The sequence below is a fragment of the Salmo trutta genome, chromosome 4 (assembly GCF_901001165.1).
Source record: "Salmo trutta chromosome 4, fSalTru1.1, whole genome shotgun sequence".
NCBI lineage: Eukaryota > Metazoa > Chordata > Actinopteri > Salmoniformes > Salmonidae > Salmo > Salmo trutta.
Window position 1 is genome coordinate 567975 of NC_042960.1, and position 63008 is coordinate 630982.

Sequence of the window (63008 nt, forward strand, 5' to 3'; positions counted from 1 at the left end):
GTCAGTCAGGAGCCGCCAGAGCCGCCCGTCAGTCAGGAGCCGCCAGAGCCGCCCGTCAGTCAGGAGCCGCCCGTCAGTCAGGAGCCGCCAGAGCCGCCCGTCAGTCAGGAGCCGCCAGAGCCGCCCGTCAGTCAGGAGTCGCCAGAGCCGCCCGCCAGTCAGGAGTCGCCAGAGCCGCCCGCTGCATTTTGGTCCTCCCTTCAACACCACGACGAAATCCGTGACATAGGTTTGTTAAAATAGAGCCCTAGGTGTTCTAGGTAGAGAAACGGGGGACTATGTACAAAACGTGCTGTCATTCTTAAATGGATGAAAATACCCTCAAATTGAAGGTGACAGTCTGCACTTTAACCTTATAGTCATTGTTTGATTTTAAATACAAAATGTTGGAGTATAGAGCCAAAATAATATAAAATGATTCCCTGTCCCAATAATTACAGAGGACACTGTATATCAAACCGTTTTCAAACACTTTGAGCTGACTTGGTTATGCATTTACATAATTGCTGGAACTGTGCTATAATGGACGGTAATGGTCTCTATGCGTTCCTACAGTGAGCATAGGACCACTCATGATATGCAGGAAGCATGAGCTGTAATTATTGCCTTAATTAAAAATGATTCTAATTTGAGAATTCATTATGGTGACTTCACTAGTGAATATTATAAGGCCAGTTTGTACATAGTATGGTTGGAGTCTGAGTCAGTCAGCATGATAGTGTGAAAAATGATTATTATAGAATAGCATTAAAATCTGCTAACCATGTGTATGTGACAAATAAAATTTGATTTGAAGGTCAACTCAGTTTAATTTGGATAATGTCAACATGAATACATTGTCAAGATGTGTTTAAATGACCTTTGCGCTATTGGCATCATTTTCTCTATGTTACAAAGAGTAGAAAGAAACAAAGTTCCTGACTTCTCTCCTCTTGGGATACTCAAAAGCCTGGCTGGTCATTCACCCAGTAACACACTTGGGACGACAGCTAGTCTAGTGGTTAAGAGCGTTGGGCCAGAAACCGAAAGGCAGTTAACCCCCCAACAACATCTGCTCCCCGGGTGCCGATGACATAGATGTTGATTAAGGCAGCCCCCCGCACCTCTCTGATTCAGAGGCGTTTGGTTAAAAGCGGTAGAACGCATTCAGTTGTTCAACTTAGTAGCTATCGCCTTTCCCCACATGCATCACCGCCATAACAAGCGGTGATGCAGCCAGTCAAGATACTCTCAATGGTACATCTGCAGAACTTCTTGAGGATCTGAAGGCCCATGCCAAATATTTTCATCCTCCTCAGCAGGAAGAGGCATTGTCGTGTCCTCTTCATGACTTTTGGTGTGTGTAGACCACGATAATCTCTTAGTGATGTGGACACCGAGGAACTTGAAGCTCTCAACCTGTTCCCCTACAGCCCTGTTAATGTGGATGGGGGCGTGCTCGGCCCTCCGTTTCCTGTAGTCCAAGATCAGCTCCTTTGTCTTGCTGACGTTGAGATGTGTGTGTATTGTGTGTATTGTTTTGAATTGTTAGATTTACTGCACTGTTGGAGCTAGAAACACAAGTATTTCTCTACACCCGCAATAACATCTGCTAAATATGTATATGTGATCACTAAATTTGTTTAGATTTGGATTTGATTGTTGTCCTAGCACCACACAGCCAGGTCTCTGGCCTCCTCCCTGTTTCATCATCGTCTGTGATCAGGCCTACCACCGTCATGTCATCTGCAAACTGCAAACTTAATGATAGTGTTGGAGTTGTTCACGGCTACACAGTCACAGGTGAACAGGGAGTACAGGAGGGAACTAAGCACGCACCCCTGAGGGGCCCCCGTGTTGAGGGTCAGCGTGGCGAATGTGTTGTTGCCTACTCCCACCACCTGAGGTGGCCCGTCACAGGAAGTCCAGGATCCTGTTGCAGAGGGAGGTGTTTTATCCAAGGGTCCTTCGCTTAGTGATGAGTTTTGAGGGCGCTATGGTGTTGAACACTGAGCTGCAGTCAATGAATAGCATTCTCACGTTACCTTGGTGTTCTTGGGCACAGGGAATAAGGAGATCTGTTTGAAACGTGGGTATTACAGACTGGGTCAGGTATTACAGACTGGGTCGAGGTTGAAAATGTCAGTGAAGACATTTGCCATCTGTCCTGGTAATCCGTCTGGCCCTGCGGCCTAGTGAATGTCAGCTTGTTTAAAAGTCTTACTCACACTGGCTACAGAGAGTCGTCTGGAACAGCTAGTACTCGCTTATATGGATCAGTGTTACTAGCCTCGATGCGAGCATAGAAGGAATTTAGCTCGTCTGGTGGGCTCACATCACTGGACAGCTCGCGGTTGGGTTTCCCTTTGTAATCCGTGATAGTTTGCAAGCCCTGAAGTCGGAGATTTCCGAGTTCCCAGGTGTTTTGAACGCGGCATTAGGGGATCTGTTCTCCACCACCCACAACCTTCCTGGGTACATTTCTACATTCTGTCATTAAAAAGATGAAAAGAAATGTCCTAAGAAAGTGCTGCTCAATGACATCATCAAGCTGTAATAGCTCCAAAAGCAGCTGTTATTAGATTAGATATGTTAATTTATCAGATCAGATATGATATGGCAATATATGAGATCAGATACGATATGTTAATTTATGAGATCAGGTATGATACTGTATGAAATCAGATATATGATCATTTATGATAAAATATATATTTTTATACTCCCAGACATTATATTAACAGTTTTAGGAACTTCAAAGTGTTTTCTATCCAATGCTACCAATTATATGCATATCCTAGCTTCTGGGCCTGAGTAACAGGCAGTTTACTTTGGGCACATCAGACAGGCAGAAATTCAGGAAACTAGACCCTATCCCAGAGAGGTTTTAACTAGGCATGTCAGTTAAGAACAAATTCTTATTCACAATGAAAGCCTAGGAACAGTGGGTTAACTGCCTTGTTCAGGGGCAAAATGACAGATTTTTACCTTGTCAGCTTGGGGATTCAATCTAGCAACCTTTCGGTTACTGGTCCAACGCTCTAACCACTAGGCTGGGCAGGAAATGCATGAGATTATATATGAAATGCTGTATGAGATCAGATATGATATGGTAATGTAGGGGCTCAGATATGATATGGCAATTTATGAGATCAGATATGATATTGTATGAGATCAGATAAAGGTAGTGTATGAGATCAGATATGATATGGTAATGTATGAGATCAGATATATGGTAATTTGTAGATCAGATCAGATATGATACTACGTTATATTTGTGGCAAATTCAACACAACACACAACTGTATACCAATCTTAATATTTTAAAGCATAGTGGTGGCTGCATCATGTTATGGGTATCCTTGTCATCGGCAAAGAACTACTGAGTTTTTTTAGGATAAAAATAAATGGAATATAGCTATAAGCACAGGCAAAATCCTAGAGGAAAACCTGGTTGAGTCTGCTATCCAACAGACACTGGGAGACAAACTCACCTTTCAGCAGGACAATAACCTAAAAGACAAGGTCAAATATACACTGTAATTGTTTACCAAGATGACATTGAATGTTCCCAAATGGCCTAGTTACAGTTTTGACTTAAATGGGCTTGAAAATCTATGGCAAGACTTGAAAATGGCTCTCCAGCAATGGTAAAAAAAAAGTACGAATAATGTGCAAATAAAGCTCTTGGCAGTTTACCCAGAAATGCTCACAGCTGTTGTCCCTGCCAAAGGTGATTCTAACATGTATTGAGTCAGGGGTGTGAATACGTATGTAAATTTGATAGTTCTGTACGTTCAATACGTTTGCAAACATTTCTAAAAACATATTTTCACTTTGTCATTATGATGTATTGTGTGTATTTTAGTGAGATTTTTTAAAATTATTCATTTTGAATTCAGGCTGTAATACAACACAATGTGGAATAAGGGCTATGAATCCTATCTGAAGGCACTGTACATTCAACTGTGTTTGGTATTATAGCACTGCAATCAGTGAGCTGTTTGAATATAGGGATTATTGCTTCAAGGACTCTGATTCATATAAGCATAATGATACAACTATACAGTATGGGAGAGAAAAGTGGATTGATTATTTGTTCAAAATCTCAGCATTCTTTTATTGTAGAAAAGTGCATGAAACCTATCTCGATTCATCTGTTAAACATTAAACAAACCAAGATGTACAAGATTTATAATTTAATACTTTTTAAAATAACAATTGTTTATTGGAAAATAAATGAACACATAAAAAATAAATACAACTCATGAACGTTATTTCTAATTGTGGTGAATGTTCCCAAATAAGCTACAATAAGTATGAATAAATAGAGGGAATGGAAAGAAAAGGGATGGAGAGAGAGAGAGAGAGAGAGGGAGAGAGAGAGATGAAAGAGAAAGGGAGAAAGGTGTAGAAAGAGCAGGTTGAGAGAAAATAAGTTCTGTCATTTAATCTCTGTGACCAATCTCTTTATTTAATAAACGCATTGAATATAATGAATATTTTATTGGGTCTCTGTACTGCTTTGAAATCATCCCTGAGCTCCTTCACTCTTATCATGTCTGCTTTCTGTCAACGTTTTAGGACCATCAGCTCCACAAAGACCTCTACTTCCACCTGGAGAAAAAATAAGTGATTACAACTGTCACATGGATGAGAAAAAAAAACTAGGTAGAATACTGTATGTTTTCTGGTCTGTTTGTTTGTATGTTAACCACGAGTTGAAGACATTTTACCTTCATCAAATATTTTCATATAGAATAAATATGAATAAATAGAGTTTGCGGCGTATGCCAATGCCAAGATGTATAAGCTGTTTTGATATTTCCAGATGTTTTTAATTAGTTTGACTCAATATTTGACACCACAAAAATGACAAATATCAGAACTACATACTCTGTGTCTTAGAAAACGTAGACCTGTTTTTTTACGGGGGGGGGGGGGGTTGTTTGTCCAAGTTCTTTTCTGTAAGAAACTGAAAGAAAATTCGACAACTATTTCATGTAGCTTCATGCGAGACTGCTCAACAGCAGGATAAATGGTAGGTTAACCTGTTATCGATAGGGGGCAGTATTTTCACGGCCGGATAAAAAACGTACCCGATTTAATCTGGTTATTACTCCTGCCCAGAAACTAGAATATGCATATAATTGTTTGATTTGGATAGAAAATACCCTAAAGTTTCTAAAACTGTTTGAATAGTGTCTGTGAGTATAACAGAACTCATATGGCAGGCCAAAACCTGAGAAGATTCCTTACAGGAAGTGCCCTCTCTGACCATTTCTTGGCCTTCTACACTCTCTTTATTAAAAACTGAGGATCTCTGCTGTAACGTGACACTTCCTACGGCTCCCATAGGCTCTCAGAAGGCGGCAAAACGGTGAATGATGTCTTTGCAGGCCATGGCTGAAAAACACTAGCGCATTTGGATAGTGGTCGTTCTGAGGACAATGAGACTGGGGCGCTTGCACGAGGCGACACCATGTTTTTATTTTTTCGTCTTTGAACGAAAACAGGGTTTCCCGGTCAGAATATTATCGCTTTTTTACGAGAAAAATCGCATAAAAATTGATTTTAAACAGCGGTTGACATGCTTCGAAGTACGGTAATGGAATATTTAGAATTTTTTAGTCACGAAACGCGTCGGGCGCGTCACCCTTCGGATAGTGTCTTGAACGCACGAACAAAACAGAGGATATTTGAACATAACTATGGATTATTTTGAACCAAACCAACATTTGTTATTGAAGTAGAAGTCCTGGGAGTGCATTCTGACGAAGAACAGCAAAGGTAATCAAATTTTTCTAATAGTAAATCGGAGTTTGGTGAGGGCTAAATTTGGTGGTTGTCAAAATAGCTAGCCCGTGATGGCTGGGCTATCTACTCAGAATATTGCAAAATGTGCAATCGGACATAGCGATTGCATAAAGGAGTTCTGTATCTATAATTCTTAAAATAATTGTTATGTTTTTTGTGAACGTTTATCGTGAGTAATTTAGTAAATTCACCGGAAGTTTGCGGTGGGTATGCTAGTTCTGAACGTCACATGCTAATGTAAAAAGCTGGTTTTTGATATAAATATGAACTTGATTGAACAAAACATGCATGTATTGTATAACATAATGTCCTAGGAGTGTCATCTGATGAAGATCATCAAAGGTTAGTGCTGTATTTAGCTGTGGTTTGGGTTTATGTGACATTATATGCTAGCTTGAAAAATGGGTGTCTGATTATTTCTGGCTGGGTACTCTGCTGACATAATCTAATGTTTTGCTTTCGTTGTAAAGCCTTTTTGAAATCGGACAGTGGTTAGATTAATGAGAGTCTTGTCTTTAAAATGCTGTAAAATAGTCATATGTTTGAGAAATTGAAGTAATAGCATTTCTAAGGTATTTGAATAACGCGCCACGGGATTCCACTGGCTGTTGAGTAGGTGGGACGATTTCGTCCCGCCGGCCCTAGAGAAGTTAAACATTTTTCTAAAAGCTCTCTGACCTGGTTGTTGTTGCTGATGTCATGATTTCTGAACACATGGTATCCACTCCCTCTTTTCTTAACCAGCCTCTGCAGATTTCTATCCTCTCTGATAAACTTATCTATGGTTGTTTCTGTCAGTTTCTCCCCATAAGTGAAGAGCACCATAGTGTCTCGGTCTATGTTGGCAGGTAAAAGCTTCTTTAGCTCCTCTGTAACTCTCTTGCTCTGTGAAGCGACCGAGCTAAATAACTAGTAGGAAGGTGTATGGACCCGGTGCACACAGAGACAAAGCCCTCTCTATCTCCTCTCTCACTTCCTCTTCAGAGGTCACTGTTGAACAGACCTGGAGTGTCCAACACCATCACTCTTCTCCCCCACACCTCTCTCTCTCTGCACTTACTCTTCAGGGACAGTGACTTGGGACTGATTCTGAAAACAAACAGCTTTTGGCCCAGGATTGTGTTTCCTGCTGCATTCTTCCCCACTCCACTCAGACTGACCAACACCAGTCTCAGATCATTACTGATTTTAGCTCCTTAAAGCAAGAATAAGGAGATGAGAGAAAAGTTATGTGCATTGTGCAGTAGGCTATGTAATAGGCTAGTGATGGGACAAATGTAGAAGAAACAAACTGTTGTTATATCTGCTATTGTGATTTGTATCTTTTGCCTGTTTAAAACCTCTTACATCTACACGTTCCGCTAGCGGAACGTCTGCTCCAATATCCAATGATGGGCGGGGCGCGAAATACAAACTCCTCTAAAGCCGAAAACTTCCACTTTTCAAACATATGACTATTTTACAGCTATTTAAAGACAAGACTCTCCTTTATCTAACCACACTGTCCGATTTCAAAAAGGCTTTACAACGAAAGCAAAACATTAGATTATGTCAGCAGAGTACCCAGCCAGAAATAGTCAGACACCCATTTTTCAAGCTAGCATATAATGTCACATAAACCCAAACCACAGCTAAATACAGCACTAACCTTTGATGATCTTCATCAGATGACACTCCTAGGACATTATGTTATACAATACATGCATGTTTTGTTCAATCAAGTTCATATTTATATCAAAAACCAGCTTTTTTACATTAGCATGTGACGTTCAGAACTAGCATACCCCCCGCAAACCTCCGGTGAATTTAGTAAATTACTCACGATAAACGTTCACAAAAAGCATAACAATTATTTTAAGAATTATAGATACAGAACTCCTCTATGCACTCGATATGTCCGATTTTAAAATAGCTTTTCGGATGAAGCACATTTTGCAATAATCTAAGTACATAGCCCGGCATCACAGGGCTAGCTATTTAGACACCCAACCAGTTTAGCCTTCACCAAAATCACATTTCCTATAAGAAAAATGTTCTTACCTTGCTTGTTCTTCGTCAAAATGCAGTCCCAGGACTTCTACTTCAATAACATATGTAGGTTTGGTCCCAAATAATCCATCGTTATATCCAAACAGCGGCGTTTTGTTCGTGCGTTCTAGACACTATCCCAACGCTAAATCTCGGTCACGAGCATGACGCAGAATGTGACAAAAATATTCTAAATATTCCATTACCGTACTTCGAAGCATGTCAACCGCTGTTTAAAACCAATTTTTATGCAATTTATCTCGTAGAAAAGCGATAATATTCCGACCGGGAATCTGCCTGTCTGTAAACTGAGGAAAAAACCGAAAGCCGGGGGCGGGGCATGTCGCGAGCGTAGGCATTTCCCCACTGAGAGACCACTTAGCTTTTGCTCTCCTTTGTTTCAGCCAAGGCTTTGAATTACGTCATTCCTGTTTTTCCCGGGCTCTGAGAGGCCATTGGAGACGTGGGTATTGTCACGTAACAGCAGAGATCCTTAGTTTTTGTAAGAGATGTCAAAGAAAGAAAATAAATGGTCAGAGGGTTCTTCCTGAACAGAACCATCTCAGGTTTTTGCCTGCCATAGGAGTTCTGTTATACTCACAGACACCATTCAAACAGTTTTAGAAACTTTGGAGTGTTTTCTCTCCAAAGCTAATAATTATATGCATATTCTAGTTTCTGGGCAGGACTAATAATCAGATTAAATCGGGTACGTTTTTTATCCAGCCGTGAAAATACTGCCCCCTAGCCATAAGAGGTTAAAGGGCAATTCCAGTCAAAATAACATTGGAGATGTAGTGATGATCAAAATGGAAAACCGCTGCTCAATGAAGTACATGAGTAAGTACCCAAGCTCAGAAGTACCCGAGCTCTGAAGCAAGCTTCCAGAAAATTGGAACAGAAATGGCGCCACACCAAACTGGAAGTCTTCCGACTAGCTTGGAAAGACAGTACCGTGCAGTATCGAGAACCCTCACTGCTGCTCGATCATCCTATTTTTCCAACTGAATTGAGGAAAATAAGAACAATCCAAAATGTATTTTTTGATACTGTCGCAAATCTAACAAAAAAGCAGGATTCCGCAAGAGAGGATGGCTTTCACTTCGAGGAAAAGATCATGATCATTAGAAAGCAAATTACGGACTCCTCTTTAAGTCTGCGTATTCCTCCAAAGCTCAGTTGTCCTGAGTCTGCACAACTCTGCCAGGACCTAGGATCAAGGGAGACACTCAAGTGTTTTAGTACTATATCTCTTGACACAATGATGAAAATAATCATGGCCTCTAAACCTTCAAGCTGCATACTGGACCCTATTCCAACTAAACTACTGAAAGAGCTGCTTCCTGTGCTGGCCCTCCTATGTTGAACATAATAAACGGCTCTCTATCCACTGGATGTGTACCAAACTCACTAAAAGTGGCAGTAATAAAGCCACTCTTGAAAAAGCCAAACCTTGACCCAGAAAATATAAAAACTATCGGCCTATATCGAATCTCCCATTCCTCTCAAAAACAATTGAAAAAGCTGTTGCGCAGCAACTCACTGCCTTCCTGAAGACAAACAATGTATACGAAACGCTTCAGTCTGGTATTAGACCCCATCATAGCACTGAGACTGCACTTGTGAAGGTGGTAAATTACCTTTTAATGGCGTCAGATCGAGGCTCTGCATCTGTCCTCTATGCTCCTAGACCTTAGTGCTGCTTTTGATAACATCGATCATCACATTCTTTTGGAGAGATAGGAAACCCAAATTGGTCTACACAGACAAGTTCTGGCCTGGTTTAGATCTTATCTGTCGGAAAGATATCAGTTTGTCTCTGTGGAGGGTTTTTCCTCTGACAAATCAACTGTACATTTCGGTGTTCCTCAAGGTTCCGTTTTAGGACCGCTATTGTTTGCACTATATATTTTACCTCTTGGTGATGTCATTCGGAAACATAATGTTTACTTTCACTGCTATGAGGATGACACACAGCTGTACATTTCGATGAAACATGGTGAAGCTCCAAAATTGCCCTTGCTGGAAGCCTGTGTTTCAGACATAAGGAAGTGGATGGCTGCAAATGTTCTACTTTTAAACTCGGACAAAACAGAGATGCTTGTTCTAGGTCCCAAGAAACAAAGAAATCTTCTGTTGAATCTGACAATTAATCTTGATGGTTGTACAGTCGTCTCAATTAAAACTATGAAGGACCTCAGCGTTACTCTGGACCCTGATCTCTCTTTTGACGATCATATCAAGACTGTTAGGACAGCTTTTTTCCATCTACGTAACATTGCAAAAATTAGAAACTTTCTGTCCAAAAATGATGCAGAAAAATTAATCCATGCTTTTGTCACTTCTAGGTTGGACTACTGCAATGTTCTACTTTCCGGCTACCCGGATAAAGCACTAAATAAACTTCAGTTAGTGCTAAACATGGCTGCTAGAATCTTGACTATAACCAAAAAATGTGATTGTATTACTGCAGTGCTAGCCTCTCTACACTGGCTTCCTGTTAAGGCAAGGGCTGATTTCAAGGTTTTACTGCTGACCTACAAAGCATTACATGGGCTTGCTCCTACCTATCTTTACGATTTGGTCCTGCCGTACATACCTACACGTACGCTACAGTCACAAGATGCAGGCCTCCTTACTGTCCCTTGAATTTCTAAGCAAACAGCTGGAGGCAGGGCTTTCTCCTATAGAGCTCCATTTTTATGGAATAGTCTGCCTACCCATGTGAGAGACGCAGACTCAGTCTCAACCTTTAAGTCTTTATTGAAGACTCATCTCTTCAGTAGGTCCTATAATTGAGTGTAGTCTGGCCCAGGAGTGTGAAGGTGAACGGAAAGGCACTGGAGCAACGAACCGCCCTTGCTGTCTCTGCCTGGCCGGACCCCCTCTCTCCACTGGGATTCTCTGCCTCTAACCCTATTACAGGGGCTGAGTCACTGGCTTACTGGTGCTCTTCCATGCCGTCCCTAGGAGGGGTGCGTCTCTTGAGTGGGTTGAGTCACTGACGTGATCTTCCTGTCCGGGTTGGCGCCCCCCATTGGGTTGTGCCGTGGCGGCGATCTTTGTGAACTATACTCGGCTCTCTCTCTCTCGCTCTCTCGCTCTCTCGCTCTCTCGCTCTCGCACTCTCTCTCTCGCTCTCTCTCTCTCTCTCTCTCTCTCTCTCTCTCTCTCTCTCTCTCTCTGAGCACTAGGACCTGGCCTGATGGCTCCTTGCTGTCCCCAGTCCACCTGGCCGTGCTGATGCTCCAGTTTCAACTGTTCTGCCTGCGGCTATGGAACCCTGACCTGTTCACCGGAAAGTGACATTTGATGAGTAGAATCCCTAGTTTTTGTGATAATTATACATGTTGTTACGTTCCCCATTTTCTGTGTTGTGGTTTTGTATGTGTGTGTTTTAGGATGGCTTCCTGAAATTCCCCCAAGCAGCTGATTGGTCGGCCCCATTGCTAATTGGAGCTGACCCCGCCATCTTGTCAGAGACGACCCTTTGCCTGTCTTGACCTACCAATTGCCTGTACCTGTTTGACTCTGATTTGGATTACGACCCTTTTCCTGCCCCTTGAACTATAATAAACTCTGAGACTTGTATTATCTGCCTCCTGTGTCTGCATCTGGGTCTTAGCCTGTGCTGTGATAGACTGGTTGTGTCTGAAATTACACCCTATTCCCTAAATAGTGCACTTTTTAACCAGAGCCGTATGCTTTTTGGAGAGGCAATAGAGGTACGCTGCTTTTACTGGTATTTCCAGCAATTTCAACCAGTGTTGCTGCAGGTAGGAAATGTTCTGTAATTGAAAAACTGGCTCCAATAAATGTCTGGTTGTGTGTGTTTGGCGGGGGTTGGCCTGAGCCATGGCGATTATGTTCATGTTGATCAAGTGGGTCAGGATCTTGTTGCCTGTTTACAGCAATTGGTTGATTGAACAATTTTATCCAAAATGTGTGTGAACACAAACTATATTCTAATAATATAGTAAGTGCAGCTTAAGTTTATACACCATATACCCACCTCTTCTGCAGAAATGTTCGCTCCTTTATGTCTCTCCTTCCTGTTATGCTACCATCTCTTTGAGTGTGATTTAGCAGCCTAAGTCACATGATTTCATAGAAAATGTGTCTTTGCATTAGAACTCCCTGCCCTCTAGACACGTTTGCATTGAATCAAAAGTGTCCATAATGCATCAAGTTTCTAAGTTGACACAACATGAGGGAATACATAGACTGTGGTGGATAATGAGGCTTTCTTTCAATTATGAGAAGCATGGATCTGTGAGGTCCTAAGAATAAGAAAACAGAATTAACACATGGATGAAGTAATTACTTACATTATGACAAATGCTTGATTGCTGAAATGTGTCCATTGTGAGTGTTAACAATACGTCTAGGTAATACTTTATTTGTGAGTGCCTCCCATCTTTATCAGGAGTCCGTTACGCCGAAAAATGGTAACTTATCCAGTGATCACAAAAACAGCTAAATATTCACAAACAAGTATCATTCTTAAATGTAGGCTACAATGACAGTAAAATATATTTATTAAATGTAGTTGAACAGAGACAATGCACATCAAAACATAAGTCTCAGAAGTGAGAAGTGATACATTGCAACAGATTTAGCAAACATCTCATTTACATCTGCAGTCTTCCTGTCAACGTGCCTTATGGTAACCACTTTCCATCTCTCATATCTCCTGACTTGTTTCTACAGTAAGACGACCATATAGATGTCTTTCTCCAAGTGTTCAGTGTAGGTTCTATCCAGCTAAATATGTTCTATTGTCCAATGTTCCCATTGTATACCTTATATCTCCATCTCCCTATGCCCTGTACTAGTTAGATGATAGCATTGAAAGTAAACAGTTAAGGAGATAGAGAGGAATTTTCAGTGGACCTTTATTTTATTGTGTGAGGAAATAACTATGACATGAATACAGTGAGGGTGTCACGTCCTGACCAGTAGAAAGGGTTATTTGTTACTGTAGTTTGGTCAGGGCGTGGCAGGGGGGCGTTTGTTTAGCTTGTTTTGGGGTTTTGGTTTAGTTTCTATGTGTTCTGTTTCTATGTGTGGCCAGGTATGGCTTCCAATCAGAGGCAGGTGTCTTTCGTTGTCTCTGATTGGAAGTTATACTTAGGCAGCCTGTGTTTTCCTGTGTCTTCGTGGGTAGTTGTTTTTTGTATAGTCCTTGTGTCCTTACGGAACTGTTGGCATTCGTTTTCTTTTCTTTTCTTGTTTTGTTTAGTGTATCATTAAAAGTTATTATGAGCACTACACCCGCTGCATCTTGGTCCGATCATTACGGCGCCCGTTACAGAGGGAAAAAGTATTTGATTCCCTGCTGATTTTGTACGTTTGCCCACTGACAAAGAAATGATCAGTCTATAATTGTAATGGTAGGTTTATTTGAACAGTGAGAGACAGAATAACAACAAAAACATCCAGAAAAAATCATATAAAAAATGTTATGAAATGATTTGCATTTTAATGAGGGAAATAAGTATTTGAAATAAGTATTTCACCCCTCTGCAAAACATGACTTAGTACTTGGTGGCAAAACCCTTGTTGGCAATCACAGAGGTCAGATGTTTCTTGTAGTTGGCCACCAGGTTTGCACACATCTCAGGAGGGATTTTGTCCCACTCCTCTTTGCAGATCTTCTCCAAGTCATTAAGAGTGTGCTCCTAATCTCAGCTTGCTACCTGTATAAAAGACACCTGGGAGCCAGAAATCTTTCTAATTGAGAGGGGGTCAAATACTTATTTCCCTCATTAAAATGCAAATCAAGTTATAACATTTTTGGCATGTATTTTTCTGGATTTTTTTGTTATTCTGTCTCTCACTGTTCAAATAAACGTACCATTAAAATTATAGACTGATCATTTCTTTGTCAGTGGGCAAACATACAAAATCAGCAGGAGATCAAATACTTTTTCCCTCACTGTAGCAATGGTTAAATAGTTCCTCTCCATTCATCATGCTTCTGAGACAGCAATGTGAGCTGTGACTGCAAATTAATCTTACAATAGCATATAGCTTTTTAGCTTGACAGACAGAAATACACTTACCTTTCACCTTTACTGAGGGAAATATTCAATTATGTGCTCTCAAATGTGCAATACCCAGATCGATCTTTATGTTCATGCTGTAAGTAGTTACGACTAATATACATGTGCAAGCATCCTATCCTGTAAATTGTGAATTCATGTCTGGTGTTCTCTAGCTTGGCTGGTATATGTTTGGTATACTCGGTGTATATAGAGGAAGCTTTAAATATCAAGTAATAAAGTCAAACAACTTGTAGAAGGAAGAGCACTGTTAGTTATGGACTCTCATTGAGACCTGCATGCATTTACTACAGCTCCCACTGAAGCTCCAAATGCCGCACCAACTGCCATACCAAGTGGGCCTCCAACTACTCCCACAATTGCGCCGATTCCGGCACCTTTCCTTAAGCGGTGTGTATTCTCAGCATTCTTTCTAGCTTCACTATCCTGTTTTTTCCTCAGCTTCTCTACTTCTTCTGTTAGACGCTCTCCTTCAAACTTTGCCTTCAGTTCTTCCATCTCTCTGCGTCTCTGCTCTTCATTCTCTTTCAAGAGCCTCTTCTTCTCCTCTTCAATCGCTCTCTCAGCCTCCTGGAACATCTCAGTGGTGAAATGGCTTCCTCCATTCATCTCAACCATCTTGTTTATCTTCTCAAGCAGCTCAGTGACCTGGGAGGGATTCTGATCTTTGTTTTTGAAGACATAATATCCCCCATTGCATTTGGCAATGAAACTTTCCAGATCTGGATTTCCATGCAGGAAGTCTTCAATTGTTACATCATCAAGAAGGTCTCCATGTGTGAAGAGAACCATGGTGTATTTGGATGCTTCATCACCAAATAATGTCTGAATTATCTCCACAGTTTTCTGCTCCTCTTCAGTGAATCTTCCCAGCTTGATCACAACCAGGAACACATGGGGACCAGGAGCGGAGAAAAGCAGGCACTGTGAGATCTCTTGCAGTGCCTTGTTCTGTGTTAACTTGGTGTCAAACAAGCCTGGTGTGTCGATAACAGCTACACTTTGCCCTCCCACCTCTCCTCTTTTCTTATCACATGTTGATGTCACAGAAATAGGGGACATTTTTGATATAAAAGGTTTTCTCCCCAGCAAGGTGTTTCCTGATGCACTCTTCCCAGCTCCAGTCTTCCCCACCAGAACAATCCGGACCTCTTTATTTTGTTCTGTTGGATAAGAAGGAAATGTTGTTACTGTAAAAAGAAGTCTGATGTTCTTTCTGTTTGGTCATCTTATAGAACTGCTACTGAATATGATCAGTCTCACATTACTTATTAAACATTGATGGTCTATAGAATATTAACTGTAAGCAAATTAACAATGATATTATCCATAAATGAAGCTACAATCATAGATTCAGTTTATGAAAATGTATCAATAATTTAACAAAACATAATTATTTGGTGCGAACCCATAAAAAACAAAACTCAGTTTTGTAATTGAGCTTTGTTTTTTGTATTTATACGTTTCCATCTCCGTCTTCTTGTAGCCTATATACAGTAAAATGAAGAGTAAGTACTCACCGGTCATGTTTGGGTTTTGGAGTGCTGTCAAGCTCTTCACAGGTACAGTCTTTCTAACCAGAACATTCAGGGTCTCTGTTGGATAAAAATGACATGTTACTGTAGAGAGAAGTGTGATGTTGATCTGTAGAGAGAAGTGTGATGTTGATCTGTAGAGGGAAGTGTAACGTTGATCTGTAGAAATAAGTGTGATCTTACAGAACTAAAACTACATTTTCAGTCTTACATTTTTGTCTACAAAAACAAACTAATGTTATCTACAGATAACTGCCAAAATAAAGGAAACACCTTTGACAAAGCTGTCATTTCTCAGCTTGCTCTCTAGCCTCACCTTCCTGTTTTCTCTTCAGCTTTTCTACTTCTCTTAGACGCTCTCCTTCAAACTTTGCCTTGAGTTCCTCCATCTCTCTACGTCTCTGCTCTTCGTTCTCTTTCAGGATCCCCTCTTTCTCTTGTTCAATCGCTCTCTCAGCCTCCTGGAACATCTCAGTGGTGTAGTATCTTCCTCTGTTCATCTTCACCATCATGTTAATCTTCTCAAGCAGCTCAGTGACCCGGGAGGGATTCTGATCTTTGTTTTTGTAGACATGATATCCCCCATTGCATTTGGCAATTAAACGTTCCAGATCTGGATTTCCATGCAGGAAGTCTTCAATTGTTACATCATCAAGAAGGTCTCCATGTGTGAAGAGAACCATGGTGTATTTGGATGCTTCATCACCAAATAATGTCTGAATCATCTCCACAGTTTTCTGCTCCTCTTCAGTGAATCTTCCCAGCTTGATCACAACCAGGAACACATGGGGACCAGGAGCAGAGAAAAGAAGGCACTGTGAGATCTCTTGCAGTGCCTTGTTCCGTGTTAACTTGGTGTCAAACAAGCCTGGTGTGTCGATAACAGCTACACTTTGCCCTCCCACCTCTCCTCTTTTCTTATCACATGTTGATGTCACAGAAATAAAGGCCATTTTGGATTCAAAAGCTTTTTTCCGCAGGATGGTGTTTCCTGATGCACTCTTCCCAGCTCCAGTCTTCCCCACCAGAACAATCCGGACCTTTTTATTTTGTTCTGTTGGATAAGAAGGAAATGTTGTTACTGTAAAAAGAAGTCTGATGTTCTTTCTGTTTGGTCATCTTATAGAACTGCTACTGAATATGATCAGTCTCACATTACTTATTAAACATTGATGGTCTATAGAATATTAACTGTAAGCAAATTAACAATGACATTATCCATAAATGAAGCTACAAGCATACTTTAAGTTTTTGAAAATGTATCAATAATTTAACAAAACATAATTATTTGGTGCAAACCCATAAAAAACGAAACAAATTTTTGTAAATGTACTTAAGTTTCCATCTCCGTCTTCTTGTAGCCTATATACAGTAAAGTGAAGAGTAAGTACTCACCGGTCATTTTTGGGTTTTGGAGTGCTGTCAAGCTCTTCACAGAGCTCTTCACTTTCCAACCAGAACAGTCAGGGTCTCTGTTGGATAAAAATGACATGTTACTGTAGAGAGAAGTGTGATGTTGATCTGTAGAGAGAAGTGTGATCTTACAGAACTAAAGCTACATTTTCAGTCTTACATTTTGTCTACAAAAAAACAATTGCTGTTATCTACAGATAACTGTCAAAACACAATTGACAGAGCTGTCATTGTCCATTCCTTGCCTACCCACCAAGTGTCTACATTTGGTAAATATCTCAGCAATGTCTTACTCTCTTAGGTAGAACACCAGTTGAAAAAGTGCAATAGAATCCATAGTGTGTGGGACACATACAAAGAGTCTAAAAGACTCAACAAGATAGAAGCAAGGAAAACGCATCTGAAATAAAGTTGGGGAGACAACCAAGCTTCCATGTACGTTCTGACTTTCTCAGAAACCCTAATAACAAACAGGAGCTTTTCAAAATGTTGACACAGAAGGTGTGTGCCAATGAATCTGAAGATGGAAAAGAGATCTACGCTAAAACTAACAAAGGATTCTCTGACATCAATGCTGGAATGAGACCAGGAAGAGGCAGACAAGAGTATGCCTTAATCTTAAAGATGCACTTCAAAATGGTCCACAGACCATTAGAATTGCAACAACGGATACAGGTATTGTCACGCCCTGACCTGAGAGAGCCTTTTTGTGTCTATTTAGGTTTGGTCAGGGTGTGATTTGGGTGGGCATTCTATGTCTGTATTTCTATGTTGGGGATTGCTTTGTTTCGGCTGGGTATGGCTCCCAATCAGGAACAGCTGTACATCGTTGTTGCTGATTGGGAGTCATACTTAGGCAGCATGTTTTTCCTTTGGGTTTTGTGGGTAGATGTTTTCTGTTTAGTGTGTTAGGATACCTGACAGGACTGTTTGGCTGTCATCTGTGTTTCTTTGTGAAGTGCCTTTTCCATCTAAAATAAAAGATGAACAAATTCCACGCTGCACCTTGGTCTACTACTTCAGACAGCCGTTACAGATCTACCCACCAAAAACGGACCAAGCAGCATGGAGGGGAGCAGCACCAGGAGTGGAGGAAGCAGCGTGCTCGGAAGGTGATGGCATCCTGGTCGCTGGAGGAATTGGAGGGAAGAATAGACTGGACTTGGGAACAGCTATTTGACCATTGCAACAACCTACCGGGGAAGCAGGTGGAGGTGAAGAGGCAGCCCCAATAATTCTTTGGGGGGGGGCACACGGGGAGATTGGCGGAGTCAGGCGTTAGACCTGAGCTAACTCCCCGTGCTTACCGGAAGCGGCGTGGTACTGGTCGGGCACCGTGTTATGCGGTAGAGCGCACGGTGTCTCCAGTGCGTGCTCATAGCCCGGTGCGCTACATCCCAGCCCCCCACAAGTGCCATGCTAGAGTGGGCATCGATCAGGACGGGTTGTGCAGGCCGTGCACTCTAGACCTCCAGTGCGTCTTCAGGACCCGGTCTATCCTGTGCCTGCGCCCAGAGCCAGGCCTCCTGTATGTCTCCCCAGCCTGGTGAATCCTGTGCCTGCGCCCAGAGCCAGTCCGTAGCCGCCAGAGCCGCCCGCCAGTCCGGAGCCGCCAGAGCCGCCCACCTGTCCGGAGCCGCCAGAGTCGCCCGCCAGCCGGGCGCTGCCAGAGTCGCCCTCCAGTCCGTGGCCCGCTGAGAGGGTTCCCAGTCCGTGGTCGGCGGCAGAAGCCAGTGAAGTGGGGTGAGCCAGTGGTGGAGCGGGGTCTGCGTCCCGCTCCAGAGCCTCCACCGCGGAGAAATGCCCACCCAGACCCTCCCCTATAGGTTCAGGTTTTGCGGCCGGAGTCCGCACCTTTGGGGGGGAGGGGTACTGTCACGCCCTGACCTGAGAGAGCCTTTTTATGTCTATTTAGGTTTGGTCAGGGTGTGATTTGGGTGGGCATTCTATGTCTGTATTTCTATGTTGGGGATTGCTTTGTTTCGGCCGGGTATGGCTCCCAATCAGGAACAGCTGTACATCGTTGTTGCTGATTGGGAGTCATACTTAGGCAGCATGTTTTTCCTTTGGGTTTTGTGGGTAGATGTTTTCTGTTTAGTGTGTTAGGATACCTGACAGGACTGTTTGGCTGTCGTCTGTGTTTCTTTGAAGTGCCTTTTCCATCTAAAATAAAAGATGAACAAATTCCACACTGCACCTTGGTCTACTACTTCAGACAGCCGTTACAGGCATCTTTGTCCTCCTTGCTGGTCTGTTCTACTATCTTACCAACAATTATACAACCATAAAGCGGTGTGTTGCTATTGGTATGGGAAAAACTACTAGATTTTCATCAACACCATCACTGAGAAGCTTAGAATGCACAAGAGTTTGGCTTTGTCAGGCTTCCACACATTCACAGGTTATGATACAACCTCACAGTTTCATGGAAAGGACAAAAAGACAGCTTGGAGTGCATGAAGTCATTTCCAGAGGGTCACTTCCACGGTAATAGAATTTGTCTTCGAATCTGTTTTTTTCCTCCAGTTTATGCCAAACAAAAAACAAAATATACACCACTTCAGCCGACACTTGGCATTGTGCATGGTGATTTTAGGCTTGTGTGTGTGCCTGCTCAGCCATGGAAACCCATTTCATGAAGCTCCCAACTAATAGTAATTGTGCGGATGTTGCTTCCAGAGGCAGTTTCGAAGTCGGTAGGGAGTGTTGCAACCGAGGACAGACAAATTTTTTACATGCTACACGCTTCAGCACTTGGCGATCCCGTTCTGTGAGCTTTTGTGGCCTAACACTGTGGCTGAGCTGTTGCTCCTAGACGATTTCACTTCACAATAACAGCACTTACAGTTGACCGGGTCAGCTTTAGCAGGGCAGAAATTTTACTGATTTATTGGAAAGGTAGCATCCTATGACTGTACCACATTGAAAGTCACTGAGCATTTCATTAAAGCCATTCTACTGCCAATGTTTGTATATGGAGATTGCATGAATTTCTGCTCGATTTTATACATCTGTCAGCAACGGTGTGACTGAAATAGCTGAATCCACTAATTGGAAGGAGTGTCCACATACTTTTGTATGTATATGTAAAATTATATTTGTGTATACATTTTCTTCTAGCCAATGTATTTTATGAAGGTTTTTGCCCAAAATACAAAAGGAGTTTACCCTCCAGTACTTCACTGATTATAACAAAATAACATTAAACTACTATGAATTGTGTATATATAAAGTATCTGGGACCAAGGATGGAACTAAGACAATTTTCAGAATAGAGTTCTTACAACACATTGATCACCCCCCCCCCAAATTTAATTTACACCTAAAATCAAGTTGGTCCTGTGAACACCCTGATGTTCCTCTGCCCATTCTGTGCTGAAATAGGTCCTGACTGCTTCATGCCATCGTCAACTAGTGAATACCTTTTTGGCAAAATGCAGATTAGGGTCATATGGTGGTTCCTTGAAATTGCCTAGCATTCTACAGACAGGTAAAATTACTGTAACAGACACGACAAGTTTGAACTGTGATTTATTGGTGATGCTTATTCCTAGGCACAATTACGCAAAATAGCCCCGCCTGCTGGTGAAACACTTTACCTACACAGCCATCACAGTAAAGCAGAGAACAGCTCACAACCACTCTGGAACTTTGTTTATTCTGAGTCCCGACCCAATTACCATTTATTGTAGTGTAGAGTCGCCAGCTGGTGAAAGTTGACACTTGTCAGTTTGTGCATAATAATGTACTTTTAGTAACTACAAGGCTTTGGTCTAAAATATATATATTATAAGAAAATGTATGTGAAAATGTGAAGACTGAAAAATAGAGCAAAGTACATGCCAATTATATTTTAAACAATGGCTAGAGGTTTCATTCCAAAAGTTAATGACTTCGATGTTGATCTATCATATAAAAGTAAAGGTGGACGATATGCAGATTTAGCCTTTGCTTCATTCCAATTGGACACATTTTTTTATTTAACTAGGCAAGTTAAGAACAAATTATTATTTACAATGACGACCTACACCGGCCAAACTCAGACGACGCTGGCCCAATTGTGTCTATGGGACTCCCAATCACAGCCGGTTGTGATACAATCTGGATTCAAACCAGGTTGTCTGTAGTGACGCCTCTAGCTGAGATGCAGTGCATTAGACCACTGTGCCACTTAGGAGCCCAAATAATAAGCCACATTAACAGGGGAACACAAATAATTACACGTCTCCCGTTCTGATGACAGTGCCTTTGTTGTCCTTCCTCCGAGCAAGCGCATCCATACAAATACTCAGTGTCGACAAACCACCAGTATCATAACACCACATTATATTAAAGCAGTCCTTACCATTGGCTGCACAGAGTCGCATTAAAACCTGTTGACGCACGTTAAGGACAGGGGGCGCTATTGCGAATTTTGAAAAAAATACGTGCCCATTTTAAACGGCCTCCTACTCAAACTCAGAAGCTAGGATATGCATATAATTAGCAGATTTGGATAGAAAACACTCTAAAGTTTCTGAAACTGTTTGAATGGTGTCTGTGAGTATAACAGAACTCATATGGCAGGCCAAAACCTGAGAAGATTCCATGCAGGAACTGGAAATCTGATTTGTGGAATCACTTTCAAGCCTTTGGCTATGAAACACACCGTGAGTTAGGATTCATGTAGCACTTCCTAAGGCTTCCACTAGATGTCAACAGTCTTTACAAAGTGGTTTGAGTCTTCTCCGGTAAAAACTGACCGAACGAGAGGCCTGGAAAGTTTGTCATAGAGGGAGGGCCATTACTACTAAGATGCGCGTGCCCGTGGGTACTCTCTCGTTCCGAAACGTTTAGTAAGACAATGCAATCGTCCGCCTTGAGTATTATTGAAGCTCTGATTGAAAAAGGCCCTAAAGATTTATGTTATACAACGTTTGACATGTTTGAACGAACGTAAATAAAAAAAAAATTGCACATTCATGACGACAAGTCCCGCGCGCCTCGTACATTATGAGTAGCCTTCGGAAAGCACTAACAAGAAGGAGCTATTGGGACATAAATTATTAACTTTTTCGAACAAAACTACATTTGTTGTGGACCTGGGATTCCTGGAAGTGCCATCTGATGAAGATAATCAAAGGTAAGGGAATATTTACAATAGTATATTTGATTTTAGATGGTTCCAAGATGGCGCTAACCTGTATCGCCTAGCCTATTTTTCTGAGCATAGGACCTCGTTTATTGCAAAGTGTGATTTCCCAGTAAAGTTATTTTTAAATCTGGCAATGCAGTTGCATTCACGAGATGTTAATCTATAATTCTTTGATTGACAATATTATATTTTACCAATGTTTTGAATAGTAATTTTGTAAATTGTAGCGCTGATCGCGCCGATGTAAAATGCTGTTTTTATATATAAATATGAACTTTATCGAACAAAAGAATGCATGTATTGTGTAACATGTCCTAGGAGTGTCATCTGATGAAGATTGTCAAAGGTTAGTGCTTCATTTAGCTGTGTTTTGGTTATTTGTGATGCATGTGGTTGGTCGGAAAATGGCGGTGTGGCTATTTTGTCGATGTACTCTCCTAACATAATGTAATGTTTTGCTTTCGCTGTAAAGCCTTTTTGAAATCGGACAACGTGGTTCGATTCAGGAGAAGTGTATCTATGAAACGGTGTAAAATAGTCCTATGTTTGAGAAACAGAAATTATTAGATTTGGTTATGAATATGGCGCTCTGATTTTTCGCTGGATGTTGATCCCGAATACGGGATCAGCGCGTCAAGAGGTTTTAAGAGCAATCCCATGTAGCCAGGTTTACATGTCCGAACACTAACATGTGAGATGTAATCTACATCTCAAGTAGGCTGATAGAAATCGTAATTATTTCGTTGAATGATTTTCAATTTGATTGTCATTATTTCTATATAGCCTTCACTTTCTCGTTCTGAACTTCTAACGCCTTGATCACACTGACAGTATTCCCGCAAAATGGCACACAGCATCATCTGGATATGTGTGCAACGAAAGTTCAACATTCACTTTCTGCTACCATTTCTGTCAAGTCGTCTACGCATACAGTTTGACGCAGACATTCCATAATTCCAACATATGCACTCAATAGAACGCACTGTAACTGCCTCTGCAACGCAATACTGCAAGTCAAACGCAGCATTCCATTGGAAATGAACGCACTTCTGGTGTACCAAATACAGACCTGTGGTGTGATCGAGGCGTAACACGAGCTGGATGGGTGTGGCTTCCTGACAATGATCACAAGAGCAGCTCCTCACTGTTTAACAGCTCTAACACCGCCAAAGCATCATCTATGCAGGTGTCGGTCATCACCGGTTAGGGTTTGATCTGATTCAATCAAGGCTTGTTTTACACCAATGTTTGTAGACAATGTAAACAAACACTGCATAGCCTCAAAACATGGTTACAACTATACATTTGATATCAGTCCATCCATAGCCCTGATTATGAATTTGAGACTGGTTACATTTTTCCAGTCCCATCCCTTAGTATTTAGGGAAACGGGGAGGGGAAGACGCTTTGTTATTGTTTCAATTAAGGATTTTAGTTTAAAAGGGTAAGAGAGCTTTTATAGTGCAGGCGTTTAAATGAAGTGCAGAATGTGCATATGCAGTCTTTTCAAAAGTGTCACAGATAAACTTTGTCATACTCAATTTATGAATGTCAATATGTAGAGAACACCCATTTGTTAAATGAAAACATGCATCAAGAATGTGGTTCAGGCTTGTACCTTGTAATAGTAACTTTATAGATGTCTTTACCTTTGAATGCCTGCTGAGTTGGGTATCTAGAGTCATACATCTACAAGGGGGATGCAGCTACCGTTTTATAGCAATGTGGGGTGCATGCCTAGTCGTACTTCATGACGTGATTGGTCACCTTATCGAGAAAGGTTTTGTTTTTAGTCAGGTGATTTCTTGTCAACCCTGGTTTGAGTTCCTGCACAACATTGCTGACTCACACCAGGGCTGCGGTCCAATCACTTAAAATACACACCCTATTCCCTCAGCCCTCAAATTAAGTGGACACTTCTGATGACATATTATGATGTCTGACAAGTATACACTTGCAAGGCAAGGGGCGAGGGAGGAAGGAATGATTTTTAAATGGCCGGAAATTCGCCACTCATGGATCCCGAGATGATTGTGTTTTCAGCCACCGGTAGTTTGTGGGTGCTTTATATGCTCCACAGTCATTTATGATTGCATGTCTACTTATATGAAATATATAATTATTAATATACTACTTTAAGATAGCTAGAAAATTAATTAGCTAACTACTGTTAGCCTGCCTAGCTGGAACTTCTGAAGAAGGAAAATGTTTCATTTCTACAATTTCCAAAAGATACCCAAACAAAACATTAACATTTTACGAGACGTGTTTGTGCCGTCATGTGCATTAGTAGCAAACTTTCTAATGGGAGTGAACATAATTGTACACTCGCAAAGCCAACTAAAAACAAGGGTCGAGGGGCTTACGTTGCAAACTTCCCTTGCTTGGCTAATAATTTGGACCACCCTCCAAAATGGCGACGGGGATTCACCCAAGGGCATAAGGTGAGGGTAAGTGGACGAGGGTGTGTCTTTTAAGGGTTTGGACCGCAGCCATGATCTTAAAACACCTGGATAGGTATTTCATATTTTAGCTAACCACATCATAATTGTGCCATCTGGATGACGTGTAAGCAACCATTAGTTGATGCAATGCAACGCTTGCACATCTACTCGAACAAAAGACCATGCTCTACACTGCATCATAAATCGTAGGTCGCAGAAGTCTCTTTCTAGTCAGTCACGGGATTTCTTGTATAACCATAGTTTCTCTGCTACAGCCTTGGGCAGCGTTTCAGAAGCAATGCATGATGGGAAATATTGTTCTACACTGCCTTTTTTGTGTTCATCATTTATTTATGTAAAAAAACAAACATGTTAACTACCCAATATTGTTAATCATCCAGGTTGTCACCGAAATAATTAAAATAGTAGCCTTACATAGTTTTTGTTTTTTTTATGCTTGTTTTTGCTTAATTCTTAAGGATCGGTTACCCGCTAGTGGGGCAACTTCCGGTAATTCAAATAAATAATTATAAATATTATGGATTTTAAACGTTTAGGTACATAACTGTATATCGGCTGAAAGCTTAAATTCTTGTTAATCTAACTGCACTGTCCGATTTACAGTGAAAACATGCCATGCGATTGTTTGAGGACGGCGCCCCACATCAAAATATTTTCCCACCGGCACAGGTTAAATACATTCACAATAACGATTAAATATTCACTTAATTTTTGAAAATCTTCCTCTGATTTGTCATCCAAAGGGTCCCAGCTATAACATGTAGTGTTATTTTGTTAGATAAAATCCTTCTTTATATCCCAAAAAGTCTGTTTAGTTGGCGCCTTCGATTTGAGTAATCCACTCGTTCAATTTGCAGAGAAAGGAATCCGAAAATCTACCACTAAACTTTTTTAAACAAGTCAAAATATGTTTCTATTTACTCCTCAGGTATCCTAAAATGTAATCAAACTAGAATATTTATTTCGGAAAGAAGTATGTTCAATAGGAAACCGATTTTAGCAGGTGCGTAATGTCTTCATGGCGCGAGCAAACATGCATTTCCAAGACTGTGTCCTTCCTAAAACTGTTATTTCTTATTCTTTTTGAAGTTAGAAGCCTGAAACCTTGAACATAGACTGCTGACACCCTGGAAGCCATAGGAATTGCATCCAGGGAGCTAATTTTCAATACAACCTTTCTCTTGCATTTCTAAGACGATGGTCTCTCTCTCAAAAAAAATTCAGGTTGGTTTTTCAAAATATTCACAAAAATCTAACCTTTAATTAAAGTGAAATATCTGAAAGAAAAAATAAATTATTATCATAAAACAAAATATTTTTCACAATTATTGGCACCCATTCATTCAATACTTTGTGCAACATCCCTTTGCCAAGATAACATCTCTGAGTCTTCTCCTATGCGTAATGAGGTTTGAGAACACATGGTAAGGTATCTGAGACCATTGCTCAATACAGAATCTCTCTAGATCCTTCCGATTCCAAGGTCCACGCTTGTGGACTCTCCTCTTCAGCTCATCCCACAGGTTTTCTATGGGGTTTAAAGATAGGGGACTGGGATGGCCAGAGCAAAACCTTGATTCTGAAGTCAGTGTGTAACGGTTGTCGTCTGGAAAGGAGGACCAAGGCGCAGCGGGTTGTATACTCATCTTCTTTTAATAGGTGAAAGAAGGAAAACCAAACAAACACGTATACAAAAATAACAACAATGATGAACGACGAAAATACAGTCTTGTCAGGCGTGCGCACACACACAAAACAAGAAACAACCTCCCACAATTTACAAACACACCCTAATATATAGGACTCTCAATCAAAGGCAACTAGACAACACCTGCCTTCAATTGAGAGTCCACACCCCAATTAACTAAACATAGAAACAGACTAACTAGAAAGAACATAGAAATAGACTAACATAGAGCAGTGACCAAAAAACCCCGGAATACATAAATCAACTACCCTCTACATAATACACACACCCCGAACCACATAAACCAAATACCCTCTGCCACGTCCTGACCAGCCTACACTAACAAAATAACCCTCATACTGGTCAGAACGTGACACAGTGAATCATTTTGGATCATTGTCCTGCTGGAAGATCCAACCACGGTCCAGTTTAAGCTTCCTAACAGAGGCTGTCAGGTTTTGATTTAATATCTACTGGTACTTGATGGAGTCCATGATACCATGTATCCTAACAAGTTGTCCAGGGCCTTTGGAAGAAAAACAGCCACACAACATCAAATATCCACCACCATACTTCACAGTGGGGATGAAGTACTTTTCTGCATGGCTATCTTTCTGTCTACGCAAAACCCACCACTGGTGTTTATTTCCAAAAAGCTCTATTTTGGTCTCATCTGACCATAGAACCCGGTCCTATTGAAAGTTCCAGTAATGTTTTGGCAAACTGTAGACGCTTGAGTTTTTTTGGTTTATGACAGCGAATTCTCTTTTATGGCAACCATCCCAAACAACTTGTGGTTATGCAGGTGGTGTTTGATCATAATTTTGGAGACTTTCTGACCCCAAGACCAAAATTATGTCTGCAATTCTCCAGCTATGGTACTTGGCAATTTTTGGGCCACTCGAAGCATCCTCCTCACTGTGCGTGGGGTGAATATAGACACACGTCCTCTTCCAGGCAGATTGTTAACATTTCTAGTTGCTTTAAACTTCTTAATTTTTGCCCTGATAGTGGAAATGGCATTTTCAACCATTGAGCTATTTTCTTATAGCCATTTCCTGATTTGTGCAGCTCAACGACTTTTTGTCGCACATCATTACTGTATTCTCGGGTCTTTCCCACAGTGATGGATGACTATGGGAACGTGGCCTGTCTGTCACCTCATATTTATGCCCCAGTGAAACAGGAAGTCATGGCTTTCCACTTAAGTGTTCCTAATCACTCAGGTGAACTTAAAAACGTAAAATATGAATGGGAATATGCTTCAGTTAGATTTACTCATAAGAATTACTAGGGGTGCCAATAATTGTGACACACATGTTTCTGAGAAAAATAATTATTTAATTTATTTCACATGTATTATTTTCAATAATTTGACTTCAATTTAAGGTTAGATTTTTGTGAATATTTTGAATGAAAGGCCAAGAGGATAAACAGCAAAGACATTTTTTTCACAGGCTGTTTTGCCCATATTTACCAAGGGTGCCAATAATTAGTGGAGGGCACTCTATGTCAGATTTTATGAGGGTTCCCAGATTGGAGTAAAAATCATTGAAGGTATTTGATTGTGGAATGGGGATACATTTTCATGATGGGAAATTACTTCATCAATAAATGTGGGGAAAGAAAAGACCTGTAAAAGAATATGTTTGGTTTAAATTCCCCTAGTGCAACTCTGCATGGTATTTGCTGCACAGATGGGTGTATTTGCAACTATAACAAGTCTATCTGGACTATGATCAATTCAGCCATATCAATGCAGTTAAACAGGTTAATGAAAAATAATGAAATATGTTGGCTTACACTTATGCCACTTCCGAGGCCGTTTGATTATTATTACAGTCATGTCAATTAGGGCCGTTAGAGCTCCCGTTGCCACTGTATGAGCCACGGTTTAAGTCCCTGTTGCAATTTTCACTTTCTTCCTCTACATTGGCGGCAGCGCTGGGATCATGTCCAGCTCGCGTCTAGTGATGTGATCTAGAGGTTGCAAGCATTTTCACCGCATGTTTAAGCTCACCAGCTTGTAGTCCTAAAACCCAGAAGGGAGTTACCTCTAGTTATTCAGCCATTCCTAAGGGGAATTTATGGGGAAAGAATAGGGTTTTAGGATAAACGGCGAAAATAAGGTCTGAGGTTATTACCACAGGCTTTGGAGATCTTATATGTTTCGTTCTATGAGATAATATCAGTAAGTTAACCTGACCTTTATGAGAATTTTTTTTAAATTACATAAACGCTTCAAAATTCACAAAAAGTGATGTTAGCTGATAAAGATAATCTCATAGGGAAAAGGTACAAGGTCTCCTAAGCCTGTGTTTAGCATGGACCTTATTTTCGGCTTTTATTCAAAAACCCTACAAAAACTCAATTTGTCCAACGAACCATGTCAGAGTTAGTGCCTACAAAAAGACGCTATTACTATTGTTCTCTATGTCCATTTTTTAATGGTCATGTCTCGAAGTCATCCAGATTTTGTCAAATTAATGTCCGATTTTACGTTTCGTATCAGGTTAGGAGAATTTACACAGCAGGTTAGGATAATTAACATAGCAGGTTAGGAGAATTAGATTAACATTAGGAAAAGGGTTAGGATTAGTTTGATGAATGGTAGTTCCCGTCCTTCTAGCCTTGTCAAATTGTAATGGGTCTGTCACATGAGATGACGCTGGAGAGACGAAGCAGGTACGGGGAGTAAACATTTAATAAATGACTGAAATAACACGAGACAGGAACAGCGTCAAAAACTAAAGACAAAAACAATCAATGCAGCAGCGGGGAACAGAGCAAGGGAACAGACAAATATAGGGGAGGAAATAAACAGGAGATAAGTGAGTCCAGGTGAGTCCAATAATGCTGATGCGAGTGACGATGGAAGGCAGGTGTGGGTGATGGATGGCAGGAGTGCATGATGCAGGGTAAACTGGCACCCTCAAGCACCAGGGGGAGGGAAGAGCGGGAGCAGACGTGACAGGATCTGGCAACCTTGCAAAGACGAAGAAGAAGAATATCCGGTCACGTTGATGTCCGAGTCAGCAACTCTACTCTAATTGGTCCTAATCATTTTTTACTAGACACATACAACACAGACCGCAAGAATAAATCATAGATGAGAATGGAAAGTCAAGAAATAAGTATAGATAGCCAGCAAGTTAGTAGGTTTGCAACGAATCATATTACTTGTTTTTTAAAAAGTAAAGAAATCAAACCTGAATGCGATGCTAATGATTTATCTGTTTACAAAATGGTCAGCTAACATTTGCTTGGTTGGCTAACAAATAACGTTAGCTAGCTAGAATGGTAACGTTAATGCAGATTTAAGGTATTTAACAGGGGAAAAGGTTTGTTATTTTATACACTGCTAATACTTACGTATACTTAGCTAGCTAGCTACCTGCCTGTATATGTATTGCAGAGAGAAGCAGTGTCTTGCAAAGTCGAGGTCTGAGCTCCAGCAAGCATTTTGAAACATAGCTAGCTAAACAAAAAAAATCCAAGGTACCAGCAATGTAAAAGTACATAAACAACATATAACACAGAGGATATTTCCTTATTCCCACCTGGCAGAGGTCAAGATGGCGCTACCAGCATATTGCTTACACCTATTAAATACTTCCAGATCCACACAAGTTCCCAGGGACTAGGGGTTGATTTGGGTTTCAGGGATTAGCGCTAATGGACCAAAACCCTTGAGTAGTCTTAAGGCCAACACCACAATAACAAGAGACTATCTCTGCTATAAAGTATACAGCGGATTGCGAAAGTATTCACCCCCCTTGGCATTTTTCCTATTTTGTTGCCTTACGATCTGGAATTAAAATAGATTTTTGGGGGGTTTGTGTCATTTGATTTACACAACATGCATATATATATATATTTTTTTTTTAAACAAGTTATTTTTTTCTTTTCACTTCACCAATTTGGACTATTTTTGTATGTCCATTACATGAAATCCAAAATAAAATAAATTGAAAATGCAGGTTGTAATTCAACAGAATTGGAAAAAAGCCAAAGAGGGATGAGGGATCAGGCATTCTTGACCTGTCATGGCATCTAGGGCATTGGTCAGCAACCCTGTTCCTGGAGAGCCACGGTGTGTAGGCTTTTGTCCAAGCTAACACTATGAGGACATACACCCTGGAGGGCTTGACCTCAAGTCTACTTTCCCTTTGGCTCTACAGGACAATGGTGTGTATCGTCCTACATATATGCTGAGAGCTGTTGCAGGAAGACATGCTATATAATGAATATACCACAAAGCTACAGTTATAAGGTTACTTATTATAGGCAGGGTTGGATAGTGACCACATGTCATAGGTTACCTTGGCTTTAACGGAAGGGCAATATCTGCACTTGCAATGTCATCATAAGGTAAGACTAAAGTGTGTATTATAGCATTAATAACTCTTCAAATTGTTAAATTGTATAAAGAGTTCATTCAGAAAGGATTCAGACCCCTTGACTATTTCCACATTTTCTTACGTTACAGCCATATTCTAAAATGTATTAAATAATGTTTTTACGTTATCAATCTACACACAATACCCCATAATGATGAAGTGATATTTTTTTGGGCAAATGTATTAAAAATAAAAAACAGAAATACCTTATTTACATAAATATTCAGACCCTTTGCTATCAGACTCTAAATTGAGATTGGGTGCATCCTGTTTCCATTGATCACCTTAAATTAAATTGATTGGACATGATTTGGAAAGGCACACACCTGTCTATTTAAGGTCCCACAGTTGACAGTGCATGTCAGAGCAAAAACCAAGCCATGAGGTCAAAGGAATTGTCTGTAGAGCGCCGAGACAGGATTGTGTCGAGGCACCGATCTGGAGAAGGGTACCAAAACATTTCTGCAGCATTCAACAGAATAATAAGCATAGTTAAAAGACCCACACAATATTTATATTTAACCTTTATTTAATTAGGCAAGTCAGTTAAGATCAAATTCTTATTTTACAATGACGGGCTACCCGGGCCTCTAACCTGGACTACGCTGGGCCAATTGTGCGCCCCCTGTGGGACTCCCGATCACGGCAGGTTGTGATACAGCCCGGGATCAAACCAGGGTCTGTAATGACACTTCTAGCACTGATATGCAGTACGTTAGACTGCTGCACCACTCAGGAGCCCAAAATAGTTTCATCTAACTGAAGTGTCTGTGTGCTGAATGATGTCATACCCAAACCAACCGTGTATATAACAGTGGGGTGGCAGGTACCCTAGTGGTTAGAGTATTGGGTCAGTAATTGAAAGGTTGCTGGATCGAATCCATGAGCTAACAAGGTAAAAATATGTTGTTCTGCCCCAGAACAAGGCAGTTCCCTGGTAGGCTGTCATTGTAAATAAGAACTTGCTCTTATCTGACTTGCCTATGTAATTAAATGATATATTACTTGTGGCTCTTTGCCGCCTGGAACATGACAATGGGGTTTCAGTTCCACATCCTAATCAGAGTGAAAATAGGCCTAAGCTTTAAAGGGAAAATGTAGTAAAAAATTGTTGCTTCTTTTTGTCTTCCCTATGGTCTTCAAAACTTTTTAAAGTTATTTAGCAATTTCCAGAATTTGTATTAGGAACAATGAGCTCCAGAGACAGTTTATCAAACGACAAGTAGAGGTTGACCTTGTATATTATATCAAACACTTGTGGCGGATGAATCAGAATTAGTTGGGTAACATAGATCATTAAGATGTCTTATGTGCATAATATTCTTATGTGATATACTTGTTATTAGAATGTATCTCTTCAGACTGGTGTTGGCAGTTTCACTTCTTCCCTCAGCTGGGGCTCAGTCAACTGGGGCCCAGAGAGGGGAGAAGTCAGACTTGTCTTTCACATGTCCCTGGTGCTATGCAGAATATGAGAAAGGGAAGAGGACAGGAGGGAACATTATCTTCATATGTGAATGTGTCTTTACCTATTCTTAAACCATGTGAAGGGATGGCGTGATTAATGGGGAACCAATTACTGGTTTCCACAATGTCTGTGCGCCAGTCACTCCCTCCTTTGGCCTTGGGGGATGTGTGTGGTAGTGTCTGGAGTTGACAATTGATTTATATCATTGGTCGAGTTGGTGTTTTTGTGCTAGGAGTACCAGGAACCAGATCGGAACCTCGTCTTAGGGACCAAACTGAACGATAATTTATAGCGAATGCTATCTGGCTACGGGATACTCCTTTCTCATTTAAAAAGTCGGACATTGTGACCCATTCTATATATCTGTTGTTCATCAAGTAGGTTGAAAGGGGTGTATCTTGGCTATAAAATATCTTTATACTTTTGTCTTGGGGCTTTTTCAATGGATCATCAGAAACGGTGATTCGTCGAAATGCCATTGCTATTGCAAAGCACTCACTATTAAAGATTTAGTTTAAGTATAACTCTGACTTGTGTGATAAGTTTGTCTCCTCATTTGATTGTAAAGAAATTAACCACCACACACCGACTTGCAATACTTTAAAAGAGACATTGCATGTATTTACTCAGTTGAGCATTTTGGAGGTAGTCTGGTAAAACCATCCAGAGATAGTGTAGCGGTCCGCCTACTTGACCAGGCCATATTGGATCTTACTACGCCTGCTACAGTGCTGCTTGATACCACTGTATACTACCTTGGTATTTTCACCAAATAGGAATGGCCCAAAGTCTTTTAGAATATCTCAACATTAAAATCATGGGACCTTACCCTTATGACCTCATGGGTTTCAGAATTCAAAGAAAGGTTCATTGTCCACACTATGCACTGAGGTCAATTGAATTCATTTATTTGGACAATGTACAATTAAACATACATCTCAAAGGGAATTTTAAGCCTTGTCTCCAATATATCACATCTTGTATAAACTTAATGGTCTTTCAGATTCATGAGATTTTGTGGACATCATTGGGCCCAGTAATGTTTAGTCAGTATTTATCACAAATAACTTTATAGAAAAGGAGGTAAGATGTCACCAGTTACAGCAAATCAACTGAACAGTTGTATTATTTCTGAGTAGGAATAAAGAGAGAAAGCTGTGAATCACAAGCAATGTTTAAGACTAGGACACTGTGTTACTATTTTGCAATAAGAGCTGGGTATAGTTGAGACATTCAAGGCCAACTGAACTGTCGACTTGTGATAACTGAGGCCTCCCCAACCTAGGTAGGGGAGTAACGGTTAGAAATGGCTAGGCTTGCAGAAGATAATGAGAAACTATGTGTTAGTATTGTGGAAGAATACAGCCTACCTAAAGAGAGGTGGAGTTTCTACTGATGTGAGTTCCTGTGTGTGTATGTATGTGTGTGTGTGTGTGTGTGTGTGCATATAAAAAGACTGTGTTCTCATTTGAAGGCGGAGCGCTCTCTGAATAAAGAATCTGATCATTGTAAGCTGGGACTCTGTCTGTTTCATTCAACCAGAACCTTACAAACTCTGGGTTACAGACTGAGTAGTTTAATTGAAGTTCAGTTTAGAACATTGAGAACAAAATTCTCGTGACAGAAATATTGTTGTTCATGTGAAGATCTGTCAGTCTCAAACACTATGTGAGAGTAGTAGTAGTAGTAGTAGCAGCAGTAGTAGTAGTAGTAGTAGTGTTAGTAGTAGTACTTTCTATGCTCCTGTAAGGATACTAAAGAGCTACATTGTGAGAGTGGGTCTGCCCACTTCCTTTATACAGCATCTCTCAGGTGCCCACCCCCTGACATACCCATAGGCTTTCTCTTCACCGTCATACATTTACTGAAATCCTTTCCCACTAGTAATGACTGAAATGCAATAAAAAAAATTGCCTGGTCTAACCATTGGAGAACCTCTCACATATAACGATTCAGTCAAGCCAAATCATAGTGAACTAGTAATCGGATGTACGATTGGACGATAATGGCCTTATTTGAGGCCGAATCTATTCAACATGTTTGACATTTTTCAGGACACTGTAAGTGCCGTAGAGTGCCCGGGAGCTCGTGAGAGCCATCATCCTCAAATTGCGTTTAAAAAAGGAATTACTCCACTGACTTGTATATTATAATGTAACAAATACCATGAACTTGACAAAAAAAAAGAAAAGCATTGGGGTAACATGACAGTAATGCTCCCCCTCATTATATTTCTAGAGCACATGAAGTTCAAAGGAAAAAACACATAGGAAAAAACATCATCAATACCCATCTATTCCAAGTAATTAACTTCACTTCCCACTTCTGGACACTAAAGGCTTCTCACCAGAATAAGACACTTTGCTGTTCATGTTTGGAGTGAAGATATGTCAGTTGTAGTAGTTTCTGTACACCTGTAAGGATACTAAAAAGCTACAGTGTAGTAATTTGCTCTTGTAATGATACTTATTTGAGGCCGAATCTATTAAAAAAAAAGGTTAAGTGCCCCGAAGTCTGTGAAAGGAATCAAATGCAAATTACGTATGTGCTTACACTTTACTGGGCTGTCGCATTACGTTTTACTCAGGGTTTGCTATGATTTCCTACGATTTGGGAAAATGCTCCGGGAGCTGATTGGGAGCCATGTTTGAATCTCATCACGGACAACTTGTGCATTTTAGCTAATTAGCAACTTCTAGACTACATACTACTTTTTAGCTACTTTGCGACTACTTAGCATGTTAGCTAACCCTAACCTTAACCCTTTTAGGTAATCCTTCCCCTAACCCTAACATTAACCCTTTAACCTAACTCCTTAACTTAACCCTAATCTTAACCATAACTCCTAGCCTAGCTAACGTTAGCTAGCAAATTCGTAATATATAATACAAATTGTTATTCGTAACACATACAAAATGGGTGATGGACATCCACAAATGAATACATAGCATACGAAATGTAACATATCATACTAAATGTTGTGTCTCGGATTTACATACAGAATAATACAAAATGCTCTGAGACCAGGTTTCAGCATTGGGTTTTGGCCCCACAATGTGAATAATAATAGTTCTAATGATAATACTGACAATACTACTAATGATAACACCTTAATTTGTAAAGCTATTTTTATTCAGTTCAAAATGCAAAGCACAAAGCAAAGAATAATATGATGAAAGATGAGTAGGTCTAAATCTATGCCACCATTAGTGTAATGAAAGTACAGCAGCATAGTCCGCTAACATCAAGACGGTGACCCGATCCTTTAGGTTCATGCTCTACAACATTCGCAGAGTACGACCCTGCCTCACACAGGAAGCGGCGCAGGTCCTAATCCAAGCACTTGTCATCTGCCGTCTGGATTACTGCAACTCGCTGTTGGCGGGGCTCCCTGCCTGTGCCATCAAACCCCTACAACTCATCCAGAACGCCGCAGCCCGTCTGGTGTTCAACCTTCCCAAGTTCTCTCACGTCACCCCGCTCCTCCGCACACTCCACTGGCTTCCAGTTGAAGCTCGCATCTGCTACAAGACCATGGTGCTTGCCTACGGAGCTGTGAGGGGAACGGCACCTCCGTACCTTCAGACTCTGATCAGTCCCTACACCCAAAGAAGGGCACTGCGTTCATCCACCTCTGGCCTGCTCGCCTCCCTACCTCTGCGGAAGCACAGTTCCCGCTCAGCCCAGTCAAAACTGTTCGCTGCTCTGGCACCCCAATAGTGGAACAAGCTCCCTCACGACACCAGGACAGAGGAGTCAATCACCACCTTCCGGAGACACCTGAAACCCCACCTCTTTAAGGAATACCTGGGATAGGATTAAGTCCTTCTAATCCTTCTAACCCCCCCCCCAAAAAAAAAGATATAGATGTACTATTGTAAAGTGGTTGTTCCACTGGATATCATAAGGTGAATGCACCAATTTGTAAGTCGCTCTGGATAAGAGCGTCTGCTAAATGACGTAAACGTAAACGTAAACGTAGTCTAAAGTGGCTGCTTCCTCTAAGTAACGTGGTTGTATATAGAAAATGTGTCTTTGCATTACAATGTCTTGCCCCTTGACACACAACATTTGTGTTGACTCGTACTAAATTATTGTTCACTAATCTTTTCTGTTGATGTCTACCGATATCCCCTCCACAATATGTCTTTGGACAGTGATGCAAAATGGTTAAATGTGGGTCTATAATGTAGCATTTTGGATTTTAGAGCAAATGTCTGCCCCAAAAATTCTACATCCCCTTGAAAATTATTTTAACAAAAAATCTAAGATTTCTTTTTAACCAGGCACCCCCATCCCCAAATGACTTCCAGCGGCTATGTAAAGTAAGTCACACAACTTAAGTCACATTTCAAATTCCTGCCTCTGTGACCATGGGAGGCCCACAGTTTCTACCGTTAGGTGTTGGCGAAAAAACTACTACTCATGGCACAGAGACTTGAAGAGGAAATTACCGTTTATATACCTTATCCCCACCTCTTCTACATAAATGTTCTTTCCCGTTTAGGTCTATCCTTCCTGTCATGCTACCATCTCTTCGTGTCACACCCTGATCTGTTTCACATGTCTTTGTGCTTGCCTCCACCACCCACCAGGTGTCTCCCATCTCCCCTTATTATCCCCTGTGTTTTATTTATTTATTTCACCTTTATTTAACCAGGTAGGCCAGTTGAGTACAAGTTCTCATTTACAACAGAGACCTGGCCAAAATAAAGCAAAGCAGTTCGACAAAAACTACAACACAGAGTTACACATAAACAAACGTTCAGTCAATAACACAATAGAAAAATCTATGTGTGCAAATGTAGTAGGATTAGGGAGGTATGGCAATAAATAGGCAATAAATAGGCCATAGAGGCAAAATAATAAAAATGTGGCATTGACAGTGGAATGATAGATGTGCAGATGATGATGTGCAGGTAGAGATACTGGGGTGCAAAAGAGCAAAAAAACGAATAACAATATGAGGATGAGCTAGTTTGGTGAGCTATTTACAGATGGTCTGTGTGCCGGTACAGTGATTGGTAAACTGCTCTGACAGCTGATGCTTAAAGTTAGAGAGGGGGATATAAGTCTCCAGCTTCAGTGATATTTGCATTTCGTTCCAGTCATTGGCAGCAGAGAACTGGAAGGAAAGGCAGCCAAATAGGTGTTGGCTTTGGGGATGACCAGTGAAATATACTTGCTGGAGCGCGGGCTATGGGGGGGTGTTGCTAAGGTGACCAGTGAGCTTTGATAAGGCGGGGCTTTACCTAGCATAGACTTACAAATGACCTGGAGCCAGTGGGTTTGGTGACGAATATGTAGCGAGGGCCAGCCAACAAGAGCACACAGGTCGCAGTGGTGGGTAGTATATGGGGCTCTCGTAACAAAACGGATGGCACTGTAATAGACTACATCCAGCTTGCTGAGCAGTTTTTGCAAAACACATTCAGTGACCCAGTACTGACAGAAGTCCCGCCTCCAGCGGGAATCCCATGTGGCTTCGGCCTTAGGGAAAAGTGAACCTAGTGGTGAATGTACCCTAACATTTGAACTACGGTTTACACTTAAGATATCCAATCAATGGAGATTGTATGGATTATCGTCTCATTCAATTTAATAAGAAAGTGTTGAACATACCTTAATGTTCTTCCATTCAAATGAGACACTTTTAAACTTTGCATATTAACCTGGATAACCTAACTTCTCAGGTCAATTAAAGTTTAATTCCCAGATAGCCTATCCTGATATGATTAATCATTATCATTGATTAATTAATTCAATTTGCTTTTGCAAATTCATTCACGTCCAACTTCCACATTACTGGTACAGTACTGATGGTTCGGTAACATCTATAAATAGATTAAACTTGTCTTTGCAGCTTCCAACGAATTCCAAACTGAAAATTTGAAAAAAATAGTAAAAGCTTTTCTTCTACATTTTTCTAATAATGTACAAGCTATCAGAGGAGGTGGTCACCAGGGTAGGTTTTAATAGTCACAGTGGGAACAACATCCCCTATACACTTCCTGATGAACTCAGTCACCGTGTCCATGTACATGTAAATGTTATTCTCAGAGGCAACCCAGAACATATCCCAGTCCGCGTGATCAAAACATGGATTCTAATTGGTCAGACCAGCGTTAAATAGACCTTAGTACGGGTACTTCCTGTTTGACTTTCTGCCTATAGGAAGGGAGGAGCAGGGTGGAATTGTGATCTGATATGCCAAAGGGAGGGCCTTGTAGCCATCCCTGAAGGGGGAGTAACAATGGTCAAGAGTTTTTGATGCGTGAGTACTACAGGCCATGTGTTGATAGAACTTCGGTAGACTTTTCCTAAATTTGCTTTGTTAAAATCCCCAGCTACAATAAATGCGGCCTCAGTTTGCACAAAGTCCAGTATAGGGCCGTCGTGGTATCGGCTTGAGGGGGAATAAACACGGCTGTGACTATAACTGAAGAGAATTCTCTTGGGAGGTAATACAGTCGTCATATGATTGTATGGTATTCTAGGCAGGCTGAACAAGAGGACTTGAGTTCCTGTAAGTTATCACAATCACACCATGAGTAGTTAATCATGAAACATACACAACCGCCTTTTTTCTTCCCTTTATTCCTGTCTGTGCGATGTACTGAGAACCCAGCTGGCTGTATGGATGGGGACAGTATATCCGGAGAGAGTCATGGTTCTGTAAAACAGAGTATATTACAGTCCCTGATGTCTCTCTGTAATGAGATCCCCGCACTGAGCTCGTCTACTTTATTGTCCAGGGACTGGACATTAGCGAGTAATATACTCAAATCGGTGGATGATGTGCACGCCTCCTGAGTCAGACTAGAATACCACTCCAAATATCTCTTCTCTGCCGGCGTCTTGGAGCAGCCTCTGGGATAAGTTCCATTGCCCTGGGGGGTACGAACAAAGGATACAATTCGGGAAAGCAGTATTTCTGGTCGTAATGCTGCTGAGTTTCCCCCGCTCTGATATCCACAAGCTCTTTTCGGCTTTATGTAATAACACAAAATACTTTCTGGGCTAATAATGTGGCCAAGAGGCAACCAGTGGCCAAGAGGCAACCAGGTTTTTGCTAAAATGGCCTGGTAAAGTTCATGATGCCATTTAATTTATATGTGTGTGTGTGTGGGGGGGGGGGATGTCTATGTGTGTGTGGATGTGTGTGTGTGTATGTATGTGTAGGTGTGTGCTTGTGTGCGTGAGTGATTGCAGTTGGTCAGTCCAGATCAAGTGTTCAGCACTCTGATGGCTTGTCAAGAGAAACAGTCTCTGAGCCTGTTGGTCTTAGACCCAATGCTCAGATAGTGTCTGGCCATGTGGGGTACTTGATGATGCTGCGGGACTTCCTCATGCACCGCTTTGAGTAGACGTCCTGACTGGGAAGGGAGCACGGCCCCAGTGATGTACTGGGCCACCTTCGATACCTGCTGGAGGGCCTTGCGGTCGTGGACAGAGCACTTCCCGTACCAGGCCATGATGCAGCCAGTCAGGACGCTAACGATGGTACAGCGGTAGAATATGGAGAGTACCCGGGGGGGACATGACAAATTTCTTCAGCCGCCTTAGGCGCTGTTGCGCCCTCTTGGCGAGAGTGGTGGTGTTGTTGGTCCATGTCAAGTTCTCGGTGATGTGGATGCCAAGGAACTTAAAACTGCTGACTCTCTCCACTGCAGTCCCATCGATGGGGCATGTCTTCTGTTTCCTGAAGTCAATACAACATGCCTACCACTTTGAAGATGCAAAATATTTTTTATTATGAAACAAACAAGAAATAAGACAAACAAAGTCAATACTTTGTAGAGCCACGTTTTGCAGCAATTACAGCTGCATGTCTCTTGGGGTATGTCTCTATAAGCTTGGCACATCTAGCCACTGGGATTTTTTCCCATTTTTCAAGGCAAAACTGCTCCAGCTCCTTCAAGGTGGATGGGTTCCGCTGGTGTACAGCAATCTTTAAGTCATACCACAAATTCTCAATTGGATTGAGGTCTGGGCTTTGACTAGGCCATTCCAAGAGATATAAATGTTTCCCCACCACTCGAGTGTTGCTTTAGCAGTATGCTTAGGGTCATTGTCCTGCTGGAAGGTGAACCTCCGTCCCAGTCTCAAATCTCTGGAAGACTGAAACAGGTTTCCCTCAAGAATTTCCCTGTATTTAGCGCCATCCATCATTCCTTCAATTCTGACCAGTTTCCCAGTCCCTGCCGATTAAAAACATCCCCACAGCATGATGCTGCCACCACCATGCTTCACTGTGGGGATGGTGTTCTCAGGGTGATGAGAGGTGTTGGGTTTGCACCAGACATAGCGTTTTCCTTGATGGCCAAAAAGCTCAATATTAGTCTCATCTAACCAGAGTACCTTCTTCCATATGTTTGGGGAGTCTCCCACATACCTTTTGGCGAACACCAAATGGATTTACTTATTTTTTTCTTTAAGCAATGGCTTTTTTTCTGGCCACTCTTCCATAAAGCCCAGCTCTGTGGAGTGTACGGCTTAAACTGGTTCTATGGACAGATACTCCAATATCTGCTGTGGAGCTTTGCACCTCTTTCAGGGTTATCTTTGGTATCTTTGTTGGCTCTCTGATTAATGCCCTCCTTGCCTGGTCCGTGAGTTTTGGTGGGCGGCCCTCTCTTGGCAGGTTTGTTGTGGTGCCATATTCTTCAATTTTTTTAATTATAGATTTATTGGTGCTCCGTGGGATGTTCAAAGTTTCTGATATTTTTTTATAACCCAACCCCAATCTGTACTTCTCCACAACTTTGTCCCTGATCTGTTTGGAGAGCTCCTTGGTCTTCATGGTGCCACTTGCTTGGTGGTACCCATTGCTTAGTGGTGTTCAGAACAGGTGTATATATACTGAGATCATGTGACAGATCATGTGACACTTAGATTGCACACAGGTGGACTTTATTTCACCAATTATGTGACTTTTGAATGTAATTGGTTGCACCAGATCTTCTTTAGGGGCTTCATAGCAAAGGGGGTGAATACATATGCACTCACCACTTTTCCCTTTTTTTTCGTTTCACTTCACCAATTTGGACTATTTTGTATGTCCATTATATGAAATCAAAATAAAAATCCATTTAAATGACCCCCATTTAAATCACCCCCTTAAAAAAGTGCTTTCTGGACCGTTTTTTGAAATTCTTTTGATTTGTTTGTCAATTACACATGTATAAGAACTGTATGAACATACTTTTGTCATATTTTATTGACATCATTTTTTAAATATTTTTTGCTTCTCCATATGATTTCATAGGAAGTCAAAAGTCGAAGTCAAAAGTCACTTTTTTTCTCTTTTTTTTGCCAAATGCCATAAGAAATGTCCAAATGAAATGTCCACTAATTTTTTTGTCAATTACACATGTATGAAAGTATTGAATGTGCCAAATCACAGCAAAAATCCAATAAATGGCGAGCGCACTCCACCGTGAATTTTCTTATTGCAAATGTAACACAAGTCAAGACCCAACAGTAAAATTTAGAAAATTTGAAAGTTTTTTCAAAAACGTATCAACCCCTTAAAAAAGTGCTTTCTGGACCGTTTTTCTAAATTCTTTCGATTGTTTTGTCAATTATACATGTATAAGAACTGCATGAACATACTTTTGTCATATTTTATTGTCATATTTTTTTTTTACTTGTCCATAAGGCATATGTTTTGTCCATTTGCAATATGATTTCATAGGAAGTCAAAAGTTGAAGTGAAAAGTCACTTTTTTTTCTTTTTTTTGCCAAATGCCATAAGAAATGTCCAAATACAATATGAAAGTATTGAATGTGCCAAATCAGGATGTTTTGTCCATTTGCCATGGACGATCATAGGAAGTCGGTTTCCAAACCCAAAAGTCAGTGAACCATGTCCAAATGGCATTTATACTGCCCAAATGATATATAGCCCAATTTTAAGCCATGAATCAACCTAGATGGTCTACTTGTCATGTATGATGAGGGAGAAGTGGGACTCTGTTGTTTTTTAACGATTTTTTAAAAAACATCTAAAATGACCATGGGCACTATTGGATGGGCACGGGTGGGGGGTGCTCCCTACCCAACCGTAGACCCCTTGCTCCCCCCTAAAAGCATTAAAAAACATTTAAAAATGTGCTTCTGATGACCCATTCCAATCACCAGGTGTACGGCTGTACATTTGCAATATGTTTCAATGGGCATTTATCATCACAAATTTGACATGCTCAAAAATACTGCAGAAATGCATAATTGACTGGCCTGATGAACTCGGGATGGCCGGGCAGTGACTGTGGTTCCTCTCCATCACTCGTTGTGTTGATTTCATCATGTCCATTTGGTGATGATTTTTCACTGTTGAATCATATTGCAAATGCGCGTTACATTTGCAATATGTTTCAATGGGCATTTAGCATCACGAATTTGACATGCTCAAAAATACTGCAGAAATGCATAATTGACTGGCCCGATGAACTCGAGATGGCCGGGCAGTGACTGTGGTTCCTCTCCATCGATCGATGGTGACATGAGAGAAGTGGGACTCACACTCACTGTTTAAACATATTGCAAATGTACAAAAGTCACCCAGCAAGTCAGCATACATCAGTCAATTAGATATCATTCTGACACCAAACTGATACCATCTGACACTAAATCCACTTTTTCCAACTCGTTTAGAAGCCAACTATCACATATTTCAGAACAGGCCCATAATTCATAGCGCCTTTAGTTTAAAACATAATAAAAACATAAAACACATAGTTACGTTCTAGCTGCGGGTCCAGCTCTGACATTATGTGTAGGCCTATGTGAGGTGACCCCGATACGACGACCATTACAACCTGGTCTTGCGACTCTGGGACATTTCTAAATGTCGTCATTTTCGTGATGTCAAAATGAATTGAAGTTATTGCAAATGTACGAGGCTGTTTCTCGGTCTGAGAACCGTCTAGAGCCACATAACTCACCATGCACTATCGACTTGAGCTCTAGAACAGGTTTCTAAAGTTTCAGAGCTCTAGGTCTGACGGTTCTTTGATAGTTTGAACGAAGGTAACTATTGCAGGCTCTGTATGTCTCTAAGCCCCACACTGTGTCACTATGTCCTAGCTATGTGTGTGTGTTAGTTTTCTGGGGAAATCTGATGTGATAAATGACTGATTTACAGTTCATGAGGGTTACCTAGTCACACATGTGAAGTTTCGAAATGATCTGACTTTTTTAACCCTTCGAAACAGCCCCTGTGACCCATATTTAAGGCACTTCCGGTTGGCACAAGAAGCTATAAGTAAACACATATCCTGATTGGGGTATGTCTTACAGAATCCTGAGTTTAAAGTCTTTACGTTAAGAATTGACTGATCTACATAGGGTTGAATGCAGTGATTTTCACAATCTGCAGGCTAGTTAAATCAAAACACCTTTAGGGTGTTTTTAACAACTTCCGGTTGCTCCAGGAAGCTTAGAATCGACACAGGTAGACCTCATAGTGGCCTGATGGTATGTCATCGAAGACAGGTTCATAAGGCATTTATAACCCACATAGGCTTCAGGTTGAATTTAGGGGAATAGGCAATGTATTCCAATTGGGAGAAAAGTCATTGCAAACATTTTGATGTTAACACCTTCTTTTCACTGTTAAAACCTCTTACATCTACACGTTCCGCTAGCGGAACGATTGCTCCAATATCCAATGATGGGCGGGGCGCGAAATTCAAACTCCTCTAAATCCGAAAACTTACACTTTTCAAACATATGACTATTTTACAGCTATTTAAAGACAAGACTCTCCTTTATCTAACCAAACTGTCCGATTTCAAAAAGGCTTTACAGCGAAAGCAAAACATTAGATTATGTCAGCAGAGTACCCAGCCAGAAATAATCACACAGCCATTTTTCAAGCTAGCATATCATGTCACATAAACCCAAACCATATCTAAATGCAGCACTAACCTTTGATGATCTTCATCAGATGACACACCTAGGACATTGTGTTATACAATACATGCATGTCTGTTCAATCAAGTTCATATTTATATCAAAAAACAGCTTTTTACATTAGCATGTGACGTTCAGAACTAGCATTCCCACCGAACACTTCCGGTGATTTTACTAAATTACTCACGATAAACGTTCACAAAAAGCATAACAATTATTTTAAGAATTATAGATACAGAACTCCTCTATGCACTCGATATGTCCGATTTTAAAATAGCTTTTCGGATGAAGCACATTTTGCAATAATGTAAGTACATAGCCCGGCGTTACAGGGCTAGCTATTTAGACACCCTGCAAGTTTAGCCTTCACCAAAATCACATTTCCTATAAGAAAAATGTTCTTACCTTGCTTGTTCTTCATCAGAATACACTGCCAGGACTTCTACTTCAATAACAAATGTAGGTTTGGTCCCAAATAATCCATCGTTATATCCAAACAGCGACGTTTTGTTCGTGCGTTCTAGACGCTATCCCAACGCTAAATCTCGGCCACGAGCATGACGCAAAATATGACAAAAAATTTCTAAATATTCCATTACCGTACTTCGAAGCATGTCAACCGCTGTTTAAAACCAATATTTATGCAATTTATCTCGTAGAGAAGCGATAATATTCCGACCGGGAATCTGCCTGTCTGTAAACTGAGGAAAAAAACGAAAGCCGGGGGCGGGGCGTGTCACGCGCCTAAGGCTTAGACCATTGAGTGACCACTTAGCTTTTGCCTTCCTGTGCTTCAGCCAGGGCTTTGAATTACGTCATTCCTGTTTTTCCCGGGCTATGAGACCTCATTGGAGACGTGTGAATTGTCACGTAAGAGCAGAGATCCTTTGTAAACGATAGAGATAATAAAGAAGGGCAAGAAATGTTCAGACAGGGTACTTCCTGAACAGAAGCATCTCAGGTTTTTGCCTGCCATAGGAGTTCTGTTATACTCACAGACACCATTCAAACAGTTTCAGAAACTTTGGAGTGTTTTCTCTCCAAAGCTAATAATTATATGCATATTCCAGTTTCTGGGCAGGACTAATAATCAGATTAAATCGGGTACGTTTTTTATCCAGCCGTGAAAACACTGCCCCCTAGCCATAACAGGTTAAGGGTTAATGCCACATGGTCAAGGTTATGCTTGCACAGATTGGGAGGACCTCAGGAACATTCCTGAGGTCGAATTGTGCGTCTAACCCTAACGGTTCTCTCGCTGTCACCCAAAAGCACTTGAAATATAGGGCCAGGCCAGGCTTCATTTTGGGCCTACTTTTTCTCACGGTCGCTGTGCTTAGACCGAGCGAGCTACGGTCAAGCGGGGCATCTCGTTGAACTCGGCACAGCCTAGAGATAATGTTAATGCCATTGCAGGCTCAGTGTGTCTTTAAGCACCGCACTGTGTCACTCCATCCTTGCTGTGTGTGTGTGTGTGTGTGTGTGAGAGAGCTTTTCTTTGACATCTGTTGGGAGAAATGACTGATTTACAGTTCATGAGGGTTACCTAGTCACACATATGAAGTTGTGGAAAGATCTGACCTTTTTAACCCTTCGAAACAGCCCCTATTACACCATTTTAAGGCACTTCTGGTTGACACAGGAAGCTGAAAATGAACACATATCCTCCTTGGGTTAGGCTCTTATAGAATATTGAGTTTTAAGTCTTTACGTTAAGAACTGACTTATTTACAGAGGGTTTAATGAGTGTGTGTTATTTCAGAAAATCACAGAAAATCAAAGAAATCTCGCAGAGCTCCGAAACCCGCCTTAACCTCTCTCGGGTATGTGGGACGATTTCGTCCCACCTACGTAACAGCTACTGAAATTCCAGTGGCGCGATTTTTGAATCGTTAGAAATACTATTACTTCAATTTCTCAAACATATGACTATTTTACAGCTATTTAAAGACAAGAATCTCGTTAATCTAACCCCACTGTCCGATTTCAAAAAGGCTTTACAACGAAAGCAAAACATTAGATTATGTCAGCAGAGTGCCCAGCCAGAAAAAATCATACAGCCATTTTTCAAGCTAGCATATCATGTCACATAAACCCAAACCACAGCTAAATGCAGCACTAACCTTTGATGATCTTCATCAGATGACACACCTAGGACATTGTGTTATACAATACATGCATGTCTGTTCAATCAAGTTCATATTTATATCAAAAAACTGCTTTTTGCATTAGCATGTGACGTTCAGAAAAAGCATAACCCCCGCAAACTTCCGGAGAATTTACTAACAGTTTGCTAAATTACTCACGATAAACGTTCACAAAAAGCATAACAATTATTTTAAGAATTATAGATACATTACTCCTCTATGCACTCGATATGTCCGATTTTAAAATAGCTTTTCGGATGAAGCACATTTTGCAATAATCTAAGTACATAGCCCGGCATTACAGGGCTAGCTATTTAGATACCCACCCAGGTCAGCCTCCACCAAAATCACATTTCCTATAAGAAAAATGTTCTTACCTTGCTTGTTCTTCATCAGAATACACTGCCAGGACTTCTACTTCAATAACAAATGTTGGTTTGGTCCCAAATAATCCATCGTTATATCCAAACAGCGACGTTTTGTTCGTGAGTTCTAGAATGCTTCTTCACGGTCTCGCGCATGGCGCATTGGCGTGTCAAAAATGTCTAAATATTCCATTACCGTACTTCGAAGCATGTCAACCGCTGTTTAAAACCAATTTTTATGCCATTCAACTCGTAGATTAGTGATAATATTCCGACCGGGAGTATGCATTGAGCCTAAACAGCCGAATAAAATTTCTCCTCAGAAGCGACTCATGCACGCGCATCATTCAAAGGTCCTCGGAGCAGCCACTTACAAAAGGTGATAATGTGTTTCAGCCTGAGGCTCCCTCGTAAACCTTCAGGTTTTTCGCGGGCTCTGAGAGCCTATTGGAGCCCTGGGAATTGTCACGTTACAGCTAAGATCCTTACTTTTCAATAAAAAGATGCAAGACGCACGACTCCTTGTCAGACAGGGTACTTCCTGCTTGAAACCTTGTCAGGTTTTTGCCTGCCATAGGAGTTCTGTTATACTCACAGACACCATTCAAACAGTTTTAGAAAATTCAGAGTGTTTTCTATCCAAACCTGAACAATAATATGCATATTCTAGCTTCTGAGTTGGTGTAGGAGGCAGTTAAAAATGGGAACATATTTTTTCCAAAATTCTCAATACTGCCCCCTAGCCCAGACAGGTTAATGGATTCATCTGAACACGCTGCAACTGGATCTGTAACTTTTTCGAAAAAAACCCACTTTTTTTGAGCATCACCAATTGTACATTGTACGATTTCTCTTAAATTACGATAGATAAATGTCTGGTTCTTTTTTTCCTGACACCGTAGGTTCATGTACTTTGATGTGAAGCGGTCAAATTAGTGCTCTATTTTTGTTTTTGACCTTTAATCCCACAAAAATGGCCTTAACTCAAAAAGCGTTGAGGCCTCGACTCCATCTTGTTCGGAGCCAAATGCCCATTATGCCAAACATATGCTCGCCAAGTTTCATCTTCAAAATATTTTCCGTTTAGGAGAAAAGGCCATGTCGTGAATCGTGATGTTTTGTACATTTGCAATATGATTCCATTCGCCCTCTTGTGGTATTTGCTGGGACAGGTGAAAAAAGACCAAAATTTGAACATTTTATAAAACGGAAACCGAATGTCCGAGAGACTCCGTTCGATGACTTCCCGGAAGATCCGGTGCACGGCCCGACGCCGTCCGCGAATTTTACAAACGTTCACGGACGTCTAGTAAGGGACCGTACATTTGCAATATGGACTTTCTCATCAACCATACAGCAAATGTCAAAATGTTCCCTTCATGTATGTTATTGTTATTTTACTGTGTTACTTTTTATTTTATATTTTACTTTAATTTATTGAGTAAATATTTTCTTAACTCCATTTCTTGAACTGCATTGTTGGCGGAAGCCCTGGCCAACATCCAGTGAAGTTGCAGTGCGCCAAATTCAAAAACAGAAATACTCATAATAAGAATTCTGAAAACATACAAGTGTTATACATCAGTTTAAAGATTAACTTCTTGTTAATCCAGCCGCTGTGTCAGATTTCAAAAAGGCTTTACGGCGAAAGCATACCATGCGATTATCTGAGGACAGCGCCCAGCTAACAAAACATTACATACAGTTACCAGCCAAGTAGATGAATCACAAAAGTCAGAAATAGCGATAAATGAATCATTTACCTTTGATGATCTTCATATGGTTGCACTCACATGACTCCCAGTTACACAATAAATGATCGATAAAGATCCTCTTTATATCCAAAAACCTCCGTTTGGCTGGCGAGTTTTGTTCGGTAATCAACTAGCTCCAGGGCGCGCACAACAGGCAGACAAAAAGTCAAAATAGTATAGGTAAAGTTTGGAAATATGTCAAACGATGTTTAGAATCAATCCTCAGGTTCTTTTTAGCATAAATAAGCAATGATATTTCAACCGGACAATCGCGTTGTCAATAGAAAGCGGAAAATCAACAAACGGCGCGCTCTCAGACAGACCAGTCATAGAAAGTGGTCTTACTCACTCACTCATTTTTCACAATACAAGCTTGAAACAATTTCTAACGACTGTTGACATCTAGTGGAAGCCATAGGAAGTGTGGATGGTTGTTTCCTTGTATAGTCTAAGCACCTTACGGGACTGTTTTCGTCGTTTGTTTTGTGTAAGTGTTTTGTTTTTTCCTTCGAATAAAAGAAGATGTTTAATATACCCGCTGCAGTTTGGTCCACTCCATACGACGACTGTTACATTAAGGGCTTGTAAGTAAGCATTTCATTTGTATTCGGTGCATGTGACAAAAAGAATGTATTTGAAATACGAGATCCCGACTTAAAAAAAACTTTCATAACAACTTCCAAGTCCTTAACATAGGTTGGAAACTCAGTTATTATCTTTGGACCCAGACTTTCCCTACATGCTGAACTCTGACATCAGCTACCATGGAAATGACTTTGATGGCAGCATCTTCTGCAGTTAAATACAACAACAAAACTTTATTTATCAAAATAAACATAACTATATGTTTTTTGAACACTATAAATTGTTTGCTAACATTTCCAAGTTCCTACTCCAAGTTGAGAAGTCATTCCTCTGATAACTCTAAACTCTGATAGGACTTGAATGTGGCAATAGACCTTGGAGAGAAAAAACAAGGAAGTGAAAATATGCAGCATAAAAGAAAAGTATGAGCTGACTGAAAAACAGTTGGTGGTGGTGGGGAGGTAGGGTAGATTAAGATGTACTTTAAACTATAGAATCAAGGACTACATTCTTAATGCAACACAACACTAACTTCATACACTTGGGCTCTTTCTCAGTTGTCTAAAACTTTTCCCTCTCCTTCACTGATCTGAAAGAACTGATCAGGTGAAAGTTAAGCCAGCCTAATGATGAGCTTCCTTCTGCCATACTGTTTCCACCTGTGAACATTTTTCCAACTAGTGCAGATGAAGGGGAAGAGTCAAGGAGAAGATGGATTTTTAGACAATTGAGAAAGAGCCTCTGGCCAGGTTCAGTAGCGAAACGTGATTGAAAATTGCAGATAGAAGTGCTATGAATAAAGTGGACATGATTCCTTCTTTTCTACATGTCAGAGAGGCATGTTTGTTCTACATAACATATTTCTATCTGAACGTTCCTAAACATTGCATGCTGCTGAAGGCCCCCTTGGTCTGATCACATGTCCACAGATGACATACCAAGATCACCATCAAGTGGTCAATTCTCATACTGCTAAAACGTTTCTGAGAACGACTAGTTTCTATCTATTCAATCTGACCTTTTTTAAAGGGCAATTGCACTTCCTGATTTGGCTCTGTTTTTCATCAATGCTCAATAAGAACTACTAGCGGCCATGACTGAAGGTAAATGAGAGTTGTCTCGGAGGTGTGGTTAGACATGGGTGTTTCTTGGGTGCGTCTGCCATTCAATCACAACAAACAAGTGCAGTAATGAGTACAGCGAGGTAAGCTATGGAGAGAACAAAGTTTTGAGGACATCTCTCCTCCCGACCGACTCGCCATCTCAAGATGGTCAGCTAATTCAATTCTATGTAGGCTAAAGCTAGTCCTTGATCATGACTCTCAGTTCTATATGTAGGCTAAAGCTAGTCCTTGATCATGACTCTCAGTTCCATGTGTAGGCTAAAGCTAGTCCTTGATCATGACTCTCAGTTCTATATGTAGGCTAAAGCTAGTCCTTGATCATGACTCTCAGTTCTATGTGTAGGCTAAAGCTAGTCCTTGATCATGACTCTCAGTTCCATGTGTAGGCTAAAGCTAGTCCTTGATCATGACTCAGTTCTATATGTAGGCTAAAGCTAGTCCTTGATCATGACTCTCAGTTCTATGTGTAGGCTAAAGCTAGTCCTTGATCATGACTCTCAGTTCCATTATATTACACGAGTCATTGGACGAAGGTGTCTTCTGTAAGGGGGAGTTTTGTTAAGATAGCTGACACTCGGTCTGAACATTAACATGCATTGCTTGCGGTATGGTTTTGGAAGCATAAGGACCCCATCTTTCATATCAGAGAGGGGAAAAAACATTGATACACACCTTGATAAGGTTAGTGTTAGATGGAAACATCTCCATGTTACAGCACTTGGTTACAGAAAACAGACATTAGACAAGAAGCGACCACCTCTGCTAATGAGCTATGTAGCATGCTCTGAACACCTGTGCTAATGAGCCATGTAGCATGCTCTGAACACCTGTGCTAATGAGCCATGTAGCATGCTCTGAACACATGTGTGTAAGCATAACTCAGGAAGTGTAGTTTTGTCAGATGGAGACACCCATAGCTGAATGAATCTGTGCTAAACTGCTACAGTAAGTGTAAATTTTTTATTTGAAGAATTATTTCTCGCTGATGAAAGAAAAGGGCCATATGTTTCGAAAGCCGTAACGTAAGCGATTATTGTTGTTTCTAAATGTTAAAACACTGAGTCAGTATTGTAGTTCACATCAGGCAGTCATGGGCAAAGCTAATGGCTGAGAACTGTAGGGAGAAGGCAGAATGCTGCCTACAGATTTTGAAAACCAGGCTTAAGCCTGCGCTGACCTTGTGTTTAGCCAAGCTGACAGCAGCTAGCTGATAAGTCTTTCTGGGTAAGTCTCTAAGAGCTTTCCACACCTGGATTGTGCAACATGTACCCATTATTATTTTCAAAATTCCTCAAGCTCTGTCAAACTGGTTGTTGATCATTGCTAGACAACAATTTTCAGTACTTGCCATAGATTTTCAAGTAAATGTAAGTAGAAACTGTACCTCGGCCACTCAGAAACATTAACTGTCTTCTTGGAAAGCAACTCCAGTGTAGCTTTGGCCTTGTGTTTTATATTATTGTCCTGCTAAAAGGTGAATTAATCTCCCAGAGTCAGGTGGAAAGCAAACTAAACCAGGATGTCCTCTAGGATTCTGCCTGTGCTTAGCTCCATTCTGTTTCTTTTTTATTCTGAAAAACTACCAGTCCTTAACAATTACAAGCACACCCATAACATGATGGAGCCACCACTACGCTTGAAAATATGGAGAGTTGTACTCAGTAATGTGTTGTATTGGATTTGTATTCAGGACAAAAAGTTCATTCCATTGCCACATTTTTTGCAGAATTACTTTATTGCCTTGTTGCAAAAAGGCTGCATGTTTTTAAATATTTTTATTCTGTACAGGCTTCCTTTTCTCTCTATTAGATTAGTGGTGTGGTGTAACTATAATGTTTTTAATCCATCCTCTGTTTTTCTCCTATCACAGCCATTGGCCTCACAGTCATTGGCCCCATTGGCCTCATGGTGAAATCCCTGAGCGATTGCCTTCCTCTCCGGCAACTGAATTGGGAAGGACACCTGTATATTTGTAGTGACTGGCTGTATTGATACACCATCCAAAGTGTAATTAATAACTTCACCATTCTCGTAGGGATATTCAAAGTCTGCTTTTTTATTTATTTTGACCCATCTACCAATAGGTGCCCTTCTTTACAAGGCATTGGAAAACTTTCCTGGTCTTTGAGGTTGAATCTGTGTTTGAAATTCACTGCTTGACTGAGGGCCCTTACAGATCATTTGTATGTTATGTTAACCACTATTATTTACACAGAGTGAGTCCATGCAACTTATTACAGTATGTGACTTGTTTTAAGCACCTTTTTACTCCTGAACTTATTTAGGCTTTCCATAAAAAAAGGGTTGAATTCTTATTGACTGAAGGCATTTCAGCTTCATTTTTAAATTAATTAGGAAAATAACATTCCACTTTGACATTATGGGGTATTGCGTGTAGGACACTGACAAAAACATCTATGTAATCCAGTTTAAATTCAGGCTCTAACACAACAAAATGTGGGTAAAGTCAAGGGGTGTGAGAACTGTCTTAAGGCACTGTAACAATGTGCAAATATTACACTTGTCTTTCGTCTTATTGTAATTCACAGCTGATACAGATACTGCACCTACAGTTGAAGTCGGAAGTTTACATACATTATTTAACTTTTAACTCACTGTATCACAATTCCAGTGGGTCAGAAGTTTACATACACTAAGTTGACTGTGCCTTTAAACAGCTTGGAAAATTCCAGAAAATGATGTCGTGGCTTTAGAAGCTTCTGATAGGCTAATTGACATCATTTGAGTCAATTGGAGGTGTACCTGTGGATGTATTTCAAGGCCTACCTTCAAACTCAGTGCCTCTTTGCTTGACATCATGGGAAAATAAAAATAAAAAACAGCCAAGACCTCAGAAAAACAATTGTACACCTCCACAAGTCTGGTTCATCCTTGGGAGCAATTTTCTAGCACCTGAAGGTACCACATTCATCTGTACAAACAATAGTACGCAAGTAGGAACCCCATGGGACCACGCAGCCGTCACACTGCTCAGGAAGGAGACGCGTTCTGTCTCCTAGAGATGAACGTACTTTGGTGCAAAAAGTGAAAATCTATCCCAGAACAACAGCAAAGGACCTTGTGAAGATGCTGGAGGAAACGGGTACAAAAGTATCTATATCCACAGTAAAACGAGTCCTATATCGATATAACCTGAAAGGCTGCTCAGCAAGGACAAATCCAATACTCCAAAACCACCATAAAAAAGCCAGACTACGGTTTGCAAGTGCACATGGGGACAAAGATCATACTTTTTGGAGAAATGTAATCTGGTGTGATGAAACAAAAATAGAACTGTTTGGGCATAATGACCATCGTTATGTTTGGAGGAAAAAAGGGGAGCCTTGCAAGCCGAAGAACACCATCCCAACCCTGAAGCACGGGGGTGGCAGCATCATGTTGTGGGGTGCTTTGCTGCAGGAGGGACTGGTGCACTTCACAAAATAGATGGCATCATGAGGTAGTAAAATTATGTGGATATATTGAAGCAACATCTCCAGACATCAGTCAGGAAGTTAAAGCTTGGTCGCAAATGGGTCTTCCAAATGGACAATGACCACAAGCATACTTCCAAAGATGTGGAAAATGGCTTAAGGACAACAAAGTCAAGGTAGCCCTGACCTCATCCTATAGAAAATTTGTGGGCAGAACTGAAAAAGTGTGTGCGAGCAAGGTGGTCTACAAACCTGACTCAGTTACACCAGCTCTGTCAGGAGGAATGGGCCAAAATGTACCCAACTTAATGTGGAAGGCTCCCTGAACATTTGACCCAAGTTAAACAATTTAAAGGCAATGCTTCCAAATACTAATTGAGTGTATGTAAACTTCTGGCCCACTGGGAATGTGATGAAAGTAATAAAAGCTCAAATAAATCATTCTCTACTATTATTCTGACATTTGATTTTCTTAAAATATAGTGGTGATCCTAACTGACCTAAAACAGGGCATTTTTACTAGGATTAAATGTCAGGAATTGTGAAAAACAGATTTTTAAAATGTTTTTGGCTAAGGTGTATGTAAACTTCCGACTATAACTGTACTTCAGTACAAAAATTGTCCCAATTTAGACAATTTTAAAATGTATTTAATATAATTTAATGCTAATAAAATAAGAATAAAATGGACATTTAAATGTGTTTTAAATTCTTACAATTTAGGTAATTTAAATATACTTAAGTATTTTTTATCACAGATATACTTAAATATATTAATGAAGCATTTTTTTTTTTAATGAATCTAAAGTTCTCCCCATACTTTTTTGTGTAGGCTCAATATCCTTCAATGCCAGTACATTATAAAGTAAGTCTGGAATTCATTCCCTAATATGATTATATATCCTTGATGTAACACAGTTAATATATTCACATTTATTTTTGGTACAGTATAGGCAGATGCAAGTGTTGATGTCCTGGCAAATGTGATTCTGGCAGAGGGGTCTGAAAGTGCAGGAGGACATTTACATAATAGTGCTACAGAATGTGGAGAAGGAGCAGTAGAAGGAAAGAAAGTTGGCTCAAGGAAATCAAGTGACCTTTGCCATTGGAGAAGGAACATCAGGAGCCAGCAGAGGAAGAGTGGCAAGTTCGACCGTGACCAGTTGGGGCCATATAGTATCGCAAGAATTGAGTGGAAGAATTTCAGACCTGATTTCTAAGGAAGATATGTTGACTCCAATGATCAACACTGTCCACCTGGTTATGTTCAAAGAGGAGAAGGAAAGAATCCCACACAAACCCTCCCTATGCTGCCTCTTCTGCTGGTCACTCTGCTGCCTCTTCTCCTGGTCACTCTGCTGGCTCTTCTGCTGGCTCTTTCTGCAGGTCTCTCCTTCACCCACAATGTTTTTTGCTCCCCCTCATTGTTCTTTTGTTGTCCTTCATACTTTATCCTACCTTCACCCATCTTGACCCCTTTGACCAACCTCCCAAATCAGTTCCCCACCATAACATAACCTCCCACAATCACCAGACCTCAGCTTCCGCCTCCACCATCACAGACCTCTGCTTCCGCCTCCCACCATCATCAGACCTCAGGTTCAGCTTCAGCTTCAGCCTTCCACCATCACCAGACCTCAGGTTCAGCTTCAGCCTCCCACCATCACAAGACATCAGCTTCCGCCTCCCACCATCATCATACCTTAGGTTCAGCTTCAACCTCACACCATCACCAGACCTCCACCACTGCCTGCCACAATCGTCTGTGCCCCCTTGTTCTCTATATCTCCTGATCCCGTTTCCCCTCCTGTATTGCCTGCCTCCACAATTAGTGCACCAAGCTTTTTCAGGGATGCATCTGGCTTCAAGGTAAATGATGAAGATTATGTGTTTTGATTAAAGGTAAGACATTTATCCACATTTCAATTAACAAACGGTAACACCATCTTGTTTCCTGGGAAAGCTGGGGGCATTTTGTGGAGTAGAGTGGGCCCCTATACACTGTTCTCGTCCACCCTTGAGTGCCTTTCACCAGGAAGGGACCGAGAAAGTGAGGTATGGCTTTAGTTTTGACCACTTTGTTGTCATGATTTAGTAAGTGTACGATCCTAAGTATTTTTAAATACATGACTTGCTTTCAAATGTCAGCCATTTGGAGTGGGCAGTAGAAAGATATGAAGAAAGTCTTTGAACAAGACTATAGATCGCTAATACCCCTTATTCCTGTTGTGTTTTCAGATTAATGTCACACAATATAACTTCCAAATCAAATCCATTTTAATAGGTTTTGTACACATATTTAGTAAATGTTATCGTGGGTGTACCAAAATGCTTATGTTCTTACCTCCAACAGTGCAGTAATACCTAACAACACACGCAACAACGAAATACTAGAACTAGTAATGGCAGAGTCCGGAATGTAAATATATACAGTATCAGACACAAGGTTGGACACATCTACTCATTAAAGGGTTTTTCTTAATTTTTTACTATTTTCTACATTTTATAATAATGAAGACATCAAAGCTATGGAATCATGCAGTAACCAAAAGTGTTAAACAAATCAAAATATATGCTATATTTGATATTCTTAAAAGTAGCTACGAGGCCATCGAACCGTGCAAAGAAGGTGTTTAACTTGTCCAGGAGCATCAGCGACGTGGCTGGTTTACCATTTATTATCCATGATAGCCTGGAGTCCCTGACACATACGTCTTGTGACTGAACCTTTTAATTGTGACTCCACTTTGTCTCTGTACTGACGTTTTGCCTGTATGATTGCCTTAGAGGGCAGAGCTGGACTGTTTGTACTCGTCCATGTTCCCAGTCACCTTGCCACTGTTAAATGCAGTGGTTCACTCTTTCAATTTTGTGTCAATGTTGCCATCTATCTATGGCTTTTGGTTTGAATAGGTTCAAATCATCACCGTGGGAACAACATCCCCTATGCACTTCCTGATGAACTCAGTCATCGTATCAGTGTATACGTCAATTTTATTCTGAGGCAACCCTGAACATATCCCAGTCCACGTGACCAAAATAATCTTGAAGCATAGATTCCGATTGGTCCGACCAATGTTGAATGGTCTTCCTGTTTAAGGTTCGCCTTTAGGAAGGGAGGAGCAGAATGGAAGCATGATCAGATTTGCCCAAGGTAGGGCGGTGGAGGGCCTGATATCCATCCTGGAAGGGGGGAGTAGCAATGGTCCAGAACTTTTGAAGAGTGAGTAGCGCATGCCATGTATTGAAAACACTTTGGTAGCGTTTCCCTCAGACTATATTAAAGTCCCCAGCAGTAGTCCAGTGTAGTTCTTTGAGAGCATTGGTGGTGTCGGCTTGAGGTGGAATATACACGGTCGTGATGATGGCCAAAGAGAGAGAGGTAAAGATGTTGTCATTTGATAGTGAGCTATTCCAGATCAGGGGAGAAAAAGGACTTGAGTTCATTTACATTACCACAGTCACACCATACTGTAAGTAGTTAACCATGAAACATACATCTCAGCCTAACTTTTTCCTGGAGAGCTCTTTCTTCCTGTCCACGTGATGTCCTGAGAACCCAGCTGGTTGTATGGGCGGGGACATTGGCGATTAATATACTAGGAAGTGGTGGATGCTATGCACAACTCCTGAGTTAGACTAAAAGTCCACTCCATATTCCCCGTATCTGTCGGCTGCATCTTGGAGCAGCCCCTGGGATAAGTGGAAATGCCTCAGGGGGTACGAACTAAGGATCCAATTCAGGAAAGTCTAATATCTAAAAGTTATTTCCGGCTCTAGGTAATAATGCAAGAAACGAAAGAAATAACACAACAACAACAAAAATACTGTAAAGTTGGTAAGGAGCTAGGAACAGGCTGTCTATGTCTATCGGTGCGATCTTGTACATTGTGCTTGAGGCGGTGAACAAACATCACTGGGCACAGGCAATTCAACTTCTATTCCACGTTGGTTCAACGTAATTACATTGAAATGAAGTGAAAACAACGTTGATTCCACCAGTGTGTACCCAGTGAGTAATAGTATGTGTGAACATGTCACATATGTTACCTTCTTTGCAGTTCACAAGAAAATGTAAATTAATGTGTTGCTGTTGAACTTCTGGTGACTTTGTGCAGAGACACGGCTACCCATTATCCATTTGGAAATGTTCCAGTCTACCTGTAGACTGATGAAATGTTTTGTACCAAGGAAATGACAGAGCGATTTCTGAATAGCGCATCATGGTGTCTGTGTTGATGTATCAGATAAAACAAGTGAGGTGGGGGATATGCAGACGCTTACATTTAGATTGTCATGAAAAGCAAAGACTATCAGACAAATACTAAGCCACCTTAACAGGGGAACACAGAAAGATACCTACACCTCCTGTTTTCTGATGACAGCGCTTTTGTTGTTCTTTCTCAGAGTGAGAGGGATGGGTGTGGCTTCATGACAATGATCACAACAGCAGCTGCTCACCGACTCGACAGCTCCAACACAGTTATACCATATTTTACTCAGGCAATTACAATTGAAAAAAATGTTCAAAGTTCCTGTCTGTGTAAGTGGCCGTTTCCTCTATCACTTGAGCAAGCTTTTCTCGTTTGAGTAAGCTTTTCCCCTTGAGCTTACGGTCCCTCTATAATATCTGACATGCTCACTCGAGAGGAACAGCTGGCTCTAGTTTACTTATTGTCCCCTTTCCGCTCGCCGTACCCCGACCAGAAACCTTTGCCAGTGAGATGTGTCACCCTGGGGCACCCCGTCAGCAGGGTGGGAGCAATATGTACATCAGTGGCTCCACACCGATCAGAAAAAATTTGAGTGTCTCGCTTTCTCTACCATCTCTGGTTACACCCCCAACACCTCCAAAACATCAGGGCTGCGTTCAGTACGTTTTTACATTCTGAAATGTTGAATTAAACGGACAAGGTGCTGTACTAAATGACCAGTTGAAAAACGGGGAGGGGTTGGGTTGTCGGTTGGGGAACGCTATCAGCATGGCCACTGCCCTTTAAATATGTCACTCATTGCCTCAAGCCACACTTCGCCACACTCACCAAACGGCAGCAAACATACAGTACCTCAAAGTCTGTTCAAGAACGTTGAACGGGGAAACGTGTTGTTCAGTAGCAAATGTTCAAGCGAACTGAATGCACCTCATCTATGTGGGTGTTAGCTATCACCAATTAATGCTTGATCTGATTGAATCTAGGGGCTCTATTCAAATAGAGGGTATTTAGCCAACATCCACATAGCGGTTGTTTTGGCAGTGTCGGAGATGGAACTGCGTTAGAGCTGTCAAATCTACAAGCGGAAAGCAGACATTACCATTGGCTACACCAAGTCGCATTAAGATAAATCCCATGCAGCCTTTTTACAAGTTCGATCATTGGAATGTGAGATGTCATTTCCATCTCGATTAGGCTGATATAAATCCTCATTATTCAGTATGAGTCATAATACCCACAAAACCTAGCGGTCAAACAGGGAAATGGTTCCAATCGTTTTTCCACCATACATTTTTCCCATAGGGGATTTTTAGAAACCTTTAAAATAAGGGCTGTGTTTTGTGTAGACTTACCCTGATAACCATGTAAATCTCTCTAGGATTGATAAAGGTGACTTTATCAATATATTCACCTGTATTCACCCACTCCTCCCTGTATTTATAATGCTAATTAGCTGCTAATTAGCTGCGAATGTGGCTATCATAAAGAACTACAAATGCCATGATAATCTGGACGAGACTGCCGAATCGGGGCAAAGGTAAGAATCTCTGTATTAACCATCGAATGTTCGTTAAATGTATAAGTCGGCTAAATATATTTACATTTACAATTCTGTGGACTGTCTTGTGCAAGGTTTAAATTGACACAATATTTAGTTTAATGATTTTCAATTTGAGCTTCATTATTTCTATATAGCCTACACTTTCTCGTTCTGAACTTCTAACACAAGTGGGATGGATGTGGCTTTGTGACAATGATCACAAGAGCAGCTGCTCACCATTTGACAGCTCCAACGCAGTTACTCCTTCGACACCGCCAAAACATCAGCTGTGCAGGTGTCGGCTATCTCCGGTTAATGCTTGATCTGATTAGATCTAGACCTAGACCTAAGATTGTTTTACTCCAATGTTACAATGTAAATGTAAACAAACACTGTATAGCCAACAACATCATTAAAAATACATTGTAAGTCACGGATGGTCAGTACTCCCATAGCTGTGTCTATGAATTTGAGTGTGGCTACATTTCTCCAGACTCATCCCTTAGCTTTTTAGCAAAACAGGGGCAGGGAATACGCTTTGTTATTGTTTCAGTTAAGGATTCTATCTTTAAAAGGGTAAGAGAGCTTTTATAGTTCAGGCTTCAAATTATTGAATTCATTGCCAGACATCATTAGAAATGCAGAAGATGTATTAAATAATTGAGACCATTTTAGTCCTTTTTTAGGAATGTGCATAATAACTCAATCATAATGTCTACATCATAATGCCTACATCATAATACCTATATCATACTGCCTATATCATACTGCCTATATCATAATAACTAAATAATAATGCCTATATCATAATGCCTATATCATAATAACAAAATAATAATGCCTACATCATAATGCCTATATCATAATGCCTATATCATAATACCTACATCATAATGCCTATATCATAATACCTATATTTACTAATGACATGTATTCATTAGTTACTCTCGTTACAATAAACATATTATAGAAGGCTTTGAAATAAATAAATTGCATGTGCAGTATTTGCAAAAGATTCACAGGTATTAAACTTCATCATACTTCCTTTTTGAATGTCAATTTGGAAAGAACACCCATTTGTAATATCAAAACATGCAACAATAACGTGGTTCAGGCTTGGGTCTTGTAATAATAACTTTATAGATGCCCTTACCTTTGCCTGTCTGTTGTGTTGGGTATCTGGAGTCGTATGTCTACAAGTGGAGAAGCGGCTGTTTTATATGATGTGGAGTGATGTGGGGTGCAGTTGTACTTCATGAAGTGATTGGTCACCCTCATCTTAAAGGCATTCTCTTTCTAGTCAGTCACGCGATTTCTTGTAAATCCTGGGTTGAGTTGCTGCCAAACTACATTGCTGACGCACTCCAGATCTTACAACGTCTGGATAGTTATTAAATATATCAGGAGGATACATAAGCAAATAAAAGATGACTGGTCATTGGTCAGAATAATCAGATCAGATTGTGATGTTATGCAGTGGGCCAAAAACTCCAACCCACCTGAAAAGGCAAAAATTCCAGGCATTTTCTTTTTTCAAAAAGCTCTTACACTAAAATGTTCACAATGTCAGCGTGTTATTTCAACCTGATGAAATATCATCAAACAAACACAGGTGAGTAAGAACTTCTTGGGTGAATAACGTAATAACTTCAACTAATCATGTAATAACATACAAAATCAATGTGTTGACATGGCATATTATCAGAGAGAGAGAGACAGGGAGGGAGGGAAAGATAATGGAAGAGGAGAAGGCTGCCACTACAGTCCAGTGTTTCAAGACAAGTGCAGTAGATTACAGAAGTATTATATTTCAGGTACACATCTACTAAAAATTGATTCTGTAGAAGGCATGTGATGACACTGCAAAACATCGACATTGATTAGTGTGTTGGGTAGCCTACTGGCAGGTTCTGTTTGCTTCCCAAATGGCTCCCTTTTGTCTTTTTAGTGCACTACTTTTGACTACGGGCCGAAATAGAGTGTACAAAACATTAGGAACACAATAAATTCAGCTTTTTAATGACCTTTTAGCCAAGTCACATTTGGCAAGTTTTTTTTAACTCTCTCCCACCGGCCTCCCTACCAGAATTACACTGCATTGTTGGTGTTTGGGGTGGACTACACAACCCACCACCAAAACACACACACACACACACACACACACACTTACTCTAGAAGAGTTCAACTCCTCAGCTGTTTACCAAAACAAGTAGCGCGCTTTGTTATTGTATGAATACCAGATTACCCCTTTAAACTCTGATTCTCCGTGTTGTTTGCAGGTATTGATTGGATCACAGAGGAACCAAATAATATGCAAGACGAGTGGGCTTGTGTTGAGATCTCACAGACGGCATCATATCCATTGAAGAGTTGGAAGGATGGACCATGTGTTAAACACTGGGTTTGTGAGAAACACAGTAATTATAATTGCTACTGTAAGCCTCCATCAGTCAGGGGTTCCCAACGTCTTTCTGCACATGACCCCAAATTGACACTAGAAAATGCAGATGACCCCACTTGGAAAAATGATATTCCCTACATTAGTTAATGTTTTGTGTTCATATTCACTCAATGGTAGGTCCTGCAGGCTGCCCCAACACATAATAATGGCATGAACACATTTTATAGTGCAAAAGGACCTTAGCTGACATTAAAATGTTGTATTCTATACACAGATTTTTTTCAGGAGACCCCATTTCAATTTTACTTGGGGGGAGTTGCACTGGATATCCATGTAAGAGTTGAGCTGTTGTTGTTTCTCTTTGTAACTAAATTAAAATATGTATTTGATGTCTTTAGAGCAGGGTTCATCAACTAGGTTTGTCTTCAGGCCAAATTCTTTCTGAGATAATAGTCAGCGGGCCAGAGCATAATTATTATATAATATTAGCACAATTAATTGGCCTACAATTTAAATGTAACATTTTTAACACATGCGGTTAGTACATAATAAATTCAGTGACAATTACATAATTTCAATCTGATTACGCTCAAAAAATCACCATGTCTCTATTTAAATATATATTTCTCTGTGCGTTGATTGGTGGGGAAAAAACAGGTCGCCGTAGCGTACTGTAGGCTACAGTACTTTTTTAAAGTCAACATCCGTTCTGAACAATTATTTTAATAGCAACAGAAAATTTCGCTCTCAAAAAGTATCAAAAGAAAGGTGGATAATGAAAATCAAAGTTTCAGGGAAGAATGTACAGAGAGATAAGTTAATCTTACCATCTTTCCCCAATGCCAAGCCTGTGTGTTTTATTTGCAATGAAAATGTGGCTGTTTGCAAAGAATTCAATCTTAGACGTCATCATGAATATAATAAGCATGGAACTTTCAAAGTGGCCTTCCTGCTGCAGACATGAGGTCCGACGCAGAATCATTGAAGCGTTAACTGCAAGCTACACACTGCTTTTTTGGCTGACATTTTCTGTGCTTAACTCACTTAGTAGTCTATATTACTGTATTTAGTAAATACTAACTTTATTGTGAGTGCTTATCCCGGGACATTTAGGTCTCAAGCTGACAGTATTTTCTGTTTGTTCTGTCGTTACAGGAGCAGGCTATCCCGATACAGACATTCAGACACAGACATCGCCTTTTTTTCTTTAAATTATTGTTTAATGTAGGATGCTACATTTTTGTCCAGTTGCAATTGTAAGAAGGCCTAATAAAAAAAATCCCATTTCTATTAGGCCATATGTTTTTTTATTGTGAAAGATGCTGTTAAGCCTTATACTCTACCTCAGCCAGTTATGTTATTTCATATAGGACTAGACTCAGAAGAAATAGACTCCAATTAAGCCCTATTGTTGTTTGTAAAGTCAAATTAAAGTGAATATTGTTAATTAATTCCTCGACTGGTGTAGGTTTTCTCCATCTGTTGCTGTGCAACACTTACATAACAAGTTAGCTATATTTTCAGCACCAGGCGCTGT

At 40.7% G+C, this 63008-nt stretch overlaps 1 protein-coding gene across 1 annotated transcript; it reads right to left on the reverse strand.

The window, feature by feature from the left end:
- Window positions 1-14138: 14138 nt before the first annotated feature.
- On the reverse strand, window positions 14139-60285 carry LOC115191644 (GTPase IMAP family member 8-like). Its single transcript, XM_029749447.1, has 5 exons — window positions 60224-60285; window positions 16820-16896; window positions 15741-16478; window positions 15410-15484; window positions 14139-15052 (listed from the first exon to the last, which is right to left on the reverse strand). The coding sequence occupies exons 2-5, from the start codon at window positions 16824-16826 to the stop codon at window positions 14154-14156; spliced, it is 1719 nt and encodes a 572-aa protein (XP_029605307.1). The 5' UTR covers window positions 16827-16896; window positions 60224-60285; the 3' UTR covers window positions 14139-14153.
- Between the last annotated feature and the right edge of the window lie 2723 nt (window positions 60286-63008).

Coding starts and splice junctions, on each gene's coding strand:
- LOC115191644 (XM_029749447.1), bottom strand. Junction 15,485..15,740: donor GCTGAAGAGAAAACAGGAAG/GTGAGGCTAGAG, acceptor TTTATCCAACAG/AGACCCTGAATGTTCTGGTT. Junction 15,053..15,409: donor CCAAAACCCAAACATGACCG/GTGAGTACTTAC, acceptor CTTATCCAACAG/AACAAAATAAAGAGGTCCGG.